Source organism: Martes martes (genome assembly GCF_963455335.1).
Source record: "Martes martes genome assembly, chromosome: 11".
NCBI lineage: Eukaryota > Metazoa > Chordata > Mammalia > Carnivora > Mustelidae > Martes > Martes martes.
In genome coordinates this window covers 58,093,842-58,165,930 of record NC_137899.1, presented here as the reverse complement: position 1 = coordinate 58,165,930, position 72,089 = coordinate 58,093,842, and the positions used below count along the sequence as shown (strand labels likewise).

The following is a 72,089-nucleotide window of genomic DNA, read 5'->3' as shown; positions in this document are numbered from 1 at the left end:
AGAGGTCCATAAAATTAATAGGCAACTTACCTATTATTTTCTAATAGAGTATATATAAAAACAACAAAACCAACAAATTTCTATAAAGTGGAACATGACACTTTAATTAAGGCCTTTAGAAAGGAAGGAAGCAAGCTGTGACACCTTAGAAGGGAGACATTTTCAGAACATTCCTGGTTTTATTTTTTACCATGGCTCTTATCCCTATCTGACATATGTTCAGAGTCCATTCCCCCTTACTAGAATTTCGGGCCCGTAAATCCCATGCTTTTTGTCCACTGCATATCCCCAGTGCCCAGAAAAAAGAGAGAGAAAAAAAAAAAAAAAAAGAGGAGAGTATTTCTACATGTGGAAATCTGAGAAATTTTTTTGAGTTAGACTTTGAAAGATGGCCCTGTTTTGAATATTCAGAGACTGGTGGGAGGAGAGAAGATACTTTCAGGCAAAGAGAGGAGTATGAACCACAGCTGGGGTTCGGTTTGGTGAAAGCAGCAGGGGTACGAAGAGGAGAGGAAAGAAGGTAAGAAGGCGAGGAGGTTGGGGTAAGAGCAGAAAGTGCACTCGGGGCTCAGTAAAGGACATTATTCATCAAGGAAAGGAGAACTACTGACATTTCTGCTGAAGTCCTGAGATATAACACGGAAGCAGAATTTGGCAGCTCACCAGATGTTGGCAGTGGGACAGTCATGAGGGAGAGGGATGAGTCAAGGGTAAGTTGGTAAACCTGAGTACGCACCCATTACAGATTAAGGTTCTCATCAACATCTCACTCGTTTCAAGTGCAACACAATTCAACTCAAGTATAATTAGGCAATTAGGATCATGGCTAGTATTTTTGTATGTATTCATGGCATTGTTATGACGGATGAGAACATTTTGTATTGCTTCCATTTTAGGAGACTGGGATTCAAGAAAATAGATGGTGTGGAACTGAAACAGAAAAATAAGTCTGGAGCTTGTCCCTGAAGATGATTTAAGCTGTGGTCTGTAATCTACAAGCAACTCTACAGTGAGGACACCAATGGATGAAGAGTCACTGTATTCTTCTGATGGGTTATCACTGACAACCATTTTTCTTTGTCACTAGAGCTAGTATCTTAAAAAGTTATTTTAAAAACAATTTAAAGAATATTATAATGTAAATATGAAATAATTTTTGTCTAAATAAAAAGAACATGGCAAATACTTAAGAAGCCTCTGGTAATGAGGAAAGAGGGAGGAGGGGGGCACGGGGGAAGGCTGAAGCCATCTCACCATCTTATGTAAAAATCATAGACACAGTCACACTGAAATAAAAAATTAAATAGATGAGTAGCCTGACAAATATTTTTATGAAATTTAAATAATTTAAGAGAGTAACATGGTTGACAAGTGAACAAGAATAACAAATCACTTACAAACGTGTTTTTATACACCCATTTTTTTTCCATTGTATCAACTGTTAGTGATTCTATGATAGGTTGAAATTTTTCTAAAATGAGACATTTTTTTAAGGCAGTTATTAGATATCTCTTTAAGTGTCTCCTCTATTTAGAAACCTGCCTTCTGGTGTGTCTCTTTTCTCATTTAATAGTTCAAGTTTTTGATTTGCAGAAAAAATCTGGTCACTCCTAAACTAACAATTTATAAACACAGTACACAACAACATAAATGCACAGTTATTCAACTTTAGTCATAAGAACATGAAGTCCCTAATCAGATATAGCTGGTTTACTGAACAGTCTCAAGTCCATAGGGTGCAAATAAGAAATGGTGTTATTTTTCCTCCTATCCTGCCCCCAGCCGTGCTGTGTTGAATGTCCTTTCCCTGCTGGGTAGTGATTCCTTAATGAGAGAGCCTGGACAGAGTCTATAACCTCCTTGGTCACTTCCTGATATTAAAAAACTCAGTCAAATCCACAAGAAACAGACTCTTAACTACAGAGAACAAACTGATGGTTACCAGAAGGGAGGTTGGGGGGTGGGGGTGGGTTAAATAGGTGGTGGGGATTAAGGAGGGCACTTGCTGTGATGAGCACCAGGTGTTGAATGGAAGTGTTGAATCACTATATTGTACACGTGAAACTAATATTACACTGTATGTTATCTAACTGGAATTTTTTTAAAAAGAAAAAAAAAAAAAACCTCAAGTCCAGTTAAAGATGCCAATCTCATATCCAAAGCAAAACTTCCCATCTCCCATTGCTGGCTGGGCCAGTGACTGGAAGGACCTGAAGAGGTGAAAGGGGCATCTCTCTGCTCTTCCCCTCTTCCTCCCCTTCCTCATCTCAGAGGAATGATAGGCCTCTGGAAAACAATCTCCTCTCCTATTTTCTCCAGGGTGTCTGAATGGGCAAAGGAGAGATGGGGTAGGGGGGTCAAGAGTAGCCTTTGTGTCTTCTCTAAATGATGAGACTGCTTCTATAAGTGAGTTCTTCAGGGAGCCCTATCCAGGGCAGTGACCTGAGAGACCAGGATGCTACTTGATCTCTTCCAACGACCATTACCTCATCTGTACTCCCCCTAGCTTCTTGCCAGAAAGAAATGCTAGAACCAACCACTTTCTCAGCATCCACTTGATCCATAGAAAACGCAGTCATCCCTCTATGCCGAGGGCTGGACTGCACGCTGCCCCTCGGCTGCTCCATGCTGAGCACATTTGTCTCCAACCCTCTTTTCCCTCTTTAGGAGGGGCAGGGGCAGATCAGTAAGTCTACTGCCTAAGCAAACAGCCAGTCAGAAGTGAACTGCCAATGCCCACTTCATGCCCCTGCTCTCAATGAGGGGTTTTCTAGAAACTTCTCTAGCTTGGCTTCAGCGTGAGGAGCCCCTGCAGCAGGGCCTCCTCTGGGCCTGCCTCTCAAACACAGCTGGGAGGGGCTTCTGTGGCTCTACCACCTCTTTGTAAACCCTGAAGGGGTGTTGGTCCCTACTATCCACAGTTTTCATTATAATACTAGGTATTTTGGCACCTTTTACATCCAGGTTTGGTCCCTAGTCACCAATTCTGAGCAACAGAGAAAGTATCACGCAACATCCTGATACACTAATAAAGAAATAAACAAAAGGCCATGTGATCCCTTCATATAATATGACATGGGGAAATTTCTTGTCATATAACATGAGTTCTTTACCTAAACCCTTGAAATATATGGAAAGTGTCAGGTAAATAACCAGCTGCCAGCTGTCCCCTTACCTACTTGGCTTGTTCCGTTTTAGCCCCTCACCACTCGCCAGCCCCTTTGCCAGCTTCCCCAAGAAACCATTCACACAAGGAAGTTCGCAATCTTGCTAAGGATTTGTGGGATCTTCAGAAGGGGATCTCACTCAGAGCGTTTCACTGAAAAAGTTTCAATTGGACAAGCCTGTTCTCCAGAGTATCTCTTTAACTGGACAACTAGTAAGTTTCCCTCCTTCTTCACCCCAGGGTAATATCATGGATGTGCAACCCATGCAGTCACACAGGGTCCTTGTTTGTTAAATGCTCTGTTGTTGCCTTCTTGAAATTCACAATAAATTTGAAGAAGGGGCCAGTATTTTTATTTTGCGGTGGTTCCCTCAAATTATGCAGTTTGTCCTGGTCCCCCAGACTTGTCCTTCTGGCTCTTCCCACACTTCTAGTATTCCATTTCTCCCCATGTTTATTAATCAGAGCAGCTCCCATTTTCCACATGAAACCCAAAGGTCAGCCGGTCACATGGGCCTGGGAGGTCTGCTTATATCATACAGTGGATGTCAGTATAACTGCACAACTTGTAAGATGTGGTCAAATGCAAATTTATTTTTGTATCCCACTACCTGCTTTAAGATGTAAGGGACAGGAAAGAAGGTATACAGCTATTTTCCCCTGGTCCTGGATGGACGCTTAAACAGATGCCCTGAACCTCACAGGTGTTGAGTGACGTCAGACTCTTGGTCTAAGTAAAAAATGTGGGGTCTCAATTCCACTGCGATCAACATTTCAGTCTGTGTTCAGCCATCCATTCATTCATTCTCTACTGTTGCCACACCGGGCCTGAGTTTGGGGTCAGGACTGTACTCAACTTCTGCCTTCCTTCTAGGCTCACCTGATTCCTCACTCTGGCTGCTTTGTTGAACTCTACTGGGATGGAAGACAGTCTGAGATCAAAGTCAAGGGGATAGAACAGTTCTTACCAGGGTGGACGGATTCACCTTTGAGACCCATTGCTGGGCCACTCTCCCTCCACCTTCGGTTGCCCATAATACCTTTCAACCCCCAAGCGGGCCTCAGCCCCCACCTTAGGACTCAATCATCAACTGCACACATGCCCATTTGTCTTCTGAAGGGCCTCTTCAGTAGGATTCCAGATGGTTCTCACAAACCTCTCTTTACCAAAGTCTGGTCACACACGGTTCACCCTCCATACCCCTAACACTCCTCTGTTATCCTGCTGCTCCCAGAGCTTTAGCTTTTTGGCCTGAAGTTGGGCACCAGTCTTTTGCTTCTCTCAACCACATGGAACACATTTCTTCGTCATACAGAAGACCCTCCTTGGTAAAGAGTAAGAAACGTAGTAATCTCTGACACCTGGGCATGGGAAGGGGGCATTCAGAGTGAGGCATCAAAGCTCCTCAAAGAAATCTCTTCATAAACCCAAATCCTACCCTTTTATAGTCTCCACATAGGTAAGGGGATTGAGGACTAATGGAACCTCTTGCAAATGGTGATCTTGCTTTGGAATTTGAGTCTGTTAGATTTTGGTGTTTGGTTAAGACTTCTTTTTTACATCCCTTGCAACAGCGTTGGAGCTATCCTTACAAGGAATGCTTATACCTGCTAAAAATGTCATTTTCTCTGAATCATTACACATATATATGAATCTTTCTGAAAAAGAGTTCAGAGTTCTTGGGTAAATTCTCAGTGGTGTTTCCATAAAGTTTAAGAATCACTTCAAAAGAAGATTTTTATTTCTAGAATAACTTTAAATTAACATCTAATTCAATTTATAAGTAAATATTGTTATCTAATTAGACAATTAAGTGCAGAGAACGTAATGCCAAAACAATCAGAACCACTCAAGTGGTTTAACCTGATCTTCCTCCAAATTCTGACTTTTTACAGTAGCATAAAATGGAAGTGACATGGTAATTATGCCCTTCTCCTTAATGTGCTTTCCTGGGCACATCCCCAAAATATCCCATTCTATACCCTTCCTCCTCTCTTCCAACACTTCCCTCCTTCCCCACATTCCCATATTCCATTTGAATTGGTCCTGACCTAAACCTCAGTCAGCCTGTAAAGTGAACAAAGTGTAGGGGCTTCGGGAAAGCTGGAATGGGCAACATCAATGATTTTCATGGGAAGTGACTTCCATGTGATCTCAGGTCCACATTTCATACATCACACTATGACAATGACCTTGAGAAATACAAAAAGGAAAAAGAAATATACTGACTCTGGGACCAATTTCTCAGTGAGAAAAATGAAAGATCAGTGTTCACCTAACTGTGACCAACAAAATGAAATAGGCGTGAAAGGTGAGAGCACCAGCCTCAGCTTACCTCATGTGTGTTTTCTATTTGTCCTCAAGCTCTTTCTGCAGACATTAAGTGACACTCTTCCTTTGGAACACACCAAACACACCAAATTTCTAGAAACAAACACTTTCATGTTTCTGTACCTCTCCCCCGCTTAGTAATAGTGATGATTTATTGTTATGATAACTACGTCTGGTTTAACATCTAATGCTGTTCTAACTATTTTTGTGGTGTTCATTTTATACGTGAGAAGTAAGCTCAGAAAGAACTTTCTGAAGAAATGTGAGCTAAGAAGAGGGCAAAACTGAGACCTGACTTCCGCATTGGTGTTCTTCCTCCTCTGTCCATCACCCCACAACCATCTCCCCTCCGGCCCTCAAACATTTGAAGCATTCAGGAAACGTTTGTCAAATTAAGCTTTAAAAAAGGAAACACACGTGCACTGAAGCCCAGGAATAAATCCTCAGTGTTTTAGAACACTATATGCAGATTTTACAAAGATGGACAGCCTATTTTTGTCTTTCATATCTTATGAAGTTTTCCTCTCATATTATAACACCAAAATAATATGTCTAATCCTATGTCTAGGAAATGGAAGGAATTATCACTCATTGGTCTCTTCCGATATATAGGAACTATGAAAGGAGTCAAACAGGAAAATCACTATTAGAATCAGGAGTAGAATTAAATTATAGTGATATCAATGTCAAATTAATACTCTCTTCATAAAGGTAGAGAAGTATTATTTTAATCCTGAAAAACAATTCTCTCAAAATTTATTTCTCACCAGATTTCTAGGAATTGGCATATTGTGGTTAATAAAACATAAAATTGTTTCTTTCTTAAAATATGCAACGATAGTAATTACCTACAGAAAGGCACCCGCGTAATTTTCAAACCACTTTTAAAATATCATGAAATATCATGTAGCTTTTCCCATGTAATTTAAAGCGCCGAAATAGAACAGATACTGCAAAATTACTTTTAACCACTAGAGGGCAGAAAATGCTCCGCATTTGTATTCAACCAATTTTTTTTTTTTTTTTTAAGATTTTATTTATTTGAGAGAGAGAGAGAGCACGAGACAGTGCACGAGAGCAGGGTGAAGGCAGAGGGAGAAGCAGAGCAGGCTCCCACTGAGCAGGGAGCCCAATGCCGGGCTCGATCCTGAGACTCTGGGATCCTGACTTGAGCAGAAGGCAGACATTTAACAGACTAAGCCACCCAGGCACCCCTGTACTTAACCAATTTTAAATTCTTACACCCAAAACATCAATAACCACCCCCACCCCCATCACCAAAAAAGTCTTTAAGATCCTCTTGTTTTCTACTGTACAGTATAATGTAAACCTAAGGCTTAGTTAACAACTTAAAATTTTTAAACCTAATGTACAATCACCTCAATTCAACAGTTTTTAGGAGGCAAAAGTAAACATTTTTGCAGCCTCAGTCTAGCTATGAGTTAAGGATGACTGGCATCAGAGAATTAGTACATCCTTAAGGAAAAGCAGAGTACTTTATCTTTTTTTTTTAATTTTATTTATTTAAGTAATCTCTACACCCACATGGGGCTGGAGCTCATGACCCTGAGATCTAGAGTCACAAACCTCTCCAACGGAACCACCCAGGCACCCAGAAAAGCAGAGTACTTAAAAAAAAAAAAAAAAAAAGCAGCACCCACTGAGAATCAGCAAAGTTCTATGTTAAAATATCTGTAATGAAATCCAAGGATTGTATTTATTATAAAATTGAAATAGAATTGGAGGGGGAGACAAATCATGATAGACTGTGGACTCTGAGAAATAAACTGAGGGTTTTGGAGGGAGGGGGGTGGGGGGATGGGTGAGCCTGATGGTGGGTATTAAGGAGGGCACATATTGCATGGAGCACTGGGTGTGCTGCATAAACAATGAATCTTGGAACACTGAAAAAAAGAAATTAGGATGTTTTAAAAAAAGAAAAAATAAATAAATAAATAAATATGAAAAATAAAATAAAATTGAAATAGTCATTCAAGTCACAAAGTGATCAAAATTAAAATATTTACATTAGACTCTTCTTTATTAAGATTTTACTTACTTATTTTTAGAGACAGAGAAAGAGAGCAAGCAGGGGGAGGAGCAGAGGAAGCAGTACAAGCAGAGTCTGTGCTAAGACCAGAGCCTGAAGCAGGGGCTCGACCCCCTGACCCTCAGATCATGACCTGAGCTGAAATCAAGAGTCTGACACTCAACTGACTGAGGCACCCAGGTGCCCCAGACCCTTTAATCCCTGTATGTACCTTCTTTTACCACAAACCAGCTATAGATCTACTTCTGGCAAAGATGTCTTTAGTCTCCTCTTAATATATCTTTTTGATCTAATTAACTTTTATTTCCCTCTCAATTAAGTCATTTGCATTTCAGTAATTAAAGCATTACTCTGTTTGATTAGAAACCACAACCTCTTCACTTTTTCACTCTCATTAATTAAAATGCATCATGCTAAATGAAGCCATTTGGATTTCAGTCTGGGTGGGTGACATTTTAACAACTGCCCCTTCAACCTTCTCTCTCTGTCAATCTTGGCCATGTCCTACATCATAGGAGGGCGAGAGGGCAGTGGTCCTCTCCAGATAGGGGAATGGGCAGGCATGGAGCCAGGGATTATCCATCACTGAAGTCAGCGATTTCTCTGATGCATGAGCCTTTCACTTGCCAATCAAACTGGATAAGGCTTTTACCTTGTAGGGTTATGCATGACCTTACTCAAAACACTAAATCATTTCTGAAGTCTTGTTTCTTACCCTAAGTAAACCTGTTCTGCCCACTTTTCAAGTCTATGAGCACTGTTCACTCTCATACCTATAAACACAGAAAGTGGTAGAGAAAAGCTGAACAGTAGGACATAAAAAAGTCACTTCTTTTAAACTAATGAAAGCAACCTGGTTCTAAAATCAAGGCTAGTCAGAGAAGACAAAGGCTTCTGTCTTATTACCTATTGGTGGAAGTTACATATGGGCAAGTTTAAAAGGAACTTCTAACAATTATAGCTGCTCAATAATTGACCTAACAGAAGCTATGGAGATGTGTGTGAGCAAGGACTGGATGGTTATATATCAGGAATTTCTGAGACATCACTTCTGCATAGACTGTGAAGTTGTACTAATTGACTTCCAAACTTTGAGTCTTCTTTTAAGATTAATTTTATATTTAGAAAGAAATAGGTGTACTAAGTTTAAGAAGTCAAAAGAATTCTACAAGATTTGTATAGGGTGATTGCATCCCAGTTTTCCAGGGATAGTTCTAATTTAGACTTATCCTAGTGTAATTTTAATAGAGCCACCCCCTCACCCATTAAAAAAATGATCTAACTGGATGAAAATTACTTTCTCAAATCCAACCTCATCCACTCCCAATTTCTATTGCCCAGAAGCAACTACTTTCAACTTGTTTAGGATTTTTCCTATATGGTGTCAGGTTTCTAAACAAACAAACGAGCATGATTATACACTTGCTTCATTTAAAAATTACCTCTGAATTCAAAGACGGGAATGAGGTGGGAAGGATCATTGGCAAACTGTAAGAGATTCCTGGAAGGTACATTGTTCAAAGATTTACTAATCTAAGAATAACTTTTTTTTCCTTCACACTGTTGGGATTTTATATCCACCCAAATTCTCAACGAGGTATAGGGGTAGGAAAAACAATGTCAGGCCATTTGTGTTCCAAAGCTCCCCAGAGTGTTAGTCAAGGTTTTTGTCAGGCTGGAGACACCGAGAGGCTTCTTCCTCTGCCCAGTCCTGCTTCCTTTCCTCCCTTCCACAGGTGTTGGTCCTTTTTTTTTTTTTTTTTTAAGATTTTATTTATGTATTTGACAGAGAGAGAGAGAGAGATCACAAGTAGGCAGAGAGGCAGACAAAGAGAGCAGAGAGCCCAATGTAGGGCTCGATTCCAGGACCGTGAGATCATGACCTGAGCCAAAGGCAGAAGCTTAACCCACTGAGCCACCAGGCACTCCCACACGTGTTGGTCTTTAATAAACATCTTGTACCCGAAACTCCCTCTCAGCATCTGCTTCCAGAAAACCCCACCTACAGCAAATAGGTAATGGCTCCATAACTCAAAATGTGCAAAAAGGAAATATGGTGAACCACCTCCCTCCACTGAGTTCCAGTTACTAGTTCTCCTTCCCAAGGTCAATCAATGTAATGTGGCCAGGTTCTTGTGCATATTTCTAGAAATAATTTAAGCATATATAGGAAATGTTGTCTGTATAAATGGATGTATAGACATATATATAATTATTAGAAAATATATCAATTTCTTCCTTTACTAACAAATAGCAGCCTACCCTACAACTGTTCTATACTTTGATTTTTCTTTCCTTCAGATATATTTCAGAGCTTGTTTGGAGACAATAAGTAAAAAGTATCATCACTCTTTTTAATGGCTGTACTGTATTGCATTGTATGGATGTAATAGAACTTAGTTGATGGACATTTAGGTTATATCAAATCTTTTCCTGTTACATACAGTGCTGTAATACCGGAGCCCTTTGGGTGTGCATGTGTGCAGACAAAATTCCTAGAAAAGGAATTCTTAGGTCAAAATGCCATCCAATCACAATTTTGATAGATGTTGGAAAGTTCCATTTATATCGTAAATTGCCCTCCAATATATTCCATTTATTGCCTTCCATTTATATTGTACCAATTTATATTCCCTCAAAAAATAAATGAGAGACTATTTCCCCATATACTTCCTTTATGTGTATCACAGAGTTAATAAAGTCCAGCATAAAATATAAGTAAAAGTAGAAAATTTAAATGTTTGGATAAAAAATATAAAGGTTCTAATATTTTTTCCATGCCCTATTGGATCACCTTGTGCCATCTTGATAACACTTCACCCCACTTTGGAATCCAACAGGTTACTAAACTGCAGTTTTCTGAGATCAAGGATCAGATTTTTTCAACTTTGCCTCCTCTATGTCGAACACACAGTAGTAGTTCAATTATCATTTATAGAATAAATGAAGTCATGGAAAAAAAGAATAAATTTGGTAAGCAATAAATATAAGCATATAAAATCTCTCATTTCAATATGCATATTTACCACCAATATGTCTTAAAAGTTGTGTACAAATATATACACAGTTTGCTACTGAACAACACAGGGGTTAGGGTCAAAAATCTGCATATAATTTTTTACTCCCCCAAACCTTAACTAATAATAGCCTAGTGTTGATCAGAAGCCTTACAAGTAAGCTAAATAATCAGTTAACAGGTACTTCACTGTTTTTATTATATACTGTATTCTTAAAGTAAGCTACATAAAAGAAAGTATTAAGAAAATCATAAGAAAGTACTGTACTGTGAAACATCCATGTATAAGTGAACGAACACCGTTCAAATCTGTGGTGTTCAAGGTCAACTGTAGCATATATTGGTAAAGTGTATGTGTATGTGTGTGACATATATGTATCACCAAAATGCTCAAAATTCTTTTAACCAATTCTATTTTATACACACACAAATACATTTTCTTTATCTATTCATCGATGGACACTTACGTTGTTTCCATGTCTTGGTGATTGTAAATACTCCCACATGAACATAGGGGTCTAGACATCTCTTTGAGATCGTGATTTCATTTCCTTTCAATATTTGTTCAAAACTGGAAATGCTGGATCATATAGTAGTTCTATTTTTAATTTTCTGAGGAACCTCTGTACTGTTTTCCACAGTGGCTGCACCAGTTTACATTCCCATCAAAGTGCATGAGGGTTCCCTTTTCTCCATTCTCACCAACACATGTTATCTCTTGTCTCTTTGATAATAGCCATTCTAAGGGGTATGACATCATTTCTCACTGTGGTTTTTATTTGCATTCCCCTGATGATTAATGACCTTAACCACTTTTTCATGAACCTGTTGTCCATTTGAATGTGTCCTTTGGAAAAAATGTCTATTTAGACCCCTTGCCCATTTTAATCAGATTGTTTGGGGGTCTTTTGTTTCTTTTCTTTTTCTTTCTTTTTTTTTTTTTTTTTTTTTTGCTATTTAGCTGTATGAGTTCCTTATATATGTAGACTATTAACCCCTTATCAGATATGTGGTTTGCAAATGTTTTCTACCATTCCACTGGTTGCCTTTTCGTTTTCTTGATCATTCCTTTTGTTGTGCAGAAGCTTTTTAGTTTAATGTAGTTCCAGTTATTTAGTTTTGCTTTTGTTGCTTGTGCTTTTGATGTCATACCCACAAAATTGTTGCCAGGACCAATGTCAGGGAGTTTTTTCCATGTTTTCTTTTAGGAGTTTTATGGTTTTAGCCTTCAGTCATTAATCTATTTCAAGTTCATTTTTGTGAGTAGTAAAAAGGTCCAGCTTCATTCTTTGTGAATTTTCCCAGCACTATTTATTGAAGAGACTAACTTTTCCCATTTGATTATTTTCGGTTCTTTCGTCAAATATTAGCTGACAAATATGCATGGGTTTAATTCTGAGCTTTCAATTCTGTTCTGTTGGTCAATGTGTCTGTTTTTATGCCTATACCATACTGTTTTGATCATTAGCTTTGTAATATAGTTAGAAATCAGAACATGTGATGTCTCTAGCTTTCTTCTTCTCAGAATCACTGTGGCTACTCAGGTTCTTTTGAGCTTCCATAAAAATTTTAGGATTGTTTTTTCTATTTCTTTTAAAAATGCCACTGGAATTTTGATAGAAATTGCATTGACTATGTACATGGCTTTGTAGTATGGATATTTTAACAATATTAGTTCTTCTAATCCATGAATATGGAATATCTTTCCATTTACCTCTTTGTGTCTTCTTCAATTTTTCATCATTGTCTCATAATTTTCATTACAGATCTTTCACCTGGTTGGTTAAATTTATTCCTATGTATTTTATTGTTTTTGATGTTATTGTAAATGTGATGGTTTTCTTTCTTTCTTTTTAGATAATTTGTTAGTGTATAGAAATTCAAATAATTTTATATGTTGATTTTGCTTCCTGCAACTTTACTAAAGTCATTTATTAGTTCTAACAACTCTTCAGTGGAGTCTTTAACATTTTCTACATATAATATCACATCACCTACAAACAGAGATCATTTTACTTCTTCCTTTCTGGTTTGGATTCCTCTTACTTCTTTTTTGTGTCTGGTTGTTCTGGCTAGGACTTCCAGTGATACGTTGAGTAGAAGTGGTGAGAGTAGGAATCTTGTCTTTTTCCTGATCTCAGAGAAAATGTTTTCAACCTTCCACTACTAAGTACGTTAGCTCTGGGATTGTCTTATGTGGCCTTTATTATATTGGGGTATACTTCTTCTAGATCTAAGTTGTTCAATTTTTATTATGGATTAATGTTGAATATAATCAAATGTTATTTCTGCACCTATTGAGATTATCATATGATTTTTATCTTTTATTCTGTTAATGTGATATATCACATTTGTTGATTAGTATCTGCTGAACCATTCTTGCATCCCAAGGATGAATCTCACTTGATAAGATACTTTTAATATGCTATGGAACTTAGTTTTGTAGAATTTTGTTGAGAATTTTTGCAACTATATCTACCAGGGATATTGGCCTATAATTTTCTTTTCTTGTAATGTCCTTATCAAACTTTGGTAGCAGTCTAATGCTGGCCTTATAAAACAAGTTTGAGAGTGTTACCCCTCTTCTATTTTTCTTTTCAAAGAGTTTGAGGACTGGTGTTACTTCTTCTGTAAATTAGCTTCGTAGATTTCACCAATGAAACTATCTGGTCCTGGGCTTTTCTGTATTATGAGGTTTTTGATTACTGATTCAGTTTCCTTACTATTGATCTGTTCAGATATTCCATTTCGTTCTGACTCAGTCTTGGTAGGTTGCATGTTTCTAGGAATTTATCCATTTCTTCTAGGTTATCCACCTTGTTGGTGTATAATTATTCATTGTAGTTTCTTATGTTCCTTTGTATTTCTGTAGTATCAATTATAATGTCTCCTTTTTCATTTATAATTTTATTAACTTGGGTCCTCTCTCTTTTTTCTTGGCTAGTCTAGCTAAAGATTTGTCAATTTTGTTCATCTTTTCAAAGAACCAGCTCTTAGTTTTGTTAATCTTTTGTATTGTTCTTCTATTCTCTATTTAGTTTATTGCCACTCTAACGTTTATTATTTCCATCCTCCTGATTACTTTGGGTCTAGTTTGCTCTTTTGCTAATTCTTGAGGAACTAGTTAGGTTGTTCATTTAAGGTTTTCTTTTTTCTTGATGTATGCATCTATCATTATAAACTCTTAGAACTGCTTTTGCTGCATAGTCTACATTTTGGTATGCTGTGTTTTCATTTTCATTTACCTCAAGATATTTTTTATTTCCTTTTTGTTTCTTTGACCCGTTCATTGCTCAGAAGTGTTCTGTTTAATTTTCACTTGTGAATTTTCCAATTTTCTTTCTATTATTTATTTCTAGTTTCATACTATGGTGATCAAAAAAAGGATAATGATTCAAATCTTTTTAAACACTTCTTTTGTGACCGAACATATGATCCACTCTAGAAAATGTTCCAAATGCATTTAAGAAAAATGTGTATTCTGCTGCTGTTGGATGAATGTTGTTCAAATCACTGTTTCCTTTCTGAGTCTCTGTCTGGATGATCTACTCATTGTTGAGAGAGAGGTATTAAAGTCCCCCACTGTTATTGTATTGTTATTTATTTCTCCTTTTAGTTCTGTTTGTATTTGCTCTGTGTATTTAGGGGCTTCGATGTTGGTTGCATAAATATTTACAATTGTTGTATCTTCTTGATGAATTGAAATCTTTATCATTTTTATAATGCTCTTGTCTCTTTTGACCATTTTTAGCTTAAAGTCCTTTTGTCTAAGTAAAGCTATGCCTGCTGTCTTTTGATTATCATTTGCTTGAAGTATTGCTTTCCAGCCCTTCACTCTCTGTCCACGTGTGCCTTACAGTTAAGTCAATCTCTACTGAGCAGCATATCATTGGATCTTTTTTTATCCATTCATTCTATGTCTTTAGATTGAAGAATCCAATCCATTTATTTTAAAAGCAATTATTGATAAGCAAGGACTTACTATTGCCATTTTGTTCACTTTTTTCTGACTACTTTGTAGATATTCTTTCCTGCTTCCTCTCTTGCTGTCTTCCTTTGTTATTTGATGACTTTTTGTGGTAGTATATTTGACTCTTTTATCATAATCTTTTGTGTATCTAATCCAGATTTTCTTTTATGGTACCATGAGATGTACACAAAATACCTTATAATATCCTATTTTAAGCTAATAGCAACTTTGGTAGCATTACAGAAATCTTACACTTTTATTTCTCCCCCAATCTTACATTTTAGGTTATTGATGATATAATGTACATCTTTTCATATCATGTATCCAGGAACATATTGTTGTAGATATGGCTATTTTTAATACAGGTTTTTGAACTTTTAAACAAAAGTTGTAAGTAAATTATGTACCACGATTACAATATTAGAAAATCTGACTTTGACTTTATGTTTACCATTACCAGTGACTTTTACAAATCATTTGTTTTTATTATGTTAATTAGCATCCTTTTATTTCAGTGCAAAGAATGCCCTTTGGCATTTCTTGTAAGTCATATCTAGTGGTGATAAACTCCCTCAACTTTTGTTTCTCAGGGGAAGTCTTTCTTTCTCTTCCCTTTATAAAGTACAGCTTTTCCAGGTATAGTATTCTTGGTTCAGTCTTTTTTCTTTTAATATTTTAAATCTATCATACCACTCTCTTCTAGACTGCAAAGTTTCTCTTCAGAAATCTGCTTATAGTCTTATGGGGGTTCCTATGTATGTGACAAGTCCTTTTTCCTGCTTTCAATCTTCTTTGTTCCAAATTTTGACAATTTAATTATAATATCTTAATGTAGCCCTTTATGGGTTCAACCTATTTGGGGTTGTTTAAACCTCATGAATCTGGATGCCAATTTCTCTCCCCAAATTTGGGAAGTTTTCAGCCATTATTGCTTTAAAAGGACTTTCTGGGGGTGCCTGGGTGGCTCAGTCAGTTAACCATGTGACTCTTAATTTCAGCTCAGGTCATGATCTCAGCGTTGTCACATCAAGCCCTGCATTGGGCTCCACACTCAGCAGAGTCTGCTTGTCCCTCTCTCTCTTCTCCTCCTCTCACTCTCACTCTCTTAAATAAAATCTTAAAAAAAAAAAATTAGAGATTTTCTGTCCCTTTCTCTGTCCATTCTCCTGGGATTTCCATTTTACTGTTTCTCTTGATGGTATCTCATAAGTCCCATGGGCTTTCTTCACTCTTTTTCATTCTTTTTTCTTTTTGCTCCTCTGACTGGATAATTTCAAACGCCCACCTTTAGTTCACAGATTCTTTCTTCTGCTTAGTCTGCATAGTCAAGTGTGCTGTTGAAGCTTTCTATTAAATTCTTCAGTTCAGTCATTGCATTCTAGTTCTAGGACTTCTGTTTGGGGTTTCTATTTCTTTGTTGAATTTCTCATTTTTTTTTAAGATTTTATTTATTTATTTGTCAGAGAGAGAGAGGGAGAGAGAGTGAGCGAGCATAGGCAGAGGGAGAAGCAGGCTCCCTGCCAAGCAAGGAGCCCGATGTGGGACTCGATCCCAGGATGCTGGGATCATGACCTGAGCCGAAGGCAGCTGCTTAACCAACTGAGCCACCCAGGCGTCCCTGAATTTCTCATTTTGTTCATGCATTGTTCTTCTAATTTTTTGTAACTTTTTGTTATCAAAAACTTTAGTTCACTGAATTTCTTCAAAGGATTATTCTGAATTCTTTATAAGACAGTTCATAGATCTCCATTTTGTTCTCCTACTTTTGTTTAACTTTCTGTTAACAAAAACTTTAGTTCACTGAATTTCTTCAAAGGATTATTCTGAATTCTTTATCAGTTCATAGATCTCCATTTTTTAAGGGTCAGTTATGGAACCGTTATTAGTTTCCCCTGGTCATGTTTCCCTGATTCTTCATGATCCTTGATTCCCTGCATTAGTATCTACACATTTGAATAGCAGTCTCTTCTTCAATACTTTACAGGTTCACTTCAGCAGAGAAAGACTTTCACTAGTCAGCTCAGGTAGACTGGATGGGTCAGCTGGCACAATCTTTGAGCAAGTGGGCTTGCTATCAGGGTCTCTAGTTGAACGAGGCCACTGCTTATGCTCTGAGGTTAGCAGGGGGAGAGGGTGCTGCTGGCTGAGCTCCAGGGTAGACCTCCTGGCTGAGCTACATGTCAAGCAGGGTTGTTGGCTGGGCTCTCTCATGAAGTGGGGCTGTTGGCTGTGCTTCATAGTCAGATGTGGCCCCTAGCTGGGCTCTGCAATCACCTCTGGTCAGGCAAGGTCACAGACAATGTTCCATGGTGGGTGATGCCACTGGTTGAACTCCATAGTTGGACAGGGCTATGGGCTGAGCTCTGCAAATGTTCCTGGTTAGATTGGATCTCAAGACTGTGCTTTCCAACTGGATGCTGCTGCTGACTGGGCTCTGAATTCAGGTGGGACTGCAGGCAGAGCTTCAGGGTTGGACAGACCTCAGGTTGGTTCCTATGAATAGGCAAGGCCACAGGCCCTGAAATTGGGCAAGTCTACAATCTATGCTTCATGATTAGGTAGGCTGATGGCAATGCTCTATGGTCAGTAGGGGCCTCCAGCTCTATTCTGCACTTTGGTGGAGGTAGATAGTATACACTGAGGTCTGACAGGATCCCCGGCTGGGTTCCCTGTTAGGCAATGCCATGGACTGGGTCCAGCAATTGGGTTGGGCTGTAGGCTGGGCTCCACACTGGGCAATAATGTAGGCTTGACTCCCTAAGGTCACTGTTCACACTCCCTGATTATATGGGGTGAGGCCAGAGCTATACTTAATAGTTGGGCAAAACTGCTGACTTAGTTCCCTGCCTGTGCATGGCTGTAGGATGAACTCTGTGGTTGCCTGGACTTCCTGATCAGGTTGGATTGGAAGCTATATTCAAGAATTGGATGGGGATGGAAATTTGCTTCCCCGCCTGGAGTGAGGAGACAAAGAAGAGGCTCAACAGCTGGTAAAGCCTGTTAGCTAGGGACCCAAATCAAGGAAAACTGCCAACCAAGTTCCCTGTCCAGATAGGGCCACTGGTTAGGATCTCTGCTCGGGCACCAGGAATGTGGTTTGACAAGTTCGGAGCTTTGGTTCCTATAAGCCTTACCCTCTTCATCTCTATCTTATCCCCAGTGATTGAGCCCCACAGATTCTTCCAGCCATCTCTGTGAGGCAAGACCCAAGTGAAGCAGGGGAAGCATCTCACAATGCTCAGAGCATCCCACATCTCCTGGGAAGCATCCCACAATGCTCAGAGGCTGGATGTTCACCTGGGACTCTGTATTTTTCCCCACTGGTGAAACCATAGGCCCTGGTGGGACCTCAGTTCCTCCAGGCATGGAGGGGTAATACAATCAGAGTGCAGTCACTCCTCCTACTCACTTAATTATGTTCTTCTCAATCTCTTTGTGACATGGATGTGCTTCAGTCTCATCCCAGGATTCTGTGATTTTCACAATGTCTTGTCTATGGATAGTTGCTAGTTGGTCTTCTTATATAAGGGGACTGAAGTGAAGAATGGCCTATGTCACTGTACTGATTATGTCACTTTTTCAGTTGTGTTTAATTTAAATGAAAGCTATGGTGCTTTAGATCTCATTGTTTCTTTTTTGTTCAACAGTTTTTCTTTCCTATGTGTGATACAATATGTATAGTTAGAAAAACAGAAACCAAACTAGGCATTTCAGCAGAAGGAATTTAATATAGAAAAGTGATGACAGAGATGTGCTGAAAGAACAAAACAAGAATAGAAGAAAAACAAAACAAATAATAATGACAATAGGCTGGAGAAGCAGAGGATAAATTAGGGGTTATCAGGCCCTAGAAGCTCATGAATCTTAGACTCTGACCTGTGAGGGAGGCTCTCAAACACACAGCAAAATCCAGGCCTAGAATAGCTGCTGGAAGCACAAAAGCTAAACAAAGATTCTGGACACTGAACAGTGCTGGGGACACAATGGAGTTCAGGCCTACGGAGACTGAAGGGACTTTGGTGAACATTCTGGCCATTCAGCTAAGGCCCTTTTATAAAGGGACAAACAGTCAGGGGCAAAGTTGAAATAGACCCCTTAATAAACCTTAAAACCAAGTCTCATACATGCTGGTAATTTAACTGCCTGCCAGAGCAAAACTCAATACTCTTTCAATACCAATAACATAATCCAAAGGATGATTCCAAAGTACCTTACTTGAAAAAGTGACAGAGGTAAAACCCGGACCTAAAGGAAATTTAATGGAATGACCAACATCAAACCTACCAATGAGTGTGAACTAAAACTGTTCCATTATACTATGGGCCAAGTGTTTTCTAGGAATCAAAGATTTCCTAGGCACAAAAACATATCAGAGAGATTTTTTAAAAGATTTTATTTTTATTTATTTATTTGACAGAGAGAGAGAGAGAGAGAGGGAACACAAGCAGGGGAAATGGGAGAGGAAGAAGCAGGCTTCCCACCAAGCAGGGAGCCCAATGCAGGGCTCGATCCCAGGACCCTGGGATCATGACCTGAGCTGAGGGCAGACACTTAACAACTAAGCCACCCAGGTGCCCCTCAGAGAGATTTTAAATAGTTCCCCACCACAGTGTAGTATTAATAAATAAACCAAGCTATAAAATATAATAATAAAAAAGGCTTTCCCTATTTTCAAGACTCAACAAGACACAACTAGCTTAACCCAAAGGCAAATATTCAACCCAATTCAACAGATTTACTCAGCACCTACCTAGGTATTTCCAGAATTATTCAGCCCACTGGCATTGGTTCCAAGGAGGGAACACCCAAACAATTATTCTTTTCATGAGCATTTAAGCGCCTATTAGGTTCTAAGTACTAAAGGTATGCACTGGGAACCAAAATGAATCAAAAAACACTATTCCTGCTTTTTAGGAACTCCTATATTACGGAGAGAGGTAGACATATAAACCAATAGGTACTGCAATGTAAGTGTTGTAATACAAGAGGCAAGCACTAAAGAGGAAGACATGAGAGTGCATTTAATTTTCCACAAAGAAAGGAATATCAGGATAGCAGAGAAGAGCATAGTTTTGATGTCCAAACAGACATGGATCATTTTTTGTATATGTCAAATGAGAATAGTATCTATTTCAGAGGGCTGCTGTGGGATTTAAAGTTACATACACCTATACACACACACACACACACACACACACACACACACACACAATTCTATCATAGCACCTGGCACATAGTATGTGTTAAATAAATTCTCATTGCTAACGTGTGCAAATTATCAATTTATTGGTTCTCCATTCTAAATTCACTCTTCTTTGCCCTGCATTTTGTGGTAATGGACTTGCATCCTGCAAAAGCTTCTCCTTAGTTAGGTGGCAGAATTTTAAGCTTCATCAATAGATGGCACTGGAACGACCCTGCAAGGCAAAGATAACAGTATAAGACACTTCTGTTTCAGGTAATGATCCCCTATTATTATTATTCATCACCAGAGCCTGTAAGCCACATAAAAGAGTCCCAGCTGTGCCATTAGACCACTCCCTCTCTACCAGCAGCTGTAACCAGCCCATACCCTCCAGGCCACCTCTAAAGGCCAGTTCTGGCCAATTCACATCCTCCAACAAGACCAGACCTCTTCTAGAGAACAGCGCCAATCTATACCTCTGGCAAGTTTTTTCTCCATCTGAAGGCTGTGTATAGCTATGACAGGCACACTGTCTTCCAAGAAGTTTAAATCTCCCCTTTCAGTAGTGATCCAGCTTCTACTAGTTAATAATCCTTTATATTAAATTTGTCCTGCTCAAATAACGGGTATGGCTTCTGTCCCTCACTGAACCCTGACTCACAGATACGGTTTACCAAAAACAATGAAACTTGGTATGAGGAAATGGCAGGGGTAAAGGTATGGAGACCAGAAAAAGGGCTAAGTCAAGAAACTGCAAAAATCTCAATATAATCGAAGGGCAGGCTGCCTGTGGTTAAGTGTTGAGAATGAAAAGATTATGAAAAAATTTCTCAGTTAGCCTTCATTCTGTGAGTAACAGGGATGTGTCGTAAATTTCAAGCAAGAAACATGTCAGATTTGCATTTTACAAAAAGCTCCCAGGTGGTAGTATAGAGAATGATAGGATGAAGCTAAAACTTGGAGAGAGGCAAAGTATAGAACACTGTGACTGATGTCTCCAGAACTCACTAAATTTCCAGTTCCCTTTTTGTCTAGGTACATAGGAACAGGACATATCTCAGGCCACACCGTGTAATTTCCTGGGGCCATTGAAATGTTTAGAAACTGATGCAAATCACTTATGAGTTAGAAACAGTTAAGAGCTGGTGCTTAATTATCTACACCCCCTTCTTTTTTTTAAAGAATTTATTTATTTGATGGGAACCTGGGTGGCTCAGTGGGTTAAAGCCTCTGCCTTCGGCTCGGGTCATGATCTCAGGGTTCTGGGATCGAGCCCCATATCGGGCTCTCTGCTCGGCGGGGAGCCTGCTTCCTCCTCTCTCTCTGCCTGCCTCTCTGCCTACTTGTGATCTCTGTCTGTCAAATAAATAAATAAAAAATCTTTAAAAAAAAAAGAATTTATTTATTTGACAGACAGAGATCACAATTAGGCAGAGAGGCAGGCAGAGGGGGGCAGGGGAAGTAGGCTCAGTCACCTGTCTACTTCTAAATAATGTTCATTTCTTCTCCTAGTTTAGTTACAATGCCATCAAATTTGCATCTTAAATACTACATTGTAAAGTGAACCACTAACAAACACCTTAATTAACATTAAAATATTAAAACATTCTAATATTTTAAAAGATGAGAAAGAAAAAAATCATGTAATATATACAAACATTACATAACAAGTGCTTGGTTATCTATTACTGGACTTGGTGGTTTTAAAGAACAACTGTTTTATTACCTTGTGCTTCTGTTGGTTGACTGAGATCATATGGGCAGTTCTTCTGCTGGTCTCACCTAGGGCCTCTCATGTGGTTACAGTCAGATGACAGGTGGGATTGGAGTCCTCTTCAGATAACAGGGACATCGTAACAACAGGGTCTCTCCCCCTCTTCATGCAATCTTTCCACAGCGTCTCTCCAGTAAGGTAGTCAGACTTATTTCACGGTCATTCAGAGCCCCCAAAAGCAAATGTTCCAAGGAGGAGAAAGTGGAAGTGGCCAGTCCTCTTAAAGACCAGGTCTAGAATTGGTACAACACCACTTCTAGTGCATTCAAGTGGTTAACACGAGTCACAGACCAGCCCGTACAAATGAAGGTGGGAAGTACACATGAGCATTAATAGTAGGAGCTGTGGTTCACTGGGAGCCATCTTTGGAGCCTAGCCCACCTAGACTAGGAAGAAATATACAGCATGACTACAGTCCTCATTTCCATAATTCTTGAGGTTAGAAGTGCAAGAGTGTTTTCCTCTCAATGCTGCACCTACACATTGGATTATAACTGGTCCCTGGCTCCATATCCCCAGAGACTGCAGGCACTGGGACAATCTCTGACACATTCTAGGCAATTAGGGATTATCTACTAAATAAGGATATTTTATAAATATTTGCATCTATGTCGTTTCAATAACTATGTAGTTCCTTAGCTACTCAAGGCAAAAAACTCAATTTACTATTAATTAAAGTGTCATTAAACTCATTTGTGATCAGTTTAATTTTAAAGCCAGAAGAATATGTACTTTTAAATTGTCATCCTAGTAAAAAGGATAAATACATTGGAATCAATGAGATTTTAAGTTCTGCAATTTTTTAAAATGTATATTTTAAAGTCACTGAAAGAGACTTCCCAAGCCATCTCCAAGGCAAGGAATAAGGCTCAAACTTTTTCCATTTAAAAAAATACTCGTGAGGGTGCCTGGGTGGCTCAGCCACTTAAGCATCTGCCTTCAGCTAAGGTCAAGATCCCAGGGTTCTGGGATCAAGCCCACTTCAGGCTCCCAGGGAGCCTACTTCTCCCTCTCCCTCTGCCACTCCCCTTGCTTGTGCTCTCTTCCTCTCCCTGTTTTAAACAAACAAACAAATAAATAAATTTTTATAAAATACTCATGAAATCACAATATCAAAAAGATAACTGTATACCCCATGTCCACTACAGCATTATTTATAATAGCCAAGACATGGAAACAACCTAAGAATCCATCAACAGATGAATGGATAAAGAAAATGTGGCGCACACACACACACACACACACACGCTATTCAGCCATTAAAAGAAAGAAATCCTGCATTCATAACAACGCATATGGATCTTAAGGGCATTATGCTAAGTAAAATAAGACAGAGAAAGATAAATACTATATGTTCTCACTTATATGTGGAATCAAAACAAACAAACAAACTCATAGAAAAAGAGATCAGATTTGTAGTTGCCAGAGGCAGGGGCTGAGAGGTGAGGAAATCAAGAGAAGGTGGTCAAAAAGTACAAATTTCCAGGTATGAGATAGACAAGTACTGGGATGTAATGCACAACAGATGACTAGAGTTAATGCTATATGGTATATTTGAAGTTGCTAAGAGAGCAAATCCTAAAAGATTTCATCACAAGGAAAAAAAGTCCTTTTTATAACTAAACATGGTGATAGATGCTAACAACTAAAATTATTTTGATAATTATTTCATAATATACACATGTAGAAGTCATTATGCTGTACACCTTAAATTTATACAACGTTATATGTCAATTATATCAAAGCTGGGGAGTGGGGGGTGTCTGAGTGGCTCAAGGGGTTAAGTGTCTGCCTTTGGCTCACATCATGATCTCAGCATCCTGGGTTCGAGTCCCCTATCAGGCTCCCTACTCAGCAGGAAGCTTGCTTCTCCCTCTCCAGCTCCCTTGTGCTTGTGTTCCTTCTCTCTCTCTCACTCTCTTTCATAAATAAAATCTATGGGGGAAAAAAAAAAAAAACAAAGGATGGGAATTTTTTTAAATACTCCTGTCAAGAAGTACCAGATATCTCAAAACCTTATTTGGTTCATTATCAAATACCACTTATTTAAAAGTCTCTATAACAGATTTAAAATAAAGGTTATAGAGTATAACTAATAATTTACTTTATTTATACTTCCTATATATTATTTCCTTGAAGGTTAAAGCTCTAACTTTAGTGGTTTGGAACTTTTGTCAACCCAGCCACAGTATTCTATGCATATATTTTTTTCAATCCCAAATTTTATTTTCCCACTGGAAGGATTACTGGTGACTCAAAGAATATATTATGGTAAATGAGGTGATGAAGGAGATCAGGCTACTGACTCCACTGGTGGTGGTGATACAGCTAAGAAGTCAGTTATTTTGAGCACCCCTCCGTTAAGCGGTTACTTTGTGTTGTTGGGGTCACATATACAACACCTGTTGGCTGAGGATGTATGAGTGCAGTCAAAAAAAGCCTAGAACAAGGAGCACGGTCAAGTAGACCCAATGTTAAAATCTTCAAGAACCTTTCAGATAGGGAAGGATTTCCAAAGAGAATACTTGTTTTATTTTTTTTTAAATCTATAGTTATTTATATATTACCTTTTGAGAGTCTCAAAAAATAGAAGTTTTATCCACATGATTTGTTTGCTTTCTGTCACCAAAGAAATTCAGCTATCCCTGTGACGGAGACTTCGTTAAAAAAAACAAGATAATTTTAGAGTAAGGCATTTAAAGTGAGGAATAGAAGTTATGAAGTTAAATGAACATAGATTCTAGCTTCTGCCCTGTTCTTCAGCCTAGAACTTAGCCAGGACATTATCTCTCTGCTTCTCTTCCTTAAAAGTTTCCAGGAGATTTTAAATGACCCATGAAGTTCAGCTCCTTTTGTTCTATATGTTATTGAAAACCAGTACCATGGCCCCCAATGGGCTGAAGTTTCCTAGTCTGTGTATGCTGAGATGAACACTATCATCTTGATCTTGGCTGAGGGAAGAGCTAATTTGCACTGGATGTAGGGATAGTTGGGAACTGACTCCCTAGTGCCTTGTATCTATTTCTACATTTTTCTTCTTCTTCTTCTTCTTCTTTTTTTTTTAAATTTCTTTTCAGCGTAATAGTATTCATTGTTTTTGCACCACACCCAGTGCTCCATGCAATATGAGCCCTCCTTAATATCCACCACCTTGCTCCCCGCAACCTCCCACCCCCCCACCCCTTCAAAACCCTCAGGTTGTTTTTCAGAGTCCATAGTCTCTCATGGTTCACCTCCCCTTCCAATTTCCCTCAACTCCCTTCTCCTCTCCATCTCCCCATGTCCTCCATGTTATGTGTTATGCTCCACAAATAAGTGAAACCATATGATAACTGACTCTCTCTGCTGACTTATTTCACTCAGCATAATCTCTTCCAGTCCCGTCCATGTTGCTACAAAAGTTGGGTATTCATCCTTTCTGATGGAGGCATAATACTCCATAGTGTATATGGACCACATCTTCCTTATCCATTCGTCTGTTGAAGGGCATCTTGGTTCTTTCCACAGTTTGGCGACCGAGGCCATTGCTGCTATAACCATTGGGGTACAGATGGCCCTTCTTTTCACTACATTTGTATCTTTGGGGTAAATACCCAGTAGTGCAATTGCAGGGTCATAGGGAAGCTCTATTTTTAATTTCTTGAGGAATCTCCACACTGTTCTCCCAAGTGGCTGCACCAGTTTGCATTCCCACCAACAGTGTAAGAGGGTTCCCCTTTCTCCACATCCTCTCCAACACACGTTGTTTCCTGTCTTGCTAATTTTGGCCATTCTAACTGGTGTAAGGTGGTATCTCAATGTGGTTTTGATTTGAATCTCCCTGATGGCTAGTGATGATGAATATTTTTTCATGTGTCTGATAGCCATTTGTATGTCTTCATTGGAGAAGTGTCTGTTCATATCTTCTGCCCATTTTTTGATATGATTATCTGTTTTGTGTGTGTTGAGTTTGAGAAGTTCTTTATAGATCCTGGATATCAACCTTTTGTCTGTACTGTCATTTGCAAATATCTTCTCCCATTCCGTGGGTTGCCTCTTTGTTTTGTTGACTGTTTCCTTTGCTGTGCGGAAGCTTTTGATCTTGATGGAGTCCCAAAAGTTCATTTTCGCTTTTGTTTCCTTTGCCTTTGGAGACTGTAGGCAGTAACCTCTTTGATATCAGCCACAACAACTTCTTTCGAGAATACTTGTTTTATAAAGATCTGACAATGAATTTTTTTCTTGCTTATAAATTTTGTTTGGAAATAGCGAAGTTAAAAATAAGTAAATATATTTTCCTACCCTTTATTCCCATTTGACAGAAAACAAAATTTCAAACCCAGTAGAACCTATAGACTATCACCACATATCCTGGTCAATCAACCCATTGTTGCCCTAACTTCCCTGGTATCACAACCATTCACATACACACGAACATATGGCTAGTGATGCAGCTTCAGGAGATATGCCTGATTAAATCTATTATGCTCAATTATTACCTCTCAGGAAGAATCAAGCCATAAGGAAACAGGACAAAGGTCAAGCACAACAGAAAGGTGGAATATGGAAATTACTGGAAGGCTTGGCACAGGAAAGAAGCTGAGCTGACAGGGAATTTAATGGGAAGGAATTTAAAGGGAAACCCTGAAAACCCCAGAGCAGCAAAAAAGACAACATAAATTTTTAAGAATGGTTAAGATGGACTTCCACAAGGTTTTTGGGGGGGCATGGGGTGTATAAAGGGGGTAAAGATATAAGCAAACCACCTAACTCACAATCTCCAGCAGTATTTACTCTTGCAAGCTTAGTGGAGTTGTGGGAGAGGTGTGGGAACTAAGAAGTTGACCAAGAATACAAAATGACTACCTCGCCTATTCCAATGCACCTTTCTTTCCCTCACATCAGCTAACGTTCACCTAGAAGGCACAGCATAAAAATGAATACCACTGGTCGGCTGATCCGATCAAAACATTTTTAAAAAGGGGGAGGGGGGCGACAACGAGGACACTGTCACACCTCCCTTCTCAGAGGTAGTGATCACTCTTAGCCCCCACATCCTTCTGTATTCCTGCAGGCTTGGTTCTAGCCTCTCCCAAAACCTAAGCTTTCCACACCCTCATCCTTCTGGGGAGCCCAGTTCTCAGTCATCAGAGAAACTCGCGCCTCTTTAAGTACAGAAACGTGGTTCCATTTGTTGCGGGGCGGGGGGTAAGGGCCGGGTCGCTGCTGACTGAGGTCATCGAGGTGGAACTAGATCCTTGGGAACTGCATAGGGCATCCGTGGCGGTTCACCACGTCCGCACCCACCCAGGGGGGGAAGAGCTGAGGTTCTCCCGCGAGCAGCGTGCGGAGTCCTGCGAAGCCACCTTGGATGTGGTGGCGTCACTCTTCCCCCATTACAACAAGGGGAGGTGGAAGGGGAACATGGGCTAGACGCTCTCGCCTCATCAGGCTGTCCTCTGGCCCTGTGCTCGTCTCTGCCCGGTCCACACAAGCGAACGCCTCGGCCAGGGGAAAAGCCTAGAACACGTAGCCCACGAAGGAGAACATGAAGCCGCCATGAGGACGCCTGGGAACAGAGCTGGACGAGGCGTGGGGACGGAGCGGGGGCGGGGGTGGCTGGGGCTCCGGAAGAGTTCCTTTCACCTCTACCCTGAGCCTCCAGCCCTTCCTCCACGCTTCCAGTCCCACTTCCGATTCCTACAAGTCGCGAGTCGCGGAGCTCCTGGGCTCGCTTCCTGCGAAACCTCTAAGAGCCGCCCCCTGCCCCCGCAAGAATGCATTACCTAGTGCCACGGTCACGGCTGCCGTCACAGGCACCCTCAACCCCACCCCTGGCCTGTCCGCGGTCCCTCTCTCTCTCCCATCCGCACCTGCCCCCAGCCTGCAAGCTCCCTGGGCCCGCAGGTGCGGACAACAGCGGGATTCCACGCCCCGCAGAGGCCCACCAGCTTTGGGGAGGAGAAGGGGAGACACAGTCCAGGGCCGCTCCCAGGCCGATGTCCCAGGTGCGTCGGAACCCTCCTCGACTCACACTGCTTGGCGGGACGCTGATGGCCCGGGAAACACGTGGCCCCAGCCAGGGTGCCTCCTTGGCTTCCCCGTCTAAGTCTGAGGGAGAGGGTGGCATTCTAAACCCTTTGGGATCCTGCCTGCGCTGCGCCCCTGCTTCTCCACCTCTCTGCAAAGGGCTTCTCTCATTCCGGATCCCTGAAACCTTTAGAAGCACAGCTGCTGATTCTGTTGGATGATTCTGCCCGCTTTTTGGAAATATTATACCATGGGGAGGGAGTGGGGGGGGGGGTCAGCTGAGCTTTCTTGAATAGTTACGGTAAATTTTGAGGCAAAAAATATAATTTCAGTCGATGTCCCTACAGTAGTGGCCTTTTATGGATATGGACCTACATGTCATCCACAAAGTGTTTAGACTGTACTTAGGAACATCTTCCACTTGTGGATTTGTTTCCGTTGAAATTCATTTCCATAGAATTTAAGCTATTAATTACTGATGTGACAATCTGAGGGTCCACAGACAGCCTCTTGGTGAAGAAGGAAGTGATTTTTATGCAGTGTTGAACACCAGCAGTATAAAGTATGTTCCCTGCCTTCCCTGAGGGAAAGTCACTGTGATAGTGACCAAGTCAAGCTGACTGCCGAAGTGTGCCCTCCTTTTCTCTTCTAGTCTGTGCCATCTTAGTGAAGAAACATGGAGGTAATTCACGGCAGGCCCTATTGTTGCAGAGAGCTTGAAGGAGCTGACATACTATCCAATACCTTCTACTCTAATGAAGTGCACACTCCGCTACAAACAACTGTTCGTCCAACTGCCTCAGAGGACAGGTAAAACAAAAACTAGAGAACATAAATAAGTAAAAAGGGTTTTAACACATTAGTTTATTTTTGTATGTGATATATGTCAGAAAAAAACATTCAGTTAGGGAGCTTTCTGTTTTCACATCATAGGAATGGCATAACATGACAATAACTATGAAGTATCCACATCTGTTAGGAAATTGATCAAAAGTAAATTGGTATATTTTTGCAAGACAGACAAATTTCATCCACTATATTCTAGAACTCCAGAATGATCAGATCCAGAATGATCCTTCATTTGAAAATTCATCTGTTTTTCAAAAGATTTTATTTATTTATTTGACAGACAGAGATCACAAGTAGGCAGAGAGGCAGGCAGAGAGAGAGGGGAAGCAGGCTCCCTGCTGAGCAGAGAGCCCAATGCGGGGCTCAATCCCAGGATCCTGAGATCATGACCTGAGCTGAAGACAGAGGCTTAACCCACTGAGCCACCCAGGTGCCCCCAAAATTAATCTGTTTTAATCAAACTTTTTATCTTATAAGGAGTAGTGTAGTGGTTCCCTACATCCCCTAACACCATCTGTTCAAAAAGAGTCCCAGAATCTGTTATTCATAGTTGCTACCTAAATTTTTGCTTTATTGAATTTCCTGTAACACATTAACTACAAATTATTATTAAAATTGCCCCTAATGTATATTGAGTAATTACTGTGAGTGGGCACTGAACCAAATGCTTTGAATGTAGCAGTCCTTTTAATCCTCCAGCAACCCTGTAAGTACTGTCCATTATCCTCATTTTACGTATGAAGTAACAGGTACAAACAAGTAATTTTCCAAGATCTTAGGGCCAGCTTTCTGTATTTACTTGAATCGTTTTAAGGCTCCCCCGCCAAAAAAAATCTCAAAACACTTGGACAGTGAAAAAACAGCCTGTGTGGTTGGTTTTTTTTTTGTTTTATTTTGTTTATAATTTCAGTTGGTCAAATCTCTCATTTAAGAATTCCTTCTTTAAGAAATCACACAGAAAGCCACCCAGCCTCAGTTTACACTTCCAACATGGAATGTCACTACCACACAGGCAATCCATCCCAATTCTGAATGCTACTGATTGTTAGGTAATTTTCTTTCTACTGAGAACATTTTTTCCTCCCCCTAATTTCTATCTGCTGATCCTAGCTCTTCTTTCCAAAGCCACGCAAAATAAGAATAATCTATCATCTCCATGACAGCAGCCCTTCAAGAGTTCGAAGATCCTTTGGCTCTGTAAGAATTCTCTTTGCCAGACTAAACACTGGTTCTCTATAGACTTTACATTTTCTTCCATTGAGGCTTTTACTATCTTGATCAGATTTCCATAGATCTAGTCCAGTTTGTAAATATGCTCTTTATATGAAAAAAGAAGAAAGCTTTTCTTTTCTAATGATAAAACTAACACATGTTCCTTATAAATAATTTAGAAATCATGTATATCCATTAAGAAAACAAACTTCCCATTTTCTAACAGAAGGAAAAGCTATGAAATTAAAGCACAAGAGAGAAAACCTCCATACCTCCTTTATCCAGAATAACTACCGTTAACATCTCAGTATGTGTCTTCTCCATTTTTTAAATTTAAAGATCGTATTAAACATATTTTTTGTGAACTGAATTTTTCACTTAATGAAAAGGAATATTTTCGTATTTGTGAGAAAGAGGACCCAGCTCACATCTACTGAGTTAGTCCTTGCTGCACGTGCTCTTCTGTTACCTGACTCCTGAAAGTGGTTGTCAGATTAGGATCAGATTAGGCAAGGTTTCCCTTGAGTCAAAGGGAACTCTTAGCAGATTGTGCATGATCTGGGAACAGGCAACTGTCCCTAGCTCAAAAGTAATGTAAAACTTTATATTTAGCCAAAAGGGATCAGAGCAGGAATTTAAGGCTATCCTATCTGAATGAACTCACTATCTCCTCAAAAGCACTTATGTAAGGCTTTTCACTGAAATGTTTGTCTCTTCTACCTACCAACCTATTGTTGGTTAGTAATTAGTTCCAAACCTTTTAACTGGCATGAAATTTAAGAGAAGCATCTTTGAGATAATGCTGCTTTTTGTTAATTGATTATACAATTAAATATAACATATGTTCAGTTACCTATAAACTGCAATAAGGTACTACTTGAAGCAAAAGATAGGTACAAAACCATGTTCCTGATTCCTAATAACTAAAACGTCCTTTCCCTTTAATCCATGTGAATTTTTTCCTATCATAGTCCCCAAATGGGAAAGCCAGGATGATCATGCATTCTCACATACCCTCCTATTAACTCCCTCTTAAAAAGCAGCTGGGCAGCTTACAGAAACAGAAGTTCTCTTTTTCTTCTGAACTACTCTGAAAAGTGGTCATCAGGGTAACACTGGTACCTCTACTCTCAATGCTGAGGCTTGCTTCTTCAGAGCACAGTCAGGGTCTGTGGCTCCCAACTCAAGCCTCAAGGTATCTCAAGAGCGAAGCAAGACAAGAAGCTCCTAGCCTTCAGGGATTACCCTTCATAATGGTAAGGGTGAACATGAATCCCTACAGATGTTAGCTCTCAACAGTTCACCTTTCCAAACTTGGATGTGCTTAAGGCGATACTTTTTTTAAATATCATGTGTTCTGAACTCAGTTTTAACAGCAATGCGGAATGACTCCTCACATCAGCATACTTTTTTCTTTTCTGAATAGGCAGTCTAGCTGCACTGGTTGCCCAGCACCAGTGTGCAGACAGGACAAATCAGAACCACGTGAGCAGCTTTCTAAAATAAGAGACTCCCAGTCTCGGTCTGGAGATATTCTGGCTCACAAGGTCTGCAGTGGGTCGAGGAAATCTTCATTTTTAGAAGTTTCTCAGCTTACTTTGAGAACCAGTGGGCTAACAGAAAGCATTGAAAATGCTTTCTTATGCACAAAGTGCTGAAAATGCTTTCTTACGCACAAAGCATAAGAAAGCTATGGTTCTGGCTTACCCTCTGGCTAAAGGGGAGTTACTCTTTATCCTTCAGTTACTTTCTTCACTGATGTATTTTAGAGCAATTATAGTAGTCACTATTATATATACTCTGACTTGATCTCCTTTAAAGATATCAATAAGTAAGTGGTATTCTTTTGTATTCCTTCCAGTGAAAATTAAAGAATGGCTGGTATAGCTATTCAAAATCATGACAGATGTCTATCTCTGTTTTCCATTCAGTTGACATCTCCTTACCTCTAGCAAGTTCTCTAGTTCATTAAGCAAACAAACATCAATTAAGGAAGCACCTTGAGAATCATTTAAGATTTCATCAAACATTCCCATTTGGTTTCTGGATTTATTCCATTGCTTTAGGATTCCTGAATTTTTATTTATTTATTTATTTATTTATTTTTTACCACAAGCCCTCTGCCAACTAAAAATGAGAATATGTTTGTTCTGAGCTTTCCTTTAATCATTCCTTCCAATAATTACTCGCTAGATTCAGCCCCCATGTAGAATGTAACGCTCTAAACTCCCTAGTGACTCCAAAGCAAGATGCTGGTTCATCCATAGGAAACCTAGCTATCTCAAAAGCAAGTAAACAATTTTATGTGGCCACAAATTGCAATGCTAACAATTTACTGTTATTTTCTTTGCAATGGAGACATGTATTTTTTAAGCTTTCAAATTATTTAATCCTAAAACTTCAATATTTATTTTAATTAGTTCCTTCTATAAGATGCTGTTAGTATTCAAGCTATGCGGGGGGATATGTGAGACACTAAGATAAAGGAGAACTAGGACTTATTTTTGCCTTTGCCTTTTAATTTTTTTAGATTTTATTTATTTATTTGACAGACAGAGATCACAAGTAGGCAGAGAGGTAGGCAGAGAGAGACGGAGGGGTGGGGGAGCAGACTCCCCGGTGAGCAGAGAGCCCAATGTGGGGCTCGATCCCAGGACCCTGAGATCATGACCTGAGACGAAGGCAGAGGCTTTAACCCACTGAGCCACCCAGGCACCCCTTGCCTTTTATTTTAAATGGCTTCCTGCAACTTACTGTCTTTAGATGGATGCCCACCCAAATGATTAACATTTTCTCCTGGCTCATCTTCCTACGACAATATAATATACGGAGGTCAGATATTGGGAAATTGACTCATCTAATTTAAATATAACTTTTTAATACAAATGTAGTAATCCGAAGGGTCACGTGCACCTCAATGCTTATAGCAGCAATGTCCACAATAGCCAAATGATGGAAAGAACCTAGATGTCCATCAACAGATGAATGGATAAAAAAGATGTAATACACACACACACACACACACACACACACACACACATACACACAGGAATACTATGCAGCCATCAAAAACACCAAAATCTTGCCATTTGCAATGACGTGGATGGAGCTAGAGGGTATTATGTGAAGCAAAATAAGTCAGTCAGAGAAAGACAATTATATATGATCTCTCTGATATGAGGAATTTGAGAGGCAGGGCAGGGGGTCATGGGGGGTAGGGAGGGAGAAAGTGAAACAAGATGGGACCAGGGAGAGAGAAAAACCGTAAGAGACTCTTCATCTCAGGAAACAAACTAAGGGTTGCTGTGGGGTAGGGTAGGGATAGGGTATCTGGGTTATGGACACGGGGAGGCCATGTGCTATGGTGAGTGCTGTGAATTGTGTAAGACATGATTCACAGACCTGTACCCCTGAAGCAAATAATACACTATATGTTAATAAAAATAAATAAATATAACTTTTTTAAAACTTAGATATTAAAGCTTTGGTTGCCATTAATCAAATGTGTTTAAATATTTTTCACTTGTCAGGTCCTTCATACCATGTCTACTTATCACAGCCATAAAGCTGGTGAAGGCCTGAGAGGTCTGTGAGCAGAATACTGCCATGCCTTCTACAGTACCCTAAATCAGTGGTCACCCAGGTTCTCCTTGACTAGCAAGTACAGAGGCTGGCAAACTTCCGTAAAGGGTCAGACAGTAAATGCAATTGACCACTGAACAACATAGGTTTGAACTGCATGGGTTCATGTATATGCAGATTTTTTTCCATAAATACAATATAGTGATATAAATTTATTTTCTTTTCCTTATGATTTTCTTAACATTTTCTTTTCTCTAGCTCACTTTATTGTAAGAATACAGTATGTAAGACATATACAAAATATGTGTGCTCACATATGTGTATAATATTACAAAATAGTGTAATCAATTATTTATGTTATCTGTAGGTCTTCTGGTCAACAGTAGGCTATTAATAGCGAAGTTCTTGGGGAGTCAAAAATTACATGCTGATTTTCAATGGCATGAGAGGCATGAGAGGTCGGCACCCTTAACATCGTTCAAGGGTCAACTGTATTTTAGGCTTTATGGTCTCTGTCAAACTACTCAACTCTGCTATTGCAGGGCAAAAAGCAGCCACAGATAATAGACAATACATAATGAATGGTTGTAGCTGCATTCCAATAGAATTTTACTAACAAAAACAGGTAGCAGGTTGGAGTTGGCCTGTAAGCCATAGTTTGCCAACCCCTATCGAGTAACTTCACGAGATAAAGTATTCCATTTATAAGACAGTGTTAATTCTTCATTCCATTCAGCAGATATTTACAGAGGGGTTACATTAAGCCGAGTGCTATACTGGTACAAAGAAGTTCCACATAGCCCTCTCTCTGAACTCCTCTCCTGTGTTTCTGATTGTCTCCCCACTACACAGTTACAGTCCAAAGGGCTTATAAGGGCCTCAGGCTGTTGTTCTTGTTGTCCTCTCTTGCTTCACCTCTTACCATACCTCTTCTCTAATGTGCTCTAAATACCTGAATTCTATATCATCTCTACTGATTTGGCCCAAAATTCAACTCCACTTCTCAGCCCTTAAAATCAAGATAAATTCCACTCAAATCTTTATTCCATACGTTCTGCAAGTCCAAAGCCATCCTCAAAACTTTCCACATTCCCAGGACAGGGGTGGGGGTGGTCACCAATGGACTTTCTGACTTTGTTTTCCTTTGGTTCTACTTCTGCTGCTTTTGTTCAGTAACACTGTGACCCAGATGTGAAACACAGTCATTCTCCAGTTTCCTCCAAAGACCTCATCCACACAGAGCATTTGTGAGCCTGGTAAACTTCCCTGATCAGTTAGGGATCAAAAGGAAGAATCACATCTGATTCCTATGAAAGGTAAATGGGACAACACTTTTAAAACTTTTGCATGTATAACAATCATCTAGAGGGCTTTATTAAAACAGATTATGTGCCCCCCCCCCAGATATTCTGATTCCTAGCCCTGAGGGAAAGCCTGAGAATTTATATTTCTAGTAAGCTTTTAAGAGATGCTAATGTTGGGTCTGGGTAGCTCAGTCGGTTAAGCAGCCAATTCTTAGTTTTGGATCAGGTCCTGATCTCAGGGTTCTAGGATCAAGCCATGTGTCAGACTCCATGCTCAGCACGGAGTCTGCTTAAGGATTCTCTCTCTCTCTCTCCCTCCACCTCTGCCCCTCACTCCACCTGTGAGCTCAAATTCTCTCAAATAAATAAATAAATAAATAAATAAATCTTTTTTAAAAAGAGAGATGCTGCTGCTGCTGTTAGTCCATAGTCCACACTTTGAGAACCACTATTAAAGGAGCTCTAGATAAAGCTTAGGAGCAAGGGCTTCTGCTCGTTTACATGGCTTTCCTTTTTTTTTTTAATATTTTATTTATTTATTTGACAGACAGATCACAACTAGGCAGAGAGGCAGGCATAGAGAGAGAGACCAGGAAGCAGGCTCCCTGCTGAGCAGAGAGCTGGATGCGGGGCTTGATCCCAGGACCCTGAGATCATGACCTGAGCTGAAGGCAGAGGCTTTAAGCCACTGAGCCATCAGGCGCCCCATGACTTTCCATTTTTAAAAATCAAAAGACAATCTGCATGTCCGTCGACAGATAAATATGTAAAGAAGATGTGGGTGGGTGTGTGTGTGTGAAATGGAATATTACTCAGCCATCAAAAAATGAAATCTTGCCATCTGCAACAATGTGGATGGAACTAGAGAGTATTATGCCAGGCAAAATAAGTCAGTCAGAGAAAGACAAATATCATTTGATTTCACTTAAATGTGGAATTCAAGAAACAAAACAGAGGGTATATGGGTGGCTCAGTTGGTTAAGTGACTGCGTTCAGCTCAAGTCATGATCCTGGAGTCCTGGGCTCCCTGCTTAGCAGGGAATCTCCTTCTCCCTCTGAGTCTCCCCCCTCATGCTCTCTCTCAAATAAATAAATAAAACCTTAAAAAAAGAAGGAAACAAAAAAAAAATGAACATAGGGGAAGGGAAGGAAAAATAAGATGAAAGCAGAGAGGGAGACAAATTATATAAGACTCTTAACTATAGGAAACAAACAGAGGGTTGCTAGAGGGGAGGACAATGGAGGGATGGGGTAACTGGGTGATGGGTATTAAGGAGGGCACTTGACGGAAGGAGCACTGGGTGTTACATGCAACTGATGAATCACTAAATTCTACCTCTGAAACTAATAATATGCTCAAATGTTAATTAATCTGAATTTAAATTAAGAAAAAACAACAATCTCTAGCCAAGACCATTCAATGGGGAAAGACTATTCTTTTCAACAAAAGGTACTGGGACAACTGGATATCCACATGCAAAAGAATGAAGCTGTATCCTTATCTCACACAATGAATAGAAATTAACAACATATCAACATGGATCAAAGACCTAAATGTACAAGAGCTAAAACAATAAAAACTATTAAAAGAAAACATACGGGTAGATCTTCATGATCTTGGATTCAGCACTATATTCTTGACACTAAAAGCACAAGAAACAAGAGAATACAGGTAAACTGGACTTCATCAAAGTTAAAATAAAAAACTTGTGCTTCAAAGGATATTACCAAGAAAATGAAAAGACAACATAGAGACAAAGTAGGAGAAAATATTTGCAAATCATATATCTGAGAAGGGACTCCTCCTATCTAGTAATTTTACACCTCAGTAATAAAAAGAGAGCCCAATTTAAAAATGACAAAGGATCTGAATAACAGACATTTCTCCAAAAAACATATACAAATGGCCAATAAGCATGTGAAAAGATGCTCAACATCACTAGTTATTAGGAAAATGCAAATCAGAACCACAAAGAGCTACTATTTCAAGGCACTAGGAGGGCTATATAAAAAAAGAGACCGAAAGGAGATTAGTGGTTGCTTTGGCCTGGGTGGGGAAGGCCAAGTGGGGAAATGATGGCTAAAGGGTACAAGGTTTCTTTTTGAGGTGATAAAATGTTCTAAAATTATTGTGATGGTTATACATATTTGTGAATATACTAAAAACCATTTAATTGTACACTTTAAATCGATGACTTATATGGAATGTGAACTGTATCTCAATAAAGCTGTTTAAAAGAAATTAGCACATGAATAACTCTAAAAAAATAATAGTAGTAATCATCTGTAGGCCCTCAAGAATTTAATCTTGTTCCTTCAGCAATCCGATGATGTCTTTCATAGCTGTGTATTGACTTCCTTGTCTAGTTTTAAATACTTTGATGGCAAAAATTAGGCTTTGGGCGTAAGGATACCACTCTAAACAGTTCAGCATTGTCCCAAAGGTACTGACTCTGCTGAGGATTCAGTGCAGTTACAATGCGACAGTGCAGTGATTCTCAGTATTTTTTGAAGATGAGGATCTCTTTGTTTTTCTGTTCATTGTCAACAGTTTTTATCTCCCACACGTGTGTCATGATTCATTGACTAACACTGAAAAAAACATAATGACCAGAAGCTTTTATGTATTTGACAATGCTTTACAATGAAGTTTCATTAGGGATGCAATGCCCACATGTATTTGAAAATTGGTAGTGTGATATTCGTAAGATGTTTAATTATTTGTTCTACAGATCATTCTTAGTGAGCTTGTGATTTTGCTGACCCCTGAAATAATGTTGACTCCCCGTGTCCTACTACCCCATTATTTACGCATATCATTATTACTTTCACGTCATAGAGCTCTCGTGAGCAAAATACCATATATTAGGTGCATGATATAGTGCTTGGCATTTAAGTGATCTCCATCTTGCTTTCCCTTTCCTGTGTTACCATCAGCCAGTTTTGAACACAGGGACATTCTGGGGTCTTCTGGGTAGTTTGATTCCAATGGGACAGAGTTTCGGGCAGTGAATGGGGGATGGGGGCAGGCCACGTCTCTGAGAGGGTGGGTGAGAAGGCATGGAAGATCTCCTAGAGCAACAGTGTATCTCATAATTTACCCTGCACAGAGAAGTCCATGTTTTAAAAATGCAATCCAAAAGTAATTTTGAAGCTATAGGAACTTTGTTTTAGTCTGTCTGTTTGGGCTGCTATAACAAAATAGCATAGACTGGGTTGCTTCTTACAAACAGTTCTGGAGGCTTCAAGTCCAGGATCATAATGCCAGCATGGTCACATTCTGGTGAAAGCCTTCTTCCTGGCTGAGACCTGCCACCTTCTTTCTTTCTTTTTTTTTTTTTAATTTTTAATTTTTTATTAATATATAATGTATTATTAGCCCCAGGGGTACAGGTCTGTGAATCATCAAGCTTACACAATTCACAGCACTCACTATAGCACACACCCTCCCCAATGTCCATAACCCAACCACCCTCTCCCTACCCCCCTACCCCCAGCAACCCTCAGTTTGTTTCCTGAGATTAAGAGTCTCTTTTGGTTTGTTTCCCTCCCAAGCCCATCTTGTTTCATTTTTTCCTTCACTACCCCCCAAACTCCCCATGTTGCCTCTCACATTCTTCATATCAGGGAGATCGTATGATAATTACCTTTCTCTGACTGACTTATTTCGCTAAGCATAATACCCTCTAGTTCCATCCACATCATCGCAAATGGCAAGATTTCATTTCTTTTGATGGCTGCATAGTATTCCATTGTGTATATATACCACATCTTCTTTATCCATTCATCTGTTGATGGACATCTAGGTTCTTTCCATAGTTTGGCTATTGTGGATATTGCTGCTATAAACATTCAGGTGCTACCCAGTAGTGTGATTGCTGGGTCATAGGGTAGCTCTATTCTCAACTTTTTGAGGAACCTCCATACTGTTTTCCAGAGTGGTCGCACCAGCTTGCATTCCCACCAACAGTGTAGGAGGGTTCCCCTTTCCCCGCATCCTCACCAGCATCTGTCATTTCCTGACTTGTTAATTTTAGCCATTCTGACTGGTGTGAGGTGGTTTCTCATTGTGGTTTTGATTTGTATTTCCCTGATGCTGAATGATGTGGAGCACTTCTTCATGTGTCTGTTGGCCATCTGGATGTCTTCTTTGCGGAAATGTCTGTTCATGTCCTCTGCCCATTTCTTGATTGGATTATTTGGTTTTGGGTGTTGAGTTTAATAAGTTCTTTATAGATTTTGGATACTAGCCCTTTATCTGATATGTCGTTTGCAAATATCTTCTCCCATTCTGTCAGTTGTCTTTTGGTTTTGTTGACTATTTCCTTTGCTGTGCAAAAGCTTTTGATCTTGATGACGTCCCAATAGTTCATTTTAGCCCTTGTTTCCCTTGCCATTAGTGATGTTTCTAGGAAGAAGTTGCTGCAGCTGAGGTTGAAGAGGTTGCTGCCTGTGTTCTCCTCAAGAATTTTGATGGATTCCTTTCTCACATTGAGGTCCTTCATCCATTTGGAGTTTATTCTTGTGTGTGGTGTAAGGAAATGGTCCAGTTTCATTTTTCTGCATGTGGCTGTCCAATTTTCCCAACACCATTTGTTGAAGAGACTGTCTTTTTTTCCATTGGGCATTCTTTCCTGCTTTGTCCAAGATTAGTTGACCATAGAGTTGAGAGTCTATTTCTGGGCTCTCTATTCTGTTCCATTGATCTATGTGTCTGTTTTTGGAGACCTGGCACCTTCTTACTGTGTTCTCACATGGTGGAAGGGGCTAGTAAGCTCTCAGGGGTCTCTTTTATAAGAGCATTAGTCCCATTCATGATGACTCTCTTCCGACCTACCTAGTCAACTGAATAAAGGCTCCACTTTCTTCTACCATTACAGTGGGCATTAGGATTTCAACATATGGACTTTGGGGACAAAAACATTCTGACCACCACATTCCATGTTGAAATGATTTCAGAAGTCTCTCTTTTCTCATAGGTATCAGGAATTAAGGGAGTCACTCCAACAATGTAGACATCGATGGGGTGCTGATAGGGAATATGGTGGAATAATGCCCATTTCACTCCCTGAGGAACACAGGCGAAAATGTGAATCTCCTCATGTCATGGGCAAAGGACATCAGCATTATGGATTTGGTGGAGAAACCTGGCCGAGGTAAGTAAACTTTCTGCCCTTCACACAGAGGTCTTTATTTTTCATTTTTCTTTATTTCTACTATGAGTTAAATCTACCTCCAAACTTACTTCTTTTACTGTTTATGAAAAGACACAGATGGAAAAACTAATTATATAATTTCTAATTCTGAAATGAGTAAAAAAAAGATCTGTGTTTATGGATGTTTCTGCAATCCTTAAAGATGTTTAAGTATTGTGGTCAGAAATTTTGATTAATTCCCTTGCTAATCACATTTTATCTAAAACTAAATGGGAATATTCCTGAGAGACATTAAATTAAAAATGTTTTTGCTTGAGCAAATAGCTGGCCTAATTTGTACAGATGTTGTTGATTTGGGGAACTTTTGATTTCTAATTTGTTCATCAATCTGTACTCATCAGAATCTACTGGGCACCATTTTCAAGTATTAAAATGTTGCAATAATCATTTATAACTTTTACAGTCACTTTCAACAATTTTATTCAAAACACATTAAAACTGAATAGAAAGCAAAAAAATCTGAGCAAATTAAATGTCACATTAACTATTTATGAAAAATATGAAACTTAAAAAAAAACTATGAAATTTACTCAAAGCACAATCAAACTTTAACACAGTACCTACCTACTTGTTTTTATCTAACAATCCTGCTTACCTAGTTTACAACAATCTAGCTAAAGCCATTTAAAAAAAATAAATTAAGGAAGACAAGCTGCAAGTAGAGAAACAGCCACATTAATGACATGTGGCAGCCAACAACCTTAATGAAGCCTCAGTGAAGCAATAAAAAGCAGGCAAATGAAAAGGCCTGTCAGTCCTATTAGAAAGATGCAAATATCGACACATTATTAGATAGCAAGTACCTGAAGATCATTCATTCATCCAACACATTTTTTTAACTCCCCAATCTCATGGAACTTACTTTATAATATAATACAGATCTATAATATCTTTTCGAAGAGACTATTGTTCTCCTGATTTTACAATTTGTTCTGTTCTCTCTTATAATTTGTTCTGTTCTCTTCACATCCTTTTAGGTCAAATGTAACCACTTTGGCATATTTATCTCTTAAAAATATATTTAGGACACAGTCCTGTTTTCAGATATAACGCACATCCCTTGACAAACAACTACAGCATAGTTTTTACTTGTTTCTTAATAGGGAATAACTTGTGTCACAGTATTTTTCTTTCTCCCCAAAAAATATACAAAATAATAGAGTATTCTCCAGCTCTCTGAGGTGTGAAGCCTCACATGGTCCACATAAGAGCTTGTGCTACCAATCATACTCTACCACCTTCCCTGCAGGGGATTTCCAGGGGGGTGCTGTGGTGACACACAGGCATCACTTATCGGGAACAGGATCACTCCTTTGCCTCACCAGCCCTCCTGTCATCTGACTCGGTAAACTAAAAGTACCTACTGCTTAGAAAAGTTCTAGTGAAATGTCCTACGGTATGTCATCTGAGGGAAAGAAAGTAAAAGAACATGGTTTACTAATGGAATTATGATCACATGCCTATTATATATGCATTTTCCAATGCAACGTCCCCCTTCCCAGTGTCTCTCTTCCTCCCAGTGCTTCATGACATAACTATATCTAAGTAAAACTCTTGTAAAGGAACTTTAACAGTATCTACTTAACCAGAGGGGCAAGTTTCAGAAATTCCAAGCAAAGCTGTCATCACCTAATTCGGCATACATTCACTTAGAAGATTGACATTACAAAGTAATAAAAATTTGTAACTTCATTTTCACTTCCATAAACACTTCCCTTTTTTTACAATTTTATGTATTTATTGAGAAAGTGCACATGTGTGTGTGAAGCAGAGACAGGGCAGAAGGGGAGAGAGAGACAGGGCAGAAGGGGAGAGAGAGAGAATCTCAGGCCAACTCTGCACTGAGCGTGGAGCCCATGTGGGGTTCGATCTCACCCCTCTGAGATCATATCCTGAGCTGAAATCAAGAGTCAGACGCTTAACCAACTGAGCCACCCAGGCACCCCCATAAGCACTTCTTTTAATAAGTTAGTAAAGAAGCAATGTTTTTACTTTATTTCAGAAAAAGGAAATGGATCTTCCTCTAAGGTACTGGCAAATGTTAAGAAGCTGTTAAACAGACATCCAGAGCTCTGTGAACTAAAGACTACTCTGAAACTATAACTATAAACTATAACTATAACTAGTACTCTATAATAATAAGTAGTAGGGGCAGTGGCAGTGGTGGTCGTGGTAGTGATGCTTGAAGGTTAATGTTTATGAAGCAAAATCATAGAATATCCCTCTCCTGTTACCTAAATAAGTGAAATAAACAGGAAATTTACCAGCAGCCCCCTAAACAATACAAAGAGCACATCTTATGCCATTAATTTTAATGTGCCAAGGGAAGAAAATTCTATGTACTTTATTCCAGTTCTAACTAAATGTTTCTCAAGAGGGCATTTGGAGCAGGACAATTCTTTGTCCCATATACTGTTACATATTTAACATCTCTGGCCCTTAACCTAATACCAGTCTCATTCATTGTGACAACCAAAATAATACCAGCAGCATGTATTTCCAGACTCTCCCTGGAAGTGTTGGAGGTACAGTGGGAAGCCACATTATGGGTTGAGAGGCATTATACCTAATGCCATCGCTGCATTCCAAATGCACATGGAGACTAGGTGAGTCAACAAAATTGTGATACTTCTCCAATTTGAAGAGAAGATTGAAAGACTGAGTAGGTAATCCTCTTAGAATAGAAAAAAATGCCTCAAGAACAGAAGCCTCTATCTTAAAATAGCAAGATCTCAAGAGAGATGAAGTTGTACAGAATGTGTACTCTTCCAGAATACTGTGATGACTTGAGAGAATAAACAGAAGCCCAAAGGTAGGCTACTTCCCTAACTGAAAGGAGTGAGCCTTATAGAGGACATTTAACAGGATCTTAGTGTCATACCCCAGATGCTTATATTCTATCTGACACAACCTTAGCACTTACTCTCTGCTACCTCCATCCCATCAGGCTAAAGAAATATGGAGACAATAATATTCAGTCGTCGAGTCTGTAGCACCGACAGAAAGGCAAACTGATTTCAGATGACAGAATCAAGAATTTACTCACACTGTATCACAACAAATAGCTGGGTTTAGACAGAGCTGTTCAATTAAATACATGCAACATGAGAACATATGGTAAGGCAATTTTGTAAGACAGGAAAAGAAAAGATATGATATATATGTATAATATATATATTACATATTTTTTAATATATAAAACACATGAAGAAACTAGTCTGAGAAAAAACAGCCCAGGAAACAAAAGTAGATTCTCTAAAGGACAAAATATGTGAATCTAAAAAACAAAAACAAACAAACAAAAAAACACCAAGATGATTAAATGATAGAACATTATAAAAGGGGAGATCACAGGGCTAAGGGGAAAAATGAGAAAAACAACTACACAAAAGCAAGCACAAATCTAGCACAAAAAGCAGCAGCAAGAAACAGAACAGATGTGACTGAAAATCAGTAAGGCAGAGGGGAAAGATAAGGATATTAAAGCAATAAAAATAAAGATATGCTAAATTAAAAAGATAAGCATAATTACTTATCATAAGGAAAATTAAAGTCCCAAATGTAGATCATCTAACAAGTAAAACAACAAATAATAAGTAAATCTAACAGAAATAAGCACTCAGAGATACACAAGAAAGTTCCCTTGAAATTAAGAACTGAATCTGAAAATCAAAAAGACTTACCATACAATGGAAAAAAACTGAAGAGGAACTACTGACACTGAGATACAACCTGGTTATTTTATTCACAAAGAAGCCTGTGTTCTCAGGCCACTCACATGCAAATCAAAGTCCAGGGCAGATATGGACGACTAGCAGAACGGAGGGTACACATTTGCACCCTGGTTGCTCAAGAGGCTGGAAGTAGATTTTCTGGATTCTTCCTGAGCAAATGGGATATTCAAAATATGGGAAACTAACAAAATGTAGAGAGGGTGTTATAAAGATGTTAGCCATCTGTGCCAGTCAGCCAACTGCCATACTAAATAATAGCAGCAACGACAATAATATACTTTTCTATTCAACGTGGGATCCATGGACCGGCAGCATCAAGGAAATGGTGAATGCTAAATCTTGGACCCCACCCCAGAACGACTGAGACAGAATCCGCATTTTAAGAAAACCCCTCAGGTAATTCTAACATGTAACAAAGTTGGAGAACTGCTGCCAGAGTAAGAAAATGCAAGACTTTTTCATACAAATGAAAATGCACTCACCTCCCCAAAAGGGGAAATTCAGAGTTTTATCAGTTCCTGCATCCAGCTCCAAGTCCAAGAGCTCTGGGTGATGTTCTCCTCTCTAGTTCAGTCATAATCTTGTCCTGATATCCACAGCTATGCACTTAGTGAAGTAAACCATCATCATCACCCTATAAAGAGTAATAAAGAAATAAGGGGAAAAGGTGAACGAAAAAAATAAAACTAGTTAATACTTAGAAATATAATAAATATGTTATAATATTTCCATGTTATATATTACTATCTATAAAAACATACTTGTATAATATAATTACCTATATATTAATATAATTACATGCCTACCTCCAAGTTCCCTTTCCCTCAGCCAGCACCTGAGCTGGTAGGAGTTCATTACCTAGTGCAGTGCCTGCAGTTTTCTTCCTAAGAGATCTAGCAATTAGTGGTTCTGCCTGTGTGAAGCTATTCCAGTATTCCATTAACTTTATGCCACTAGAAACAATACCAGGAGGTGTCCAAAATATTCTTTAGATTCTAGAGACACTCCTTTCCCCATCATGGCATAACAGCAGTCCTCTTACTCTTGACATTCAGGATCAATCATCCCAATCTACTTGGTATAATCCCTTCTTGCCTGTATCCCCCAATCATAAGGAACCCCAATTACCACATCATCAGTTCAGTTTCCAATTCAATGGGGCCATTGTGTTTCCTGATGAAGCATTTCTCCCTTGACCTCAAAACCAGCAAAACCCAAGGTGGCTGGGAAGGAAGTAAAATTTTTCTCAAGTGTAATAATAAGTATAACAGTGAGAGGTACCACTCCCACTTCCACCCTTCATTTTTTTACACCATCCATTCTGGCTAGAGAAACCATTTATTGGTCACTGGTTCAGAGCATGTGCCACACTTTTAAGGATAAGCTTCAACCACAAATGAATCTTCATTAGGCTCATCTACGTTCTGTAAATATGATAAGTGTGTGTGTTCTCTAAATTCAATCAGTGCTTTATTTCTTTGGTGGTAAATTGAGTTCCTTAGTAAAAAGTAGTATTTTGTAAGATGGCATGCAGCAAAGAAGGTATTCAGTAAGTCCACTGGTGATGTAACTGGCAGAAGTATAGTGAGAAGGAAAGGCAAATCCATCTTTGTAAGTATATACTCATTCCGGGATAAATCATCTCTTTCCTGATGGAAGGGGTCCAATGTAATCAACCTGCCCCCAGAGGGCTGACTAGCACACCTAAGGAGATTTTTCTCTATGAGATACTTAGGGTTAGTAACTTCTGCTGGCAAACTCAGATGTGGCCAGGTCCGTTTGAAGAAAAGTTCACGTTGCTGAATCTACCCATGACTTCTGTCCTGCCTCCATGATAACTCAGTGTATGAAGCCACGGAGCAAGCCCTGGGGTGACTGGAGAAGGCCTGACTGATACTCACAGAGTTGGTCACTTTATCTACCTAATTATGAAGCACCCTCAACTGTAGTGCTCTCTTGGTTAGCATTCTTGTGTGGTAAAAATAACCCTCACACTCTAGGACCATTCTCAGAGGCTGAGAAAGCAAGTTTTTTAGAACCTGTCTTGGGTAGATGGGATAAAAAAAATATGAGTATTTAAAAGATACTGGGAGCCACAAGTGACAGTTGAGCACCACAATACATCCTAAAACATTACAGGCACCAAGAGTGAAGGCTAATGTAAGCTATGAACTTTAGGTGGTAACGATGTAGGTTCATCAGCTGTAACAAATGTACCATTCCGGTGGGACGTGTTAATCGTGAGGGAGGCTTAGTATGTGTGAGAACGAAGGGTGTATAGGAAATTTATCTTCTCTCAACTTTGCTGTGAACCTAAAACTGCTCTAAAAAATAAGTCTTTCTAAAAAAAATCAAAGACAAGGTCCAGTTTCCTTTGACCACTGCCCCACTAAACCCAGTTTCCTTCCTAGAGGGAACCACTGTTACCACTTTGGTATGTCTCCTTCACACTTTTTGTTCACAATTATATAATCATACATGTACCCACTGAAAATATATGTATTATATTGTTTATGTGTGGAATCACTGGATATATAGTAGTAGGCAACTTGGTTCTTTTTATCTCTTTACAATCTAGAGACTGTAAACACAGATCTATTAAATTACTTTAAATTTCTCTTTGTGTTCCACAATATAGGTGCATCATGGACTATTTAGCCATCTTCATATTGTTTCCTCTTTTTTTGGCATTAACTATATGTAGTGAATATTCTTCTTGTACAGGCTTCCTTGAGCTCAGGCACAAATGTTCCTCTAGGGAAAATCCTTAGTGAAAGTTATGGGTCACAAGATATGAATATTTTCAATTTTAGTAATATATCCCAAATGCTTTATATTCTCATGGTAGTATATAAAAATATCTAGTCCCCATACTCCTGGACAACTGTGTTATATTATCAAACTATAATTTTTGCCCATCTACTTAAGTATAAAGGTTATCTTGGTTATCAGAGTACATTTCTCTGGTTGAGTACTTATGTTTATATTTTCTTATGCATGGTCATTTACATTCCCTTTTCAGATCTTATTCTTTGCCCACTTTTATTGTCTTTTAGTTACAGATTCTTATATTCTAGATATTAATCCTTTACATATCTTTTTGCAAAAATTTCTTCCAAACTTGTTCCATCCTGTCTTCAAAAGTTTTTCTGCTGATGTTACCAAATTTCCTTTTAGATTTTGAGTTTAAAAGAAAAATATAATTTAAAATGTTTTCCCCACATGGGGCACCTGGGTGGCTCAGTCAGTTAAGCACTGGACTCTTGATTTCAGCTCAGGACATGATCTCAGGGTTGTGAGATTGAGCCTACCCTGGGCTCTGCCGGGGGCACAAGCCTGGCTTAACATTCTCTCTCCCTCTCCCCCTCACCTCCCCGCTCTCCCTTTAAAAAAGAAAAAAAAAAAGGTTTTCCCCACCACAAAGAAAAAAAAAACATATTCTTGTATATCTTAATATTTGTATTTTTTCCCAATTCTTTAGATTTTTAGTCCATCTGAAATTATCTTTATGCACAGTATGAAATACAAATCTATTCTTTTTCAAATGGCTAGTGAATTTTTCCTGCATTGTTTACTGAAAAGTAAATCCTTTTCCACTGACTTAAAATGCCACTTTTCATATACTGAATTTCCATATAAACATGGTTATATTAGTCTGTTTGTCTTTTATATCTGACATCACTGCTTTAATTTGAAAAGGTGTTCAACTTAATCTTTTCTTTTCAGAAAACTTCCTATTGAACAATTCTATTATTTGACGCAGAATAAAAAAAGTGACATCTATGGAAATGATTCTTTGTAAGTTTGGGGTTTCTTTTCCTTATATCGGGCCAAATAACTTTTTTAAGTAAAAATGAGTTATATGAGAAATAAAAAAGCCCCAAAATGGAAACTTTTAGAAAAAGTGTTCCTTTTTTTCTTAAACAGCTTATCATTAATAATAGAAACCAAGACCAAAGAAACAGAAATAAAACAAATAATCCAAAACCCACTAAGAGTTTGTGGCATTTGACAAGAAAAAAACACAAAATATGGAATAGTAATGTTTGAAAGAATTCACACAAGTCATCTGGGTCCCTTTCCCTGCCTTTGACCTAGTTAATCTAGTAAGAATCAGTTAAATTTCTTAAAAGGTTCACAGAAAATGCCCCAGCGCCCTCAACAATAGTTTTCATCAGGATCTTATGAGGCTGGAGGTTAATTATGACAACTAACAAATAATTTGTAATAAAATTACTCCCTTAGTCTCCTTTTTGGATAAGGAATATTTTTAATTTATCCTTTGCTTAGAGGAATTATTTTCCAGTATATTATGTTTTCCTCTTTGAAATAGTTTGGTGCACATTATTACAAAAGCATACTTTTTAATTCTCAGATAAAAATAAAACACTGACAACACTGAACTAACAATGAAAATACCACTTCTTTACCTTTAACTATTAGAACTGTTGGGACTATTTATAGGAAGAAAGTTAATACAGAGTTCAGCCACAAGAGGGAGCCAAAAAGACATGAATTTTGTGGTTGCTAGGCTCTGGTTATCCCTCTGGGATCAGTAAACTTTGAAAAGTAAATGAAGAGTGCAGCAGTAAAATAATGGACTGGTTCGAGTCAAGGAACTGGTGTCTCTGAGCATTTTTAATTTTTATTCAGACTTTCAAACTTGTAACTTTTTGAAAAGCTTTCCTTTATTTTTTCCATTTTAAAGTAAATGCATTTTAGGTATATACTTGTCAATAGCATAGCTAAATTTGTCACTTGAGAAAAATTTCAGATGCTGATTTAACGTTTCATAGCCACCCTAGTAACTCAATACCCCTGGGATTCTTCATATTTACTGCCCTCCCCCCATCCCAACTCAACCACAAATATAACTGGAAGATATAGTTCAGGTTTTGTTTTTTTTTTACTAGTTCCAAGCCCACAAACCTGGAGTCCAAATAAAGAGAGATATAAATCTCTTAATTAATGTGAACTATGTGTTTATAATACACTGTGGACTCAAAAAATTATATAGCACTTTCTAAATAAACATACAAAAATTGAATAGTATACTCCATTTTATGGATCTTTGCTATCAAGAGATAGCATTATATTCATTTTTCATGCCTGAAATATTTCAGAAATATCTGCATAGGCTGAAACTAAGTGTTGAGTCCAATAAAAGCAGGTAACAGTCCTTCTCTGGTGTGGACTTTGCTCCTGAGTTTCAGTATTATTTCTTGGCAGGCAGGGCTCAGAGTAATTAGTAAATACACAACTGTGGTTCTTATTTTGTAATTTAACATGATCTTGGCCTCAAATGAACTGATTCAGAAAAGACATGCCTCCAGGAACTTGTTCAGTTTTGTTCTAGCCCTTCTGTCAACTGGGCAATATTTACTATCATGAGAGATCAGCAATCCTGGGCAAAGGGACAAAGCACACACAGTACTTACACATCTTGTCTCACCAGGCCCTCCTCAGGTCACTTTAGGTCATGTAATTGCACCACATGCATGGTGTCAGGCTGCCTCTGAGCATTTTGGCTATTGCCTGATTAGGAGGGTGAATGTCAATAAGAACCAAAACCATATTATCATTAGAAGCAGTAAGTCCTGCACCTGCACCGCAAATAGGAAATGCAAAATGGGTGGTGAGTGGGACTAAAGTTAGATGGATCAACAGAACTGAGATATGAGGATATCATATCTGTCTGGCCAATACCCAGTGTTCCAGAAAGCCAATCAAGAATATTATCGTAAAGACACTGTAGTTTGAAAGTGGGATACATCATTATTCTTAAGCAAATTTCTAAAAGGAATGTCTGCTTTTAAAAGTCCTTAATATTAAAAATTAGGATTTATTTCCTGTTTTTATTGTAGGATACCCAAACCACCTAATTCAACAGTAGGGTAAGTATATACTTATATTTTCCTTCCCTGTTACAATCAAGAAAGAAATATTGGCAATCCTCAGACAGTGTGAGGATAATACACCTTTTCATGGAAGGTTTTTTGGGTTTTTTTTTTTTAGATTTTATTTATTTGCCAGAGAGGAACACAGTGAGAAAGGGATCACTAGCAGGGGGAGTAGGAGAGGGAGAAGCAGGCTCCCCGCTGAGCAAGGAGCCCAATATGGGGCTCAATCCCAGGACTCTGAGATCATGATCTGAGCTGAAGGCAAACGCTTAACGACTGAGCCACCCAGGCGCCCCTCAGGAAAGATTTTTTTAACAAGTGGGAGAAGAGGCTGGTATTATATACTGCTAACATTTTTTAATAAGGTTTTTAATTTAGTACAGTTTGAATTTACAGAATTACTTGAAAAATAGTACAGAACTCCTATATACCTCATACCCAGTTACCCTATTAACAACAGCCTATATTAGTATGGTATATTTGTCATAATTAATGAGCCATTATTGATGCATTGCTATTAACTAAAATCCATACTTTACTCAGATTTTTTAACAAACAAAAATAACCTTTATAATATATACAAGATATTGAATAAAATCTTGTATTATACATAAATTCAAGACACACAAAGTCCATAGCTTGCAGGTCTTAGAGTAAAATATGTTTTGCTAAATCATTACCAGAAATAACTCAATACTATTAACTAGGAAATAGTTTCTAGAATCTGAGGGGAAAAAATGTCTGCCTTCATCCCAAATGATCATAATTAATCAGGGCCTCTCCGTGCCTTCCTAACTTCCTAACCTTTTATCCCTCCTTCACAAAGCCACAATCCTAGCTACAGACAAAACCAAAAGGACCCAATAACTATGTATACACACTTTGCAAGCTTTCTATCAAGGGAACCAATCCCCAGGGGAAAAAAATGGCTTATGAAATTTTTGTAGTTCTTTTTTTGTAATTTAGCATGATCTTGGCCTCAATCTCTACTTTCCGTTCATGTCTTTGTGATGAGAACAAGATACAATGAAAACCAATGTAATGGCCTTTGTCAGGAAGTCCTAACCAGCATCAGATTAGTTGAAAACCGGGCCACCCTGCCCTGACGCTCTGGGAGCATGCTAGCATTTATTTACCTTGTTGAATGATCCTCTGATAAAGGTTAGAGATAAAGCAGTTAGCGCAAGACCTAGCATACAAATGCTTTACTGTTGTTGTTGTTGTTGTAGTTATTGTTGGGATTAACAGTATGTCAAGGCAGTGTCCTCTGAGTATAATTCCTATTCAGACAGTAGTTATAATGTCTCAGGACCTTCCACATTACCCACTGAGATATTTTTGTACAAATGTGACCATTTTACAAAACAGTCATACCACATTTCCTTAAACTTCATCAAGTCTGTGGGAAATAGCATTGGAAGTTTAAAAATTTAATCCCTCATTGATTCCCCATTCCCACTAATTCATCCATCTTTGCTCAAACTGACACATACTAGGAAAAAATCCAAGAGAATCAGGATGAATCTTCTTCCCAGATAAGTAAGTTAATTAGCACATATTGAGACAATCATTACACTCTATTAACTCAGCCATTCTTTCCAATACGTTTTGTGACTAAATGTCTTTGACTGTTGGACAGTATTTGAACCCCAGCCTTTCTCATTCCATTCTCCACTGTCCCCGGGGTCTCTATCTTTCTTGCCCAGGTCCCCTGCTTCCTGACCACTTCACCTGCAGTCACCCAAGGCTCTGAATATCTAAGAACTTCCCCTAGAACATGGGCTTTTTACTAGACCTCAGTAAACTCCAACCTTTTCCTAACTTAGACTGGACATCCTCTCCATGAGCAAAAATGTGTTCATTCCTGTTTTATTCACACAAATAGTTTGCTCAAACTATAAATGATCACTTATTTTCAAGCCAATTTGTAAGGGGAAGTGAATTCAAGAGGGATAGTTAGCTACAGAATCCACCAAATTAGACAATGGAAATATTTATTTAGAATAAATGGAAATTATTGTGTCTTCTATAAAATGAAGTACAGCTGGTATTGCTTCACTCAAAGCAGTTACTAGGCTAGTGGTTTTATGATTACGAGGGACATCAGTCAGTTAGAATTGAGGAATGAAAGTCTTGATTCTATGTTCTCACGTCATCACAGAGTTAATGAGCTTGTGCCTCATACCAAACATGTAGTAGTTGATGTGGTGCTTTTTAAGCAAAGTAAATAAGTCAGAAAAGTGCTTAGTGATTCACAATAAAATGAGGCTACACCCAAGGCAAAAATGTGTTCACGGGAGAAGAATTCGTGACAAGGGCAAGAAAACCAATCACTTTACACAAAAACAGAAAAAACTAGCTGGCCTTGTGAATGACTTTTGCTTGGAGTCAACTTTTTCTCTTACAAATCAACCTTAACTTCTTGTGGTATCTAGGAGAGACCAAGAACTTGTTAAGAATCTTATACTGCTAGGTATTTCGGAGAGCCCACCAAGATGCCAAGGCTGCTGAATTCAGTACACATTTGCATCAGTGAGCCAAGGAAGCAGTAGGGGCCCAAATCTGGGCCAGCTCTCACAATTTTTTTAACGCTCTGCTTGTTCTTTTAAGAACTCTGCTAGTTTTCCAAATCATAGGAAAATTATATCCCTGTGGGTTTTTTAACTTGTTTTTTTTTTCCCATCAGCACACTAGCAATTTTCGGCTTTTTGATTTCTAAACAGTACTGCATACATAAACAGGCAGGATAGTTTGTTGATTGACTGCTTAAAAGAAACAGATGGTCTAGATTGAAAGTTCAATGCAAAATGATTAGAGATCACTCTGCATACTGAATGCACAAAATGATCCCATAAAATAAAGTACTGGGATCCTCTTAAAACAAGTGGCAGGAATTGAAAAGCAATTGGAAATACTTCCTATAGCATTCTAAAAAACTACAAATTTCATGTATCTTCTGCAATAGTCGTGAGAGTTATACACCAATAAATAATTCAGTATGATTTACTTTAAAAATTAATTTGTCTAGCAAAATTAAGAAAATCTCATGTTTAGTGGAATATACTCCACCAGAAAGCTAACTCCACGAGTCCAGGGACTTTGGCTCACTGTCATATCCTCAGGGATTAGAACAGTACCTGCCAGAAGAATCCCAATAAATACTTGATGATTAATTTTTTTCAATTGCACTTCTGTTTTGTTTGCTCAACTAAATCTCAGAGAAATCTGTTCCTCATATCCGATTGAACACCCATACCACACACACATCTCCCGCGGTGCCATGTTCCCGACGTTTACATCACCTAAGGATCTCTACACAGGCATTAAAGCCCGAAGCCAACAGCCATTTCCTCCCACTGTGCCAACGAAGGCTTATGGTACAACAATTTTGAAAACAAGAGGTAAATGTGATTTGATATCAGAACAGTATTGAGTCTTCTCATATTTGAATTGTATTCAATAATAAAATTAACTAAGTAGGGCAAAGGACTCAAGTCACAAAAGTGTGATCTACCAGTAGATTATGAAAGTTGTTCTTTTTTTTTTTTAAGAGTTTATTTATTTATTTGACAGACAGAGATAACAAGTAGTCAGAGAGGCAGGCGGGGGTGGCGTGGGGGTGGGGGGGAAGCAGGCTCCCTGCCGAGCAGAGAACCCGATGTGGGTCTTGATCCCAGGACCCTGGGATCATGACCTGAGCCGAGGGCAGAGGCTTTAACCCACTGAGCCACCCAGGCGCCCCATGAAAGTTGTTCTTAATAGTGGCTGCACTTTAGAATTATCTGGGACCCTACCACAGACCAAGGACATCAGATTCTCTGCAGGTGCTCTTAACTTTTGTTTTTTATACAGAGCCTTCCATGGTAGAATCAGAAACCAAACATTATAGCATTGTTTTTATTCTACCTGTATTTTCTGTTTTCATTTCCTTCCTGCTCTCTCTCATGGTTTACCTTTTCAAGATTTCACCCTAGTTCAGGTGATCAGCACAAGGATGATATTTGGATCAGATCATCAGGGTCTAGACATGAGTATAGCAGTTGTGATGAAACTGAAAGGCTGTCACTGAAATAACACTCGGAAGGAAATGGGAACAGTTTGTTTAGGTTCTCTTAACACCTTGGGGCATCTTCTTCAGATGCAAACCTTGGGGTCTTTCCAGATGTGTATTAGGATAGTAAGCCGATATACTAGTCATCAAGATTCCCCTACACTAGACACCTTAACACAAAGAAAAAAACCTATGGAGAAAGACTGAACATACTAGAGAAGAGGTAATTGAAGGTGACAGAAAAGGTGCATGGTTGGCAGAGAAAGACATTTGTTGAATAAATTTAGGCTGTGAGGAAGGGAAGACCCAAGACCTGTCCTATAATGCAGTTCCTCTGTACATAAATATTGAGGTCCAAATGTTTACCATCATCAATATCGGCTTCAGTACCTCATTAGGACATAGTAACATTTTGAGAGACATAATAGTGGAGTGTTTAAGAGCTACAGAGTCAGACTGCATGGATAGAATTCTAGCTCTGCCACATACCATGGACCATAGCAAAGTTCCTCTTGGAGGACTTCAAAAGATGAGTATAAAAAAAAAATGAGTATATTGTATGACCTTATAAATGACTTTTCCAAAAACTACTACTGCATTAGGTTTCCTACTCTTTTCTTTACACTTACTTTAACTTTTCTCTAATAGAAATCAATAGTATATGGGTTAAGAGTGCAGGCCCTAGTACCACATTGCCTGAGTTTGAATTATTCAACTTACCAGCTGTGTGATCTTGGGCAAGCTGCTTATATTCTTTGTGCCTCAGTTTCATTTGTTAAAGTGGAAATAACAATACATTCCTCATGCTAATGTGACGATAGATATAAAACACTTAGTACAGCACTGGTGCATGGTAAATGTTCACTAAATGCCAACCTTCACTCTTATCACCCCTGAGGATGGATGTTAGAGCATTCTTTAATGCGGAACTTATTACAGGACCAGTGGAGTCCATGCTGTGTTTGATAAAGTTTATCAAACCACCACTAATACCTAAGAAGCTAGAGTCTTTAAAATGTTCTCTTGCAATAACTTTTTGGTAACAAGTACTAATTCTATGTCTTGATATTTGGTCAGGAAAAGCCCAAATCAGGTGGTATAGAAATGTATTTGCCAAGCCTTTAGGGTATTTACCCTAAAGATACGAATGTAGTGATCCAAAGGGGCACGTGCACCCGAATGCTTATACCAACAATGTCCACAATAGCCGAACTATGGAAAGAACCTAGATGTCCATCAACAGATGAATGGATAAAGAAGATATGGTAGATACGCACAATGGAATACTATGCAGCCATCAAAAGAAATGAAATCTTGACATTTGCAATGACATGGATGGAACCAGATGGTATTATGCTAAGCGAAATAAGTCAATCAGAGAAAGGCAATTATCATATGATCTCCCTGATATGAGGAATTTGAGAGGCAACGTTGGGGGTTTGGCGGGTCAGGAAGGGAAAAATGAAACAAGATGGGATCAGGAGGGAGACAAATCATAAGAGACTCTTAATCTCAGGAAACAAACTGAGGTTTGCTGGGTGATGGGGGGTAGGGATAGGGTGGCTAGGTTATGGACATTTGGGAGGGTATGTGCTATGGTGAGTGCTGTGAATTGTGTAAGCCTGATGATTCACAGACCTGTACTCCTGGGGCTAATAATACATTACATGTTAATAAAAAAAAGTTGACAACTGACCGGGAATCCCTTTCATTAATCAGAGAGGTGCAGTACGGCTCTCTTGTGCTGCTGGCCACACCTCGGGTTAGAGACTCAGTCTCACTCTGTGTGGCCCATGTGCTGCTCATTAAGAGGAGGAAGAATTCAAAGCTACAACAGTAGCTAAAACGTGCACCTGCATTGTTCTCTACTCCATCATCTCATTTCTATTTATTGTACCCCAAAACCCCATTCACAGAAAACTGTTCTTGTATATTCAGGATAACTGTACTCTTCCCGAAAATTTCAGGTAATCCTTACAGATATGAACTGCTTGATCTTCCAATGGACTCAAAGAAGAAAGGCTTGACTTGGCCAGGCCAGGGTGTATACTATGATGTAAGTACCTTTTAAAATGTGTGTTTAAAACAAAGTAAAAAATGTTTTTACTATATACATTTATAAAGACCCAAAAGATGGATTCTTTTATTTTCTATCTGGTTTAAAAACTTGAGATTTTGACCATGATATATATTCTTTATTTTCTTAGCTGATTTCATATACTTTGGGCAGTTATGTAATATTTCCATGATTACAAAAAAAGGTTCCCCACTGAAAGAAGGTGGAGGGCTGCATTTCACTCACTGTGTACTCCCCAACCCTATTCTTATAATTCACAGTATATTAAGTAACTCCAAATATACAGAGTAAATGAAAAATTTTCAGGAAGATTTACAATTTATTGTTCTAAGCACTATATTTGTGTAGAATGAAAAATAAAACAATGGCCACTGTGCATTGAGAAATTGCTAAACACTAAGCACTTTGGATACAGTATATCACTTAGCCCTTACATGAACTCTAAAACTTAGTGTCATCATTCCCATTTCTGTGGCTCAGAGAGTTTGTGGCTATCTTATAATCATAGAACTCAAGCTTGTCAGATTCCAGTCTCTGCTCTTAACCTCTGTACCAGGACTCCACGTAGATAGCAAGAAAAAATTTTAAATCATGAAAGAAAAGGTCTACACACTTGAAAATTATAAGAGCTGACATTGACCAGTAAGTCTGTGAGAGGCAGTGCCAAGCATTCTCCATATATCATCCTCTTGCATCTAAGAATCCATGAGGTGGGCAAGAAATAATTATACAAGGCTAGAAACATTTGAATTTTATCTGAGGCGACGACTGTGGCAGGCTGGAGTGTGGTCCCTGCAGTGTCACACGGTCACCTCTGAAGGAAGCAATTTCGTGTCTGTTCTTTGTAAAGTTGTACATTAAGAAAAATCCTTAAAGAATCATCTATCTTACTGGACCTCTTTCATTCTTCCATGAAAACTGTGTATCAAAGCAACCTAGAAATAGGAGAAGTTATTCTTGGGACTATTCTGTCATTACACGTTATAGCCCAAGTCTCCAGCTCTGTGGCTCAGTTCTTTCTTTTAATCTCCCTCCCTTCGTCCTGCTCAGGAAAACGCTGCTGTCCCCGTATCTTGCCCCTTTGCAACAATCTTGACTAGCTCCATTTTACTTAAGTGTAAATCCCAAGGCTTTAACTGAGCTCCAAAGACCCTTCAGAGTCTGGCCTTCCTTACTTCCTACAGCCTGGCTCAGCTCCAGGTCCCCTGAACAGGTGGATGGCCATGTCCCACTCCTGGAGTGCTCTCCTTTTAGGGCCTCTTGGCCTATCTCAAACTTGCTCATTCCTCAGGGCTCAGCTCAACTCTCATTGTTTCTGCTGCACATCAAAAAGTGAACTAGGGCACCTGGGTGGCTCAGTTGGTTAAGCAACTGCCTTCAGCTCACGTCATGATCCCAGAATCTTGGGATCAAGTCCCACATCGGGCTCCCAGCTCCACGGGGAGTCTGCTTCTCCCTCTGACCTTCTCGCCTCTCATGCTCTGTCTCTCTCTCTAAAAAATAAATGAATTAAAAAAAAACCACACACAAACTCAAATACCCATCTCTTTAAAAAAAAAAAAAGAAAAAAGTGAACTAAATCAGCAGGCCTGTGTTCTAGTTATTCCTATTTCTGCCATTTGTTCTCTTGGTGATATGAGAAATATTGTTTCTCTTCTCTGAGCTTTCACTAGTAAAATGTACCTATATGATTTCAGTAAAATCTGTCCTATAAACTTCACAGGATATGAGGATATGAACGATATAAAAGCACTTTGAAAAATAGAAAGTGCTATAATTTATAAGCATTATTACTCCAATAGAAGTGATTTCTCCTCTTCTTTCTATAACACTTATTTTTTTTATTAACTATTTTATTTATTTATTTGACAGCGATCACAAGTAGACAGAGAAGCAGGCAGAGGGTGGGTGGGGAGGAAGCAGGCTCCCTGCTGAGCAGAGAGCCCAATGTGGGGCTCGATCCCAGGACCCTGGGATCATGACCTGAGCCGACGGCAGAGGCTCACCCACTGAGCCACCCAGGCACCCCTCTGAAACACTTACTGTAACCAGTAATTTTTCACATGTATTTTATATTTCAACTAAATTACAAGCTCTTTAAAAATGGAATATTTCATAATACGTATATTTCCCATAGCACTTTGTATGTAAATATTTTTGACTGATTTATCTGACTCTTCTTCCAATGATTAATCTTTTCTTAATCTATTATAATCTTGTCAACTTCTCAATTATTTTTCTGGTTTATCCCTAATTCTAATCAAGTTTTGCACTTTGCTGGACGAAAAAAATAAAAATAAAATTAATATTGAGCTTGATGGGAGTATCTCATGCCTCATTTTTCCCCCTTTAGGATAATACCTATACTTGTCCTCCCCTGCCTTTCACCACTTCACTGGGGGAAGTGGTCAACTTTATCTGCAATGTTCTATTTTTGTTAAAGGAGAATATTTTTATAGTATTTACCTTTCCTATTGCTCGAACAGTGGTTCTCAACCTTGGCTGCACATTAGAATCACCTGAGGTGCTTTTACAACTCCCAATTCTCAGGCTATACTCTACTCACATCATAACTGATGACATAATTATAATCGTCATTCTCTGAGGGTGGGAGGAGGGGTAAGGACATGAGTAACTTAAGTCGTTCCAAAATATATCTCCTGGCTATAGAACAGAAAACCCCAGAAGCCGTATTTTAGTGTTTCTATCTAAGCCAATAAGACATGTGTAACATTTGGTAAAGAGTATTCATTTTAAAGTGGCGCAGCTCCTGGCTCTAAAATTTATCAGTTGTATGGCCCTGAATAATAAATTTAACCCTTTACTACCTCAGTTTTCTCATAGATAAAATAGCAATCGTAAAGCACTCTACCTTGTAGGGTTGTCTTGAGAATGAAATGCATGTAAGAGCACTCAGCACTATTAGTAGACAGAAAGCTTAGGGTTAAATGTTACATTCTGCTCCAGACTCAGCTCAGAGCCCAACACAGGGCCTCAAGCTCATGACCCTGAGATCACGACCTGAGCCAAAATCAAGAGTCAGACACTTAACCAACTGAGCCACCCAGTTGCCCCTTGTAATGATCTTTTCAGTAAGATGAGATATAATAACCACAGAGGTCAAGTGCCATAAACCTCTCTAACCAACAAGCCATTTTCAAAGGCTAACTGAGCCTACTATCCAATTTTCCTTAACTGTAAATATTTGGAAAGACCTTTGGCGTCCCTTGGAAAGAGCATCCACTCCTATCACCCCTACAGAGGATTGTGGTTTCCTGCTTGAACCACCTGCTATTTTTCTAATCTGAAGTGCCCATCCCCCTCCTAGAGATACATTCCTCATTCCTAGGACAGTTCTATCTCTCCACAAGAACACCCATAATTCACACTCATCCTCAAATAACCACAATAGATTTGGCAAGGACACAGGTACCTCCTTTAGAGATGTGTCATCAAATAACTGGCTGCCCACAGTTCACCTTTCCATTACCACCAGGACCCTGGGCCCCACCCTCCCACCTGCTCATCTCCAGCAACAGCTAACGCATCCAGAATGGGAAATAAACTGGTAGGCTCTCTCTTCTCTACCCTGCAGGCTTCCCCATTTATGGTCTTGCCCCTCCACTCTTCCTCCTCCATCACAGGCAGACTTTCCTCCCATTGTGCAACCTCTTCTCCCTTCAACTCTCTCTTTCCAAGTCCTAGCTAGATACCAAAGGAAAGTATCTCTGCCAGTCTCTCATCTCTTATTTACACACACACTCTCTTTTGTGTTCTCTATTCATTTTGTATATAAATGAAAAAAATTCTAATCACAACTTAATGTAAAATGATGCTGATATAAAAGAATTAAGTGAAATATGATCCACTAAGGAGCCAGGATACCCAGTACTAAGCTCTCCAAAGGGCAGAGTGGTCTCCAAAATAAACCTGTTCTTATTCCCCCTATAAAACCTGATTAAGTGCCATCATTCAAGACTAAAAACAAAAAACGATATTTAATTTCTTGTTTTTTTTAATGTGTTATAAAGTATTAATTTCTGTTATTCTGTGGCAACTTATGGAGTTTTGGTCCTTACCACAGACCCTTAGATGCCTGCATATAGTTGTGCATGTACCAGGTATTCACCAAATGTTTATTAGGTGACTTATGAGTTACACAGACTTTATGGGCTACCGGGGAATGTAACTACAATTTATATGGCACTCCTCCTCTGAAAATGTATTCCACAGTTAAAACAACTGACACCACTCCTTTGTAGACTGGAGTATCTGCCTAGCTACATAATATCTCAGGAACCAGAATTCCTTTCTGCTTTTGTACTTGTCTTGCATGTCAAACACAAACGTCACCCTGTGAATAGTACATTGGATCAACGAATTCCTATCAAGTGGGTGGATGATCACCAGCAGCCCCTCTCACCATCCTCTCAGAATACCATTGCCTTAACATACTGAAAATTGGCCAGCTCTCCACTCTCAAATATTCCTGACTCTTTTTTTTTTTTTTTTAAGATTTTATTTATTTGTCAGAGAGAGAGAGAGAGAGAGTATAAGCAGGGGTAGTGGTAGACAGAGGGAAAAGCAAGCTCCCCACTGACCAAGGAGCCGGATGTGGGACTTGAACCAAGACCTGAGCCAAAGGCAGACACTTAACTGACTGAGCCATTTAGGTGTCCCTATTCCTGACTCTTTAAACTCTTTCCAAGACACCACAGGTTCCAATAAAATCTCACATCCCCTTCTTTCTTCCTCTGTACCCTTGCCTGCATTTCAGTAGGTCATTACAGTTATTTAAACTAGATTAAGACACAGGATTAATCCAGCCCCTTGGAACAATATTTTTTAAAAAGTCCTTATTTCTAAGTTGCCTTTGCAAATCATGATAAAGAGAACAAAGAATGGGGCACCTGGGTGGCTCAGTCGTTAAGTGTCTGCCTTCGGCTCAGGTCATGATCCCAGTGTCCTAGGATGGAGCCCCATGTCAGACTCCCTGCTCGGTGGGGGTCTTCTTCTCCTTCTTCCTCTGCTTGCTGCTACCCATGCTGTGCTGTCTCTCTCTGTCAAATAAATGAATAAAATATTTTAAAAGAGAGAGAGAGAACAAAGAATAAACAAACCACATATTTGTTAAAGGTTTATAGAGGTGATTACTTAATACTTGAAACAGTCTTCTGTCAGTGCCTTTTACCATGACTATTCCATATATGGAAAATGGGAATCATTCCAACTTCAAAAGGTTGCTATAATCAGCATCACCCTTAGATCCAGAACTTTAGAAGGCCCCATGCCTTTTGGCCCAGCTCTAGCCTTCCTCTGGCTGTACCCCTCCCTATGGCACAGAATGTTTATGGGTACAAGGGGATATATCTATCAAGAGCCCATGTTCCCCAGTCTCCCACCCCAGCCTGATGTTGGACTGAAGAAATCCTTGACAAAATGGCACTGACCCCAGTGCTAGGGCCTTCATGGGGGTCTCTTCCTCAGGTCCATCCTCCCAGGGGTTGACACTGCTTCTAAGCCAGTATATACCTCTAGCTCAAAGGGTTGGCCAAGTGGTGGCTGTTTACTGGAAGCAGAGGTAAAAGGCATAATGGAGCTTGAATCTAGGGCCAGGGTACCCTTATATCCAAGACACTTCATAATTTGGGATGGAATTGGGGGCAGGAAGAAAGCCGTAAGAGATGCTGAGGCCAAGGGCCACCGACTAGCTCTTTCTGAACTACCATATCCCAATACAGAATTAGGATAGTCGAAGAAGTCTAAATTTGAATGTGGTCTTCCAAGTTGTCATGAAGGTATTTTGTCAAGGTAGAAGAATGAAACACATTTTATTTCTTTAGCAGCTTATTTGCTTAATTTATAAATTAAGCTAGTTAGACTGATGGAATGTGGGCTCTCACTATACTCTAGCCCTAAGACCTGCAAATGGTAAGGGTGGGCCTGACTGTCAGGACAAATGCATAGTGTTCAAGAAAGTTAATTCAATACTTCCACCACCATCCATACCTTTGCTCTTACTATTCCTTGGGCCTCCCCATCTCTGCATGTCCTTAAAGGCCTATTTCTGTAACATAACATAACATGGTCTCTTGTCTCCCTTCTTCTCTGCTCCCAGACCTACTTCCCTGTTCAGCTGGAATCAATCTCTTCCTCCTCTGAATTTACAAATAATTCTTACTTTTTTTTAAACAAATAACTCTTTCTTAACCTCTTTTATAACAAAGAGTTACCTTTCATCTTATAGTCATTTATGTCCATGCCTTATCTCCCCTCTAGTCAATATTCCTGGATGACTTGTTTCTATCCATCCTTGTTCCCTGCAACTACCTTGCACATATAGGTACTCAGTAAATATTTATTGAGTGTCATCAATCTGAGAAAAAGTGAATTTCTAAAGAGCCAAAAAGACTACGATGAAACTCACTCATTCATTTACTTTTATACATCCTTTTGAAAATACAAAATAAAATCCATAGTAAACAGTTATGTCAACAGAATAAAATTTTTTATTTGAATTTGAGTGACTTAAACTTCATCAGAAATCAGTAAAATGGGGCACTGGATGGCTCAGTTGGTTAAGCATCAGACTCTTGATTTAGGCTCAGGTCGAATGAGCAGTGTCGAGCTCTGCCCTGGGCATGGAGTCTGCTTAAGATTCTCTCTCTCTTTCCTCATCCCTGCCTCCCATTCTCTTAAAAAAAAAAAAAATAATAATATATCAAATGGTGCCACTTCAGGCAAGGAAAGAGAAGTGGGAGGCACACAACTTTGGCTGTACTTAGCCAAAGGAGTACCTCAGAGCCTTTATATCTCTAACAAAAGATTACTGGAGGTAGCGTATTCCCAGGGACATTTCTCCAATGTACATTATCAGACAGAGTGCCTGCTAAAGCAAAGAACTTTCAGAAAAGACCTCACCATTCCTTTGATAAAATATTGTGTTTAACTCTAAATATGGTTAAGTTGAAGAATGTTAGTAATTAATGAAGAAAAAAACAGTATCTGATTTCAGCTTAGAATTTCCTTTACCCTCCTTCCTGCTGACATGGTCAATCAGCCCTTATTCTACTAGATAACATTAATGACGATAAACTCTTATGTTCATGTTCTAGTTTCCTAAATGCGTTGAGAAAAACAAGCCCATATTCTACCCAAAACCTCCTAAAACCTTCGCTCCTAACACTTCTTTAAATTCGTGGGACCCAATTAGCTCTCTAAAAGAAGCCAACATACAAAGAAATCTTGAGAGGTCCCATTGGATCACTTCGTACACTCATGATTTTACAGGTATGGGTTTACTTTAATCCAAGTAAAAAGAACAAAATTAGAATATTTGAGAAATGCTGTTATATCTTATATAGCTTCTATCTTCTTATATCTATATAGCTTATATCTTCCAGTGTTTTTCCCTGTTTCTTAATCTAAGTACTAAAAGAAGTTAGGGTGGGTGGTAAGCTTCTCTTAGTGAGAAACTGGGAGGTAAAATTCATTTTTAATTTATTTGTTTTAATTATATTACAAAGGGAAATGTGTAAGTTTTTCCATAAAAGGTCATTTAAGTGTCATCCTTCATTTACTCTAACAATGTAATAAGATGTGATGTTTCCATTAAGGTCTGGGGCCCATGAACCCCCTTGAACTGGATGATTACCATGAAAAGGAGGTAGCAGAGTTAACTGGACAGATAGGATTTGACCCAGAGCCTGTAAGTAATTGCAGTCAACTCTCAGTTATTTAGGGTGAAAGTATCCAGGTGTTAGCCTCCTCCCACTTGTTCTTTGCTTCATGAGTCGTGGTGACCAAGTTAGCAAAGGGAAAATTAAACTCATCTTAGAAGTTAATACTGAATTGAGTTGAACCAGTTTGAATACCCTTGTCCACTATTTCAAAAACAGGCAAGGTTTATTTTCCTATTCACAGCGCTGGTGTTTTATGTTTTCTTTTTTTAAACAGAGTTCTACTATACTACTCTTCTAAAATTTACAAATGAGTCGGTTTACAAATGCTTACCCTTTAATGCAATTCTTAATAAATTCTTAATAAATTCCATGCATCTTTATATATTTGTGTATCTTGTACACAAATATATAAATTTACAAAGGAGTCGGTTTACAAATGCTTACCCTTTAATGCAATTCTTAATAAATTCCATGCATCTTTATATATTTGTGTATCTCGTACAGTATCACCACTTTTGAAGAGATAGGGCCTCTTCCTAATACCCACAATAATTGAGTTTGCTGAATTAAAATTGAAAGCAATAAGTTCTTTGCAGATATTAATACAGAATTTTTAATCAGTTATGTGAAATGACCTGAAAGAAATTATCACCTGTTGGTTTACTTGTACACATGAAATATAATGATGTAATAGTATACATATATATTGTTTTATTTAGGGCCTAGATTTTATCCTATAAAACTACAAAGTTTTTAAAACAAAATTAGTATTTTCAAAGATATAAACTGTGGAAAGACCCATAAAAGGTAACTATAAGATATTTCAGTATGAACTCTTTTTAGACTGAACTCATTTATTTTACATTAGCTTCAGTTATTTCCCAAAGTGATAAAACCGAAACACCTGAAGTAGTTACACAGACTGTGCTTTATCATTCACTGAAGGGTTTTTTCCTTTATGTTTCACTTGCAGCAAATATTCTCTAATACTAGAAAACACTATACATACACTGACATTGTCAAGCATGTTTAGCAGCTGTCCAGATTTCCACAGATTTGACCCTGTAGGAAAGCAGCTTTATCATGTTTACAAAAAAATACATATATAATTATACAAAGGATGGTTGTTGAGTATATTATATGCAAAATTATTCTGCAGGTAAATCAACAACTAAATTTTTATTAATAACAAGATAAAATATGCCCAAAATAGTTAGTTTAAAAGTAAGGTTTAGTGAGTCTTGCTGGTTTCTAAAAGACATTTAATAACGGACTCTGGGAAGGCATGTTATGTTTCAACATGTAGTGTTGAAATATTTTGTTGTAGTAGAATGAAATACAGATACTTAAAACTGCTTCTTGCATAAAAGGACACTGTAAAGTAGGATATGATACAACCTAGACTTTTTCCTTATCAAAATTTAACACAGTATTTCAAAGAGCTGGGGTTTCTTTTTTTCTTCATAGTATCTACTCAAACCTGATTGGCTAAAGGTTATAACAGATCTGTTAATAACATAAAAATTCCTCCAACTCCAAGCAAATTAGGATCCAAGAAGACACTCCTAAGTCCATTTTGCTTTCAAAATCCAAAATACAGTTTGTTACCATTCTCATTTGTATTATCTCTTCTATCAATTCCATCCTCACCATCCATCCATTCTTTTTTAATTTTTCTTCAATATGCTGTCATTAAAATTTTCAAACATATGGAAAGTTGAAATAATTTTGCAGTTAACATTGATAATACCCACCATCTAGATTCTACCATTGGCATTTTACTATACTTCTTTTATCACATAATCTATCCATCTTTCTATCCCTCCAACCATCCATCAATACACTTTATTATGTTTTACACATTTCAGAGTAAATTGCAGACAACAGGATATTTCAGCCTTAAATATTCAGCATGCATATCATTAAACAGAGCTCAATTTGTTGCAGTTTTTCTTTTAAGGCAAATACACATTCAATGAAATTGCACAAATTTTAAGTACACATTCAATGAGTTTTGACAAATGCACATATTTTGTAACCCAACCACTTACAGATATAATGAACATTACCATCATCCCAGGAAGTTTCCACATGCCCCTTCTTCATCAGCTCCTCCCTCTTCCTCCTGTCCCCCAACACAGACATCTATGAATAACCTTTTAAATACCCACACTACTTTTGCAGTTACCAGGCATACTTCACAATATTTGTAAAACATCTCAAAAAGCACAGACATGACAAGCTCCCCACAGATGAGTGTTTCTCTAAGCACAGCACATCACTGGCCTCAGCATTCACCCAAGATGCTTGTTAAAAAAGCAGATTCCTGAGCCCTACTGCAGAACCTCTGAATCACAATCTCAGAGGATCAAGCTTAGGAATCTCTTTTTTCTCCCAGCTCTAAAGCTGATTCTGATTCAACCAAGGTTTAAGAACACCTGGGCTGGCCAAATAAAGAAAGCTTTCACTGAGATTTAAATAACTGTTACCATCATCTGTTTGGGATGGCAGAAGTCTTGCTCCTGAGATCCCTTCAATATCTCTGAAAGTTTGAAAGCAAAGACTTCCTACATTGAGGAGTTTTTCTATAGCCAAGTAAAAATATCTATCCCCTTTCCATATTAGTAGAAGAGAAAAACATGTGTTTATTAGGGCATAAATGTCAATGTCTATAAATAAATAAGCAAACAAACATTCCAATATGCACTCCTACACCCACCCCGTGTTTACTCAGTGAAAATGGGTACGAATCTGACCTGCCACTTATAGTGATAAACTTACAATGCCAGATTTATTAACTGATTTCCTCCTTTTTATCCCACCACTACAGCAAGAAAAATTCCATCCTGTTTTAAAACCTCCAAGGCCCTTGGAAGGACGAATTGCTCGACTGATTCAAAACCGACATCCTCTGGAGGCTACTGTCCAGCAAAAACCACCTTCCTGTCCAGATTGTACCCCTAGAGTTTTGTGTACTTTTCATACCTTTGTACCCAGTTCTACAGAAATGATGGCACTTCGTGATAACACACTGGCCGGAGCCACCCATAAAAAACAGGAAATTGAAGACAAGATTAAGCAAGAACAACACCTGCTATCTGCCTATGCATCCCCACCTAGTTACCCAACAAAAGATCTGGCTAACATTTGTGACATAAAAACATTTCCAAAAATCACAGATACTAAAAAGATAGAAGATTTGTACTGGAGACAGCTGGCATTAAAACCCCAACATATACCTTACTGTAACCCAAACCATTATATTCCATATGAGCGGTTTAAATCTGTCATACGTGACCAGTGTAGTATGTGTCAAAACTCTGCTAGCCTTAATAAGCCTAGTATTTTAGAAAGTAAACCAGACTTGGAAGCTTTTGATTTAGAACATTTTTTAAGTAAGCGAGAAGAACAGTTGTCTTTGGACATAGAAAACGATGAGGAAACAAGACCTATTCTGGGTTGGATTCCTAGAGCTGGAGTGGCCAAGCCTCAGACTGACCTGCTGGAGCTTAAGAACAATTTTTCAAAAACTGGTGCCCAAAAACGTTTCCATAAATCAATTCTACAAGACCATAAAGACCTCAGGGATAAGGAGCACTCAGGGATGAAACACCAATTCTATGGCCATAATTCCTATTATTTCTACAATTGAGATATTCATCCCTTCCTTCGAAACCCAGCTTCTTGCAAGGAAAGTAAAAATATAACAGTTCTTCATGTTGTTGGATTCTGTTTTCTAGAAGAGCCATAATGATCTTGCTAATGAAGTTTATGTTTTCAGGAACTTAAGTTAGGATCTGGTCAGAGGAATCCAGAAAAGGAGATGTTCTTACTTCTTGAAAAGTTTAACAATTTCAATAAAATATTAGAACCAGAAAAATTTAAAGTCTTTAATCTCATTTTCAAATTATACTCCAAGGAAATTTTCCAAAATCTTGAAAAACAATGTGTATGACAAAGTTTACCTCACTGTTTTACAAAAATGAGTATTTGAAATTTCTATGCCCAGTAACTGACAGATGTCTATACAACTATAGTACCTTAATAAATGTGAACCCTGTCCCCTTCTGTAAATATTTATACAAAATAACACCAAATACAAAAGACAAAACTCAAATGCCCAGTTAATTGTGAGACAGCTCTATAAATTACATTAACTTAATAAGTTAAATATATGGGCCCTGATTTTTTTTTTAATGTGAACATGTGGACAAAATAAGTTGGTAGAAAAAATGAAACTGAAAATGCTTTGCATGCACACATTCAAAGCCAGATGTTTCTTTTCCTTAGCTCCCTGACAGAGAAACATAATTATTTCTTTTATGCAGGGAAAAAAATTGATTTTATTATGAAGATCTAACAATGGCTTTAATTAGTAACTGGTAAGTTCTAATTGTGGCAAGAAAGGATGGTGTCTTAGTCTGTTTGGGCTGCTAAAACAAAACTCCATAAACTAGGCGTCTTACCAACAACACTTACTTCTCACAGTTCTAGAGGGTGGGAAGTCCAAGGTCATAGCACTGGCAGATTTGGTGTCTGCTTCCTCACTGATGACCATCTTCTCCCTGTAACCTCACAAGGTGAAAGGGGCAAGGGATCTCTCCAGAGCCTCTCTTATAAGGGCACTAACCCTATTCATGAGGGATCCACCTTCATGAAATAATCACCTCCCAAAGGTCCTACCTCCTAATAAACTTTAGGAGTTAGGATTTTAACATATGAATTTTAGGGGGACATAAACATATACATCATAGCAGATGGCTCGATAGCAATTACTCTAAAGCCATATATTTTTGGATGGGGTCTACCAAGAGTTTGGCTAACCCTCAAATGCAAGTCAACTCATTTAATGTGCCAACAGGCATATTTTAGACATAGTTAATCAAGAAAAGTTCATAAGGAATTTCTAAGGAGTGTTTTGTTGAGATTTCATTTATTTTTTATGTTTCCTGACCATGTCATTTAATTACACCTCCTTTAAAACTATTCTGGACCAAAATTATGGAATTTTTTTTAATCTCAATTTTAGAGCACTTGTTATATTAGGTATTATGGGATGCAAAAAAGTTACGTGATAAAAATATTGGAGAAAACTGAGGGCAACAAAACCATCACATTACTAATCACAGAATTCTCCATAGACTTTAATATGAAACATATCTGGGAATGTGAGGGGAAGGGAGGGATATACACATTTCTCAAATTAATTTGATCTTTTTATCATACAGGTTATTATCAGACTGAAAAACCCTGGAAGATGGGACTCTAAAGTATAGGAATTGGGGGTTTTAATTGCACATTTTCCCCTGGATTGCAGGCACACAGAACTGCACTAGGACTATGGGCATTCACTCTACCCACCTCTATGTGGGTATGTGTGGAGAGAGAAGGCTGTGTCACTCCTGCATAGAGGTGGGTAGAGTGAATGCCCATAGTCCTGACTCCTCAATACACCTAAGAGGATGTCAGACCTACTCCTAACTCTCTGGTTGTTAAGGTCTCACTAGGTGACAGCGAATACCTATCCTCCAAGTATGCTCATCATAAGCTCAACTTTGATAAATATTTATGGAGACTTCCAGATTAAGATATATTGAATCCATACATCTATTCTTACTTACTCTAAAAAGCATATTAAAACTATGGCAAATTATTTTGGTTTTTTACTGTATTTTTTTGTTTGTTTTATCCTACACAAAAAAGTATAAACCAGCCTGGTCAGTAGGGGGAATAGAGCCAAGACATTAGGAACATTCTGGAAAGGAGATAAATGAAAGATAGATCCTAACTGGCTGAAGACACTAAGAACTAAGAACTATGGGGAAAACAGCCTGATTTACACAGGCTCAAAAGGTTTAGGAAATCAGTACTACTCCCAACCCTTTAGGAGAGGTCAAGTCAAGTGTTACAGTGCCTCCTGCTGATAAACCCAAACAGAAGCCAGAGAGTAAGGAGGTGCATGTGATGTAGTCCTTAGATTCCAACGTACTAAGGCAAAGAATGGTGGAAAATGGATGTAGACAGATAAGAAAATAACCAGCACAATGTTCTTGTAAATACCAACTCCTCAGTGCTGACACATACAGCCTCCTTCCACACCAGGCTACCAGAAAACTGACATACATTAACTCTCCAGGACAGAGAGAATTCACAGCTGAAGTTGAACAAGGCTACACACTGCCCTCTTATTCTCTTATTTTAGTTCTCATATTAAAAATGTCCTTTTCACGCTCTACTTTGTGCCACATTTTTCACACTTTTGTATTTTTTGTTGGTAATTTTGCTGTTTAAGATGGTCCCCAAGTTCAGTGCTGAAGTGCTGTCTAATATCCCTAAGTGCAAGAAGTCTGGGATGTGCCTTACAGAGAAAATGTTTGTTAGATGTGCTCCATTCAGACATAAATTCTTAGACTTGACACCAAAAACGTGATACATAAAAGAAAGAACTGATGAAGGGGACTTCATCAAAATTTAAAAATTTTGCTGTAGGAAAGAGCCTGTTAAGAGGATGAAAAGCTATGCTACAAATTGGGAGAAAATATTTTGTACGCCACATATCTAACAAAGGACAAACATCCAGAATACAAGATTAAGAACAAAGCTTGCTATCTACCTATGCATCCCCACCTTGTTACCCAACAAAAGATCAAACATTTATGACATAAAAACATTTCCAAAAATCACAGATACTAAAAAGAAGGTTTGTACTGGAGAGAGCTGACATTAAAACCTCAACATGGAATACCTCACTGAAACCCAAACCATTACATTCCCTACAAGTGGTTTAAATCTGTCATATATGACCAGTGTACTATGTTTTTTTCGGATTTATATGCTGTAGTTGTTATCTATACATATATTTTTAAATATTAATGTATACTTTTTATTATATTAAAATGGTCTAGCAATAAAAAGGTGGCTTATGGAATATTGCTATGTTAAACTTTACTTAGAGGATGTTAAATCTTTAGAATTAAGGTTTCCCCCAGAGGAAGCCTCCATAGCTCAGGGGTTAAAGCACTGGTCTTATAGAATTAAGGTTTCCCCCAGAAAAAGATTAATGGAAACATCAATTGCTTTTCAGACTTGAAAGCTGCTGCCTCAAAAAGTAGTTTACACAAACACTAAGTTTAAAAAAAAAACAAAACACCTTAGAACACAATGAATGCTTTTATTTTGGTATGCATCTATCTCTCAGCATTTAGTGGTCCTGAACAGAAAAGTGGAAAAATGCAGCAATTTGCCAGGAAGTCAAGCCCACCAATTTCAGGGATCTGCTGTGCAAACTGAGTTCTTTCTTTTTTTTTTTTTAAGATTTTATTTATTTATTTGACAGACAGAGATCACAAGTAGGCAGAGAGACTTGGATTCTCCAGTCCCATTTGACACCTCAGATAGCTGTATCTCTGTTCAATAGTTCGACTGCAAACACAGCCAGAACCAAAACTCAGCCAAGCTGCTTCTACAGGAACTGTAAGATAATAAATGTTTGCTTATCATACTATATGCAGCTTAATTCAATGATCATAATTTTTATTTCTACAAGTTAGCTTTGGCTTTTTTTTAAATCTGCCTGGTTGGGGTGCCTGGGTGGCTCAATGGGTTAAGGGTCTGCCTTCTGCTTGGGTCATGATCCCAGGGTCCTGGGACGGAGCCCCGCATCAAGCTCTCTGCTCAGGGGAGCCTGCTTCTCCCTCTCCCTACTGCTCCTCCTGCTTGTACTCTTTCTCTGTCAAATAAAATCCTTAAAAAAAAAAAAATCTGCCTGGTTGTTTTTGATAGTCTCTTGTTCATTGCAAACGCTTCTGTTTTCTACTTTGTCTAAATGTTTTTATTTATCATTTCATATTATACATTCAAAAGGTAAATAAAAATTATTTTCTTTGTTTATAAAGGAAAATGACACCATTTCTCTTGTTTCCCCTTCTAAGAGTTTTTCCTGTGAAAATCAAAATGGCCAAAGTCCTCACTCTAGACTTTAAGAATGTAAGACTCTCTGAGAGGTCTGGGCTTGATTCCTTGCGGTATGTAAACACCTAGGAAGAGAGACCTTCTTCACCTTTAGGACTTTAACATAGGTAAAACTACTTGTTCTTTCAGAAAATAAATTTTATTATTCTTTTGGATGAGTATAACTAATTAAACAAATGGCCAATTCCTGAGTGAACTTAGGGTGAAAGACTGGAAAAAAAAAAAGAAAAACCTCAACTAAGAAGGATCTGGCCACAAACTGTGATGACAAGTCCTCCTACAGAAAACTGATTACCTTTAATCCAAATAACAAGCATTAATTGGGCTGCCAAAAGCAAATAAGCTACTATTGATCCTAAAGCCTCATGTTTGTTACATGCTAGCTAAAAACAGCATGGCATAAAGGCATTATAATTAATTTAGCTGTATAAATTGTGAGATTTTATTCTGATTGGGTAGTTTCTTCTGGACTACCTATATACAACCACTTCATTGCACTTACTCAATAATGAACAAATTTATTTTCATAATATAGTGAAGTGAGGAGACATCTCTTTCTTGGTCATATTTTTACTTCTGCAATGATATCTAAGAATTAACTCCTACCGCCCTTTGTGGGTGTAATTTTGCTCTTTGTTGTTTTTCATAATGATCTTATGCTAGGCATTTCTTAAGCATAAGAACCCAAGCTCTCAGGATTCCCACTGAGAATGGGAATTCTGAGAGCCTGGGTTAAAATACTCCTTGGCAGACTTGTGTTTGCTTCTGCCAGACACCAGAACACACTGCTCATCCAGAACTACTGTGTTAATTTTTCAGCTAGAGATTTCCCAGACCATGTGGGTAGAGTAAAATCAAACCCTAAAACTGCATGAGGGCTGACCTGCAGTTATGAATTCTCAGGGAATACCTTTTCCTTCCACCCAGTACCTAATGATGTAGGAAACAAAGACAGAAGAAAAATTATTAAATTTCCTTACTACCTACAGCCTATTGACAAGTCCTTGAA

General features: G+C 38.6%; 1 protein-coding gene across 1 annotated transcript; it reads left to right on the top strand.

Moving 5' to 3' along the window:
* Positions 1-28,178: 28,178 nt before the first annotated feature.
* On the top strand, positions 28,179-66,761 carry SPMIP4 (sperm microtubule inner protein 4; the record flags this gene model as incomplete). The annotated part of the gene is made up of 9 exons (XM_080818646.1): positions 28,179-28,312; positions 39,429-39,605; positions 47,126-47,197; positions 49,264-49,293; positions 52,519-52,700; positions 55,318-55,406; positions 62,543-62,717; positions 63,044-63,135; positions 65,940-66,761. The coding sequence occupies 9 exons, from the start codon at positions 28,179-28,181 to the stop codon at positions 66,759-66,761; spliced, it is 1,773 nt and encodes a 590-aa protein (XP_080674772.1).
* Positions 66,762-72,089: the final 5,328 nt, after the last annotated feature.